Source organism: Hyperolius riggenbachi, chromosome 8, assembly GCF_040937935.1.
Source record: "Hyperolius riggenbachi isolate aHypRig1 chromosome 8, aHypRig1.pri, whole genome shotgun sequence".
NCBI classification, from domain to species: Eukaryota; Metazoa; Chordata; class Amphibia; order Anura; family Hyperoliidae; genus Hyperolius; species Hyperolius riggenbachi.
Genome location: NC_090653.1, coordinates 148,377,387 through 148,449,475, shown reverse-complemented (window position 1 = coordinate 148,449,475; position 72,089 = coordinate 148,377,387). Strand labels below are relative to the sequence as shown.

The following is a 72,089-nucleotide window of genomic DNA, read 5'->3' as shown; positions in this document are numbered from 1 at the left end:
CACAATATGCCACTAATAGGCAACCAGTGTCACCCCCACCCAGCATGCGCACACACAATATGCCACTAATAGGCAGCCTGTGTCACCCCCACCCAGCATGTGCACACACAATATGTCACTAATAGGCAACCAGTGTCACCCCCACTCAGCATGTGCACACACAACATGCCACTAATAGGCAGCCTGTGTCACCCCCACCCAGCATGGACACACAATATTCCACTAATAGGCAACCAGTGTCACCCCCACTCAGCATGCGCACACACAATATGCCACTTCTAGGCAACCTGTGTCACCCCCACCCAGCATGCGCACACACAATATGCCACTAATAGACAACCTGTGTCACCCTCACCCAGCATGCGCCCACACAATATGCCACTAATAGACAACCTGTGTCACCCTCACCCAGCATGCGCACACGTAATATGCCACTAATAGGCAACCTGTGTCACCCCATTCAGCATGCACACACACAATATGCCACTAATAGGCAACCAGTGTCACCCCACCCAGCATGCGCGGACACAATATGCCACTAATAGGCAACCTGTGTCACTCCCATCCAGCATGCGCACACACAATATGCCACTTATAGGCAACCTGTGTCAACCCCACCCAGCATGCATGGACACAATATGTCACTAATAGGCAACCAGTGTCACCCCCACCCAGAATGCGCACACACAATATGCCACTAATATGCAACCTGTGTCACAGCCACCCAGCACGCGCACACACAATATGCCACTAATATCCAGCCTGTGTCAACCCCACCCAACATGGGCACACACATTATGCCACTAATAGGCAACCTGTGTCACCCTCACTCAGCATGCGCACACTATATTCTACTAATAGGCAACCTATGTCACCCCCACTCAGCATGCGCACACACAATCGCATACACAATATGCCACTAATATGCAACCTGTGTCATAGCCACCCAGGATGCGCCCACACAATATGCTACTAATAGGCAGCCTGTGTCACCCCCACTCAGCATGCGCACACACAATATGCCACTTCTAGGCAACCTGTGTCACCCCCACCCAGCATGCGCACACACAATATGTCACTAATAGGCAACCAGTGTCACCCCCACTCAGCATGCGCCCACACAATATGCCACTAATAGGCAACCTGTGTCACCCCTACCCAGCATGCGCACTCACAATATGCCACTAATAGGCAACCAGTGTCACCCCCACCCAGCATGTGCACACACAATATGCCACTAATAGGCAACCAGTGTCACACCCACACAGCATGCGCACACACAATATGCCACTAATATGCAGCCTGTGTCACCCCCACCCAGCATGTGCACACACAATATGCCTCTAATAGGCAACCAGTGTCACACCCACCCAGCATGCGCACACACAATATGCCACTAATATGCAGCCTGTGTCACCCCCACCCAGCATGTGCACACACAATATACCACTAATAGGCAACCAGTGTCACGCGTCTATCAAAAATGGGCGTGTGGAAAAAAGGGCGCGGGGTGTAGCCGAAATTGTACGTTTGAAAGCAAAACCATATTTTCGTTTAATATGTTATAAACGATAATTTAGTGCTAAATAGGTTAAATAAACGGAAATGAAATGGCAAAATACCGTCTATAACAGTAAACGAATTCTGAAATAAAACGTCAAATAGCGTCTATAGAAAAAAAACGCTATTTACACATGTATTAAGCATAGTATTAGAATGGTAGGTTTTACAGGTATTTTACTACAATTATACCTAACTTTGGGGTCACAGATATATCTCCTTATCCCTATCCCTCTCACCTAGACCCCCTTTTGTGTAAATACACATAATTTAATAAATTGTATATATATGACATATATTGTACTATAACTATACCTAACCTTACTCTCACACAGAGCCCTCCCTGTACCTATCCCTAACCCCTAGACCCCCCTGGTGGTGCCTAAACCTAAGACTCCCCTGGTGGTGCCTAAAACTAACCACCCCCCTGGTGGTGCCTAAACCTAACCACTCCCCTGGTGGTGTATATTGCACTGTAAGTATACCTAACCCTCCCTGTACCTATCCCTAACCCCTAGACCCCCCTGTTGGTGCCTAAACCTAAGACCCCCCTGGTGGTGCCTAAACCTAAGACCCCCCTGTTGGTGCCTAAACCTAAGACCCCCCTGTTGGTGCCTAAACCTAAGACCCCCTGGTGGTGCCTAAACCTAAGACCCCCCTGGTGGTGCCTAAACCTAAGACCCCCCTGGTGGTGCCTAAACCTAAGACCCCCCTGGTGGTGTATATTGCACTGTAAGTATACCTAACCCTCCCTGTACCTATCTCTAACCCCTAGACCCCCCTGTTGGTGCCTAAACCTAAGACCCCCCTGGTGGTGCCTAAACCTAAGACCCCCCTGGTGGTGCCTAAACCTAAGACCCCCCTGTTGGTGCCTAAACCTAAGACCCCCCTGGTGGTGCCTAAACCTAAGACCCCCCTGGTGGTGCCTAAACCTAAGACCCCCCTGGTGGTGCCTAAACCTAAGACCCCCCTGTTGGTGCCTAAACCTAAGACCCCCCCTGGTGGTGCCTAAACCTAAGACCCCCCTGTTGGTGCCTAAACCTAAGACCCCCCTGGTGGTGCCTAAACCTAAGACCCCCCTGGTGGTGCCTAAACCTAAGACCCCCCTGGTGGTGCCTAAAACTAACCACCCCCCTGTTGGTGTGTATATTGCACTGTAACTATACCTAACCCTCCCTGTACCTATCCCTAACCCCTAGACCCCCTAGTAATGCCTAAACCTAACCATCCCCACTGCACAAACACGCTAAACACATATAAACAATAATATATTTAATCCTTAAAATACTTCACTCCAAATAACATGAATAAAATAATTTATATATTTGTCATGGAATAGGTAGCCTTAAAATCACGTATACATTAATAATATTAGAAGTAGAAAAAGGTATATATAATATATATATACACATACAATACAATAGATAACCTTAAAATCACTTATGCATTAGAAATCTTAAAATAACAGTAATATTTAAAGCGATATTTTAGTAACTATAATCAACGCATTATAAATGTAAAAACAAAGTTAATACCAAAAGCGATGTATTTCTAATACAATCAGGTTCAGAAACGTTATTTAAGCATTATACATATGAAAACGAAATTTAAATGCAAAAAGAAGTGTAAACGAAATTTTAGTTGTAATAGGTTTGTAAGCGTAATTTTAAAACGAAAAAACTAGTTAAAACTCATATAAGCGAAATTTACAAACGAAAAAATAAGTATAATACAAAGTCAAAACGAACTTGTAAACGATATTTGTTATAAACTTTATCCTGTAAACGGAGCCTTTTGTTAACATGATCCCTGTAAAACGCTATTTCTCGGGCGCCCTTTTTTCCTGTCGGGCGCCGAATAGCCGATATTTTGCATTGCAGTCTATGGCGGTGCCCTTTTTGTCCACTATCCCTGTGCGCCCTTTTTTGCTAGCCCGCAGTGTCACACCCACCCAGCATGCGCACTCACAATATGCCACTAATAGACAGCCTGTGTCACCCCCACCCAGCATGCGCCCACAAAATATGCCACTGATAGGCAACCTGTGTCACCCCCACCCAGCATGTGCACACAATATGCCACTAATAGGCAACCTGTATCACCCCCAACAAACATGCACACACACAATATGCCACTACTGGGCAGCCTGTGTCACCCCCACCCAGCATGCGCACACTATATTCCACTAATAGGCAACCAGTGTCACCCCCACTCAACATGCGCACACACAATATGCCACTAACAGGCAGCCAGTGTCACCCTTACCCAGCATGCGCACACAATATTCCACTAATAGGCAACCTGTGTCACCCCGAATCAGCATGTGCACACACAATATGCTACTAATAGGCAACCTGTGTCACCCCCACCCAACATGCGCCCACACAATATGCCACTAATAGGCAACCTGTGTCACCCCCACCCAGCATGCGCACACCATATGCCACTAATATGCAGCCTGTGTCAACCCCACCTAACATGCACACACAATATGCCACTAATAGGCAACCTGTGTTACTCCCATCCAGCATGCGCACACACAATATGCCACTTATAGGCAACCTGTGTCACCCCCTCCCAGCATGCGCACACACAATATGTCACTAAAAGGCAACCAGTGTCACCCCCACCCAGCATGCACACACAATATGCCACTAATAGGCAACCAGTGTCACCCCTACTCAGCATGCACACACAATATGTCACTAATAGGCATCCAGTGTCACCCCCACTCAGCATGCGCACACAATATGTCACTAATAGGCAGCCTGTGTCAACCCCACCCAACATGCGCACACACATTATGCCACTAATAGGCAACCTGTGTCACCCCCACTCAGCATGAACACACACAATCACATACACCTTACGCTACTAATAGGCAGCCTGTGTCACCCCCACCTAGCATGCGCACACTATATTCTACTAATAGGCAACCAGTGTCACCCCCACTCAGCATGAGCACACACAATCGCATACACAATATTCCACTAATAGGCAGCCTGTGTCACCCTTACCCAGCATGCGCCCACACAATATTCTACTAATAGGTAACCTGTGTCACTCCCACCCAGCATGCGCCCACACAATATGCCACTAATAGGCAACCTGTATCACCCCCAACCAACATGCACACACACAATATGCCACTAATAGACAGCCTGTGTCACCCCCACCCAGCATGCGCCCACACAATATGCCACTAATAGGCAGCCTGTGTCACCCCCACCCAGCATGCACACACACAATATGCCACTAATAGACAGTCTGTGTCACCCCCACCCAGCATGCACACACACAATATGCCACTAATAGACAGCCTGTGTCACCCCCACCCAGCATGCGCCCACACAATATGCCACTAATAGTCAGCCTGTGTCACCCCCACCCAGCATGCACTCACACAATATGCCACTAATAGGCAACCTGTGTCACGCCCACCCAGCATGTGCACACAATATGCCACTAATAGGCAACCTGTATCACCCCCAACCAACATGCACACACACAATATGCCACTAATAGACAGCCTGTGTCACCCCCACCCAGCATGCGCACACACAATATGCCACTAATAGGCAGCCTGTGTCACCCCCACCCAGCATGCGAACACAATATGCCACTAATAGGTAGCCTGTATCACCCCCACCCAGGGACGGACTGACAACTCATGGGGCCCCCGGGCAATAGGAGATTATGGGGCCCCCATACCAGTGTTTCCCACCTTTCACGTTATATTTTTACAGACTAAGATATAATCATTTATTGACAACAGTAAATATGTTATATTGTGATATTGTACACTGACAAAAACCGCCAAAAAATGGGTGTGGTCACGCAACAGAATGTGGGCGTGGTCATGGGTGGGGCAAAATATACATGACCTTAGCAGTGGTGTAAAAGGTCTGCTGGGGAAGTTTGAACTCTGCCATAGTGTTTCCCCCCCAAAATACATGTAATCTGACAGCATTTCACCAAAAATCCATGCAATTTGGCAGAGGTTCCTCCAAAATACAGATAATATGGCAGTCGTTCCCCCAAAATAGACGTTATCTGGCAGCAGCGGTTCCCCCAAATATACATAATTTGGCAGCGGATCACCAAAAATACATGTAGCAGCAGTAATTTCCCCAAAATACACAGAATCTGGAAGCAGCAGTTCCCCCATTATACACAATCTGGCAGCGGTTCCCCAAAAATACACATAATCTGGCAGCTGTTTCTCAAAATACACTTAATCTGGCAGCAGCAGTTCCCCAAAAATAGTTAATCTGGCAGCAGTTCCCCAAAAATAGGTGCCCCCAGTATAGGTAACCAGGTCAAAGGGTATCCCCAGTGGAAGTATCCAGGTCTATAGGTTTTCCCAGTGCAGGTATCCAGGTCTATAGGTGTCCCCAGTATAAGTAGCCTAATCTACAGGTGTCCCCAGAATAGATAACCAGGTCTATAGATGTCCCCATTTAAGATAGCCAGGTCTATAGATGTCCCCAGTTAAGATAGCCAGGTCTATAGCTGTCCCCAGTATAGGTAAAAAGGTCTACAGGTGTCTCCAGAATAGGTAGCCAGGCCTATAGGTGTCCCCAGTACAGATAGCCAGGTCTATAGGTGTCTCCTGTATAGATAGCCAGGTCTTTAGGTGTCCCCAGTATATGTAGCCAGGTGTATAGGTGTCCCCAGTATAGCCAGGTCTATAGGTGCCCCCAGTATATGTAGTCAGGTGAATAGGTGCCCCCAGTGGCGTAGCTAAGGAGCTGTGGGCCCCGATGCAAGTTTTACAATGGGGCCCCCCAAGCACTCTATACATAACAATTGTTACAGCGCACCAAAACCTGCTAATGGCACCTACAGTGTCACAGGTGCAAGACGGGAATGGGTAGCACTTTGTTAATGATTACCACTATTCAAAGTATCTATAGAAGTGATTATTATGAGCACAGGACCAATAGAGAGCTAATTCTGCAATTGAGGGAGGGCCCTTCGGGGCCCCTCAGGCCCAAGGGCCCCGATGCGGTCGCAACCTCTGCACCCCCTATTGCTACGCCCCTGGGTGCCCCCAGTATATGCAGTCAGATGTATAGGTCTCCCCAGTATAGCCAGGTGTATAGGTCTCCCCAGTATAGCCAGGTGTATAAGTGCCCCCAGTATATGCAGCCAGGTGTATAGGTGTCCCCAGTATAGCCAGGTTTATAGGTGCACCCAGTATATGTAGCTAGGTCTATAAGTGCCCCCAGTATATGTAGTCAGGTGTATAAGTGCCCCCAGTATATGTAGTCAGGTGTATAGGTGCCCCCAGTATATGCAGCCAGATGTATAGGTGTCCCCAGTATAGCCAGGTTTATAGGTGCCCCCAGTATATGTAGCTAGGTCTATAAGTGCCCCCAGTATATGTAGCCAGGTGTATAGGTGCCCTCAGTATATGCAGCCAGGTGTATAGGTCTCCCCAGTATAGCCAGGTCTGTAAGTGCCCCCAGTATATGTAGCTAGGTCTATAAGTGCCCCCAGTATATGTAGTCAGGTGTATAAGTGCCCCCAGTATATGCAGCCAGGTGTATAGGTCTCCCCAGTATATGCAGCCAGGCTTGTAGGTGTCTCCAGGAGGGGAGACAGCCAGTGAAGGAGGGCGATGGGCATAGCAGCGGAGAAGGGGGGAAGTTTCCCCCCCCCCCTCCTCTCACCTTGGGGCCCCCCTTCCTGGCTCTCCCCTCCGTAATCTGTAATGTGTCGGACAGCTGGAAGCGGCTGACAGCAGGCGGAGACTTACCGCTGTTCAGCCACCGGAGGCATCGCTGATCTGTGTGCAGCTAGTCTGGGCTTCTCAAGCCCAGACTAGCTGCACACAGATCAGCGATCCCTCTGGTGACTGAACAGCGTCTCCGCCCGCTGTCAGCCGCTTCCAGCTGTCCGATACATTACAGATTACGGAGGAGAGAGCCAGGAAGGGGGGCCCCAAGGTGAGAGGAGGGGGGGAAACTTCCCCCCTTCTCCGCTGCTATGCCCATCGCCCTCCTTCACTGGCTGTCTCCCCTCCTGGCTGCTCAGGGTTCTATGGCGGGTGGCGGGCCCCCCCTGACCACGGGCCCTCGGTCCGTGCCCGAGTGCCCTAATGGTCAGTCCGCCCCTGCCACTAATAGGTAGCCTGTGTCCCCCCCACCCAGCATGCGCACACACAATATGTCACTAATAGGCAACCAGTGTAACCCTCACTTTAGCATGCACACACACAATCGCATACACCATATGCCACTAATAGGCAGCCTGTGTCACCCCCACCCAGCATGCGCACACTATATTCCACTAATAGGCAACCAGTGTCACCCCCACTCAGCATGCGCCCACACAATATGCCACTAATAGGCAGCCTGTGTCACCCCCACTCAGCATGTGCACATACAATATGCTACTAATAGGCAACCTGTATCACCCCCACCCAGCATGCGCACGCACAATGTCACTAATAGGCAACCTGTGTCACAGCCACCCAGCATGCACACACAATATGCCACTAATATGCAGCCTGTGTCAACCCCACCTAACATGCGCACACAATATGCCACTTATAGGCAACCTGTGTCACCCCCATCCAGCATGCGCGGACACAATATGTCACTAATAGGCAACCAGTGTCACCCCCACTCAGCATGCGCACGCAATATGTCACTAATAGGCAACCAGTGTCACCCCCACTCAGCATGTGCACACACAATCGCATACACAATATGCCACTAATAGGCAGCCTGTGTCACCCCCACCCAGCATGCGCACACACAATATGCCACTAATATGCAACCTGTGTCAAAGCCACCCATCATGCGCACACACAATATTCCACTAATATGCAGCCTGTGTCAACCCCACCCAACATGGGCACACACATTATGCCACTAATAGGCAACCTGTGTCACCCCCACTCAGCATGCGCACACTATATTCCACTAATAGGCAACCTATGTCACCCCCACTCAGCATGCGCACACACAATCGCATACACAATATGCCACTAATATGCAACCTGTGTCACAGCCACCCAGCATGCGCCCACACAATATGCTACTAATAGGCAGCCTGTGTCACCCCCCACTCAGCATGCGCACACACAATATGCTACTAATAGGCAACCTGTGTCACCCCCACCCAGCATGCCCACACACAATATGTCACTAATAGGCAACCAGTGTCACCCCCACTCAGCATGCACCCACACAACTACTGCAGCCAATAGATCAGCAGGGCTGCCAGGCAACTAGAATTGTTTAAAAGGAAACAAATATGGCAGCCACCATATCACTCTCACCCTGGGTTCACTTTAAATTACAGTTAGCCCCACCTTCATCCGGTCATGACCCCGCCCATTTTTTCGCACGGTCGTCAGCTCCCCCGGAAATTGGTCCAACACCTGCATAGCACCCCCTAAAAAAAATTCCTGGAGCCGCCACGGGTATAGATGTCCCCAGAACAGGTAGCCAGGGGGAGAGATGTCCCCAGAACAGGTAGCCAGGGGTATATGTGCCCAGTATATGTAGGCAGGGGTACAGGGCTGGTTCTAGACTGGCACATATGAGGGGGCAGTCAAATGGGTAGGGGGCAACATGTTCAAGGAAATTTGTGGCGCGCAAAGCGCACCGCGACGACGACAGTGGGCATGGCAAGTAAATGCATATAATGAGAGACAGCGTTTCACCAGTAAATGCACATAAGAGACAGCGTTTCACCAGTAAATGCACATAAGAGACAGCCTTTCACCAGTAAATGCACGTAATGAGAGACAGCTTTTCACCAGTAAATGCACGTAATGAGAGGCAGCTTTTCACCAGTAAATGCACGTAATGAGAGACAGCTTTTCACCAGTAAATGCACATAATAAGAGACAGCTTTTCACCAGTAAATGCACATAATAAGAGACAGCTTTTCACCAGTAAATGCACATAAGAGACAGCCTTTCACCAGTAAATGCACGTAATGAGAGACAGCTTTTCACCAGTAAATGCACGTAATGAGAGACAGCTTTTCACCAGTAAATGCACGTAATGAGAGACAGCTTTTCACCAGTAAACACACATAATAAGAGACAGCTTTTCACCAGTAAATGCACATAATAAAAGGACAGTGTTTCACCAGTAAATACACATAAGAGACAGCCTTTCACCAGTAAATGCACGTAATGAGAGATAGCTTTTCCCCAGTAAGGCCCCGTTCACATTACAAACACGGACGGCCACGCATGCCAAACGCAACGCGTACGAACGCACGCCATCCGCGTTTGTATGCGTTGCGTGGCTGATCCCATCATTGAAAAGTGAATGGGACAGCTACGCGTTTTGGCAAAAAATGCGTGCAGCATGCGTTCCCGGACCACACAAGTCCGGAACGCATGCAGTGTGAACATCAGACAGTGCACTCTATGCACTGTCTGATGTTGTGTGTGTCGGCCACCTGCACGCATTTCCAAAGCGTGGCTGGAAACGCGTGCAGTGTGAACGGGGCCTAAATGCACGTAATGAGAGACAGCTTTTCACCAGTAAATGCACGTAATGAGAGACAGCTTTTCACCAGTAAATGCACATAATGAGAGACAGCTTTTCACCAGTAAATGCACATAATGAGAGACAGCTTTTCACCAGTAAATGCACGTAATAAGAGACAGCTTTTCACCAGTAAATGCACATAATAAGAGACAGCTTTTCACCAGTAAATACACACAATAAGAGACAGCATTTCACCAGTAAATGCACATAATAAGAGACAGCTTTTCACCAGTAAATGCACATAATAAGGGACAGCTTTTCACCAGTAAATGCACATAATGGCAAACAGCCAGCGTCCTCAGTATATGTAGCCAGGGATATATGTGCCCAGTATATGTAGCCAGAGGTATATGTCCCCAGTATATGTAGGCAGGGGTATATGTCCCCAGTATATGTAGCCAGGGGTATATGTGCCCAGTATATGTAGCCAGGGGTATATGTGCCCAGTATATGTAGCCAGGGGTATATGTGCCCAGTATATGTAGGCAGGGGTATATGTGCCCAGTATATGTAGGCAGGGGTATATGTGCCCAGTATATGTAGGCAGGGGTATATGTGCCCAGTATATGTAGGCAGGGGTATATGTGCCCATTATATGTAGGCAGGGGTATATGTGCCCAGTATATGTAGGCAGGGTATATGTGCCCAGTATATGTAAGCAGGGGTATATGTGCTCAGTATATGTAGGCAGGGGTATATGTGCCCAGTATATGTAGCCACAGGTATATGTCCCAGTATATGTAGTCAGGGTTATATGTGCCCAGTATATGTAACCAGAGGTATATGTGCCCAGTATATGTAGGCAGCTTATATGTGCCCAGTATATGTAGGCAGGGTATATGTGCCCAGTATATGTAGGCAGGGTATATGTCCCAGTATATGTAGTCAGGGTATATGTCCCAGTATATGTAGTCAGGGTTATATGTGCCCAGTATATGTAGCCAGAGGTATATGTGCCCAGTATATGTAGGTAGGGTATATGTCCCAGTATATGTAGTCAGGGTTATATGTGCCCAGTATATGTAGCCAGAGGTATATGTGCCCAGTATATGTAGGCAGGGTATATGTCCCAGTATATGTAGTCAGGGTTATATGTGCCCAGTATATGTAGCCAGAGGTATATGTGCCCAGTATATGTAGCCAGAGGTATATGTGCCCAGTATATGTAGCCACAGGTATATGTTCCAGTATATGTAGGCAGGGGTATAAGTGCCCAGTACATGTAGCCAGAGGTATATGTGCCCAGTATATGTAGCCAAAGGTATATGTGCCCAGTATATGTAGCCAGGGGTATATGTGCCCAGTATATGTAGCCAGAGGTATATGTGCCCAGTATATGTAGGCAGGGTATATGTGCCCAGTATATGTAGCCACAGGTATATGTCCCAGTATATTTAGGCAGGGTATATGTGCCCAGTAAATGTAGCCACAGGTATATGTCCCAGTATATGTAGCTAGAGGTATATGTGCCCACAATAGGTAGCCAGGTGACCCCCCCCCCCAGCAGGAGGACAGCAGCGTAGCGTAGTGGAGGGAGAGCTGTGGCATCAGCGGTGGAGAAGGGGGGGCAATCTCCCCCCCCCCTTCCCTCACCTTAGTGCTCTCCCTCGCTCGCTCTCCCCTCCTGAACTAAGTGATGAGTGGCTGGCAGGCGGCAGCGAGCGGAACTTACCTGCATCTCGTTGCCAGCGCGGGATGATTTGCAGCTACTCTGGTCTAGTCCAGACCAGAGCAGCAGAACTTCCGGCACTTGGAGCGAGACGGAAGGTAAGTCCCGCCCGCTGCCAAACGCCACTCAGCACTTAGTTCAGGAGGGGACAGCAAGGGAGGGAAGCCACTAAGGTGAGGGAAGGGGGGGAAGATTGCCCCCCTTCTCCACCGCTGCCCACAGCTCTTCCTCCACTGCGCTGCTGTCCTCATGCAACAGGGCGGGCGGCCGACTTGCCACCCTTACGGACGCTGCTGAATTCCTTACGGAATTCCTTCACGGTAAATTTACGAGCGGTTGGCAACACTGGATTGCAGGGCAACATGATCCTCCTGCACTGCTCTAAACAGCTGCACTTCACTTCTTGGAATGTTTTGGGGAATGCTTTCTTTCACTGTGTGACGTTTGCATTCAAAGTATACAGATGAACATATAGGTGAAATATATGTAAAGCATATGATTGCAGCATTGTGTGCAAACAAACATTTCTGCTCTCTGCTCGTCCCTCCTCCCTTCTCTGTCCACCATCTCCCCTTCTCTGTCCACCGCAGGGAAAGTCCTGTCCTGCTAGTCATTTCACCCCCGAATGCTTCCCTAGTAAAATGATCCGAGATTCGGATCAAAGATCCGGATCTTTGCAATGATCCGATTTGAATCATCCAAATCATTGAAAAGATCCGAACTTCCCATCTCTAGTCTAGAGTACTCAGGCCCGCCCCTTAGAATGTGGCTGCTCCTCCCCTCCTTAGTGCTGTCAGAATGGGCAGCTCCGCCCCCTGATCTCCAAGCAATACAGCACAAGCTGTCACCCATAGCCGGCCTTTGACCTGAGCGACTGGAGCGACCGCTCAGGGCGCCAGCTTCCAAGGGGGCGCCTATAGCTGGCTACCTATACTGAGGGAGGGAACCTACTCCTGGCTACCTATACTGAGGGCACCAACACCTGACTTCCTATACTGGAGGCACCTATGTTTGGCTACTTATATTGAGGGCACCTGCACATGAGATCCTATACTGGGGGCACCTATATCTGGCACCCTACCTATACTTACTGTAGTCTGAGGGCATTCTATTGGGGGGGGGGGGGGGGGGTCCACTGCAGCTATAACACGTGGTGCAAATTGTAAGTGCTGTGCTAGCATTCCATTGGGGGGGGGGGGACCTAACTGTCCCGCTGATTGTATTTATTAATATTCCTGAAAGGTTCTAGCCTTCATTTTTAAATGTATTCAGGATAATGCACTCTTCCCATCCATTTTGTGGTTATTATTAGTATTTTCTGTTATACATATATGATGTGTCACAGAGATCTGAGCATTTGGCGTGATGTGTCACGACTTCAAAAAAAGGTTGGGACCCCTGTCCTAGAAGGTAACTCAGGTGAAAAGGTGAATTGCATATGGGCCTGTGTGTGTGCGTGCGTGTGCACACATGAAGAGGATGAAGGGGGGGACCAAAATCAGGTTTCGCTCAGGGCGCTGTGAAACCTAAGGCCGGCCCTGCTGTCACCTTGTTAGCCACAGCTTGGCACTGAAACACTGACCTGCCCCTCAATGGGCTCTATTCTCAAAGACTTCCCGCATGCGGTAAAGTTTGCGACCAAAATACCATCAAGTTGACATTCTCAAAATGTTCTGCATGCAGAAAAAGTGCGGTAAAAGTGCGGGATTCATGCGGAAAAATTTCCGCAAAAAGTCGGTATTTTCCGCAATAAAAAAATCAATTCTCAAAAATGTTCAGGCGCATAATTTCGTCGTTATTTACCATTTTTTTTATCACCTACAAGTAGTAGGTGATATATTCCGCATCCCATTGACTTTAATGAAGTCTGAAGGCTTAAGGGCTGTGCTTGCTGGACTTTAATTTTTTTTTTTTAAACACTTTTTCATGCGTCCTTTTTACCGCATGATTCCCGCATGAATAATAGCTGTTTCCGCATCTTTTTTCCCGCATGCGGAAAACATGCGGAAAATATTAGTGAATGTTGAAAAAATGCGGGGTTTACCGCTGGCGGAAATATAGCGGTAAAATTTTGCGGAAATGTTTGCTCTTTGAGAATAGAGCCCAATATGTCACTGCTCCTCCCCTCTTCAATGCTGCTGGTGCACACAGAGAAGCATATAGTAACATGTCTGTAACATATTACCGATATTCTACTATTGACCGCTGCTCAGGGTAAAGTCCCCCTCAGGATAAAGACCCTCGCCATGTATATTTGCTACCAAAAGGAATTCCAGGCCATAAACCCATTTCTGTTATAAGAAATCGAATTCTATCGCCTCCATCGTACCTCATTGTGTAATTCCTGCTACCGGCCGCTAGGGGGAGCTCCAGGATACAACTGCTTGTTTCTTCCTGGAGCTTCTGCCAGAGAATGTCGGGGCTGAGAGCTCCTGGCTATCGGGGATGCAGAGAGAGAAGCCGCACGTCTGCCGATGCTGCCGCCGGCGCTCCGTCTGCGAAGAGAATGAGTGCCGGGTGACGTCATAGCAGCTATTGTGACGCAGGTGGGCAGCTCGCGCACCGCTGAGGATGGCACCTGCAGTGACACGTGACCTCGCCCCTCTGCTATTGCTGTGCCATGCTAGTGGATGGAAGTGACGTCATAGCAGCTATTGTGACACAGGTGGGCAGCTCCAGCACTGCTGAGAATGGCACCTGCAGTGACACGTGACCACGCCCCTCTGCTATTGCTGTGCCATGCTAGTGGATGGAGGTGACGTCATTGCAGCTATTGTGACACAGGTGGGCAGCTCCAGCACTGCTGAGGATGGCACCTGCAGTGACACGTGACCACGCCCCTCTGCTATTGCTGCACCTGCAGTGACACGTAACCACGCCCCTCTGCTATTGCTGCACCTGCAGTGACCACGCCCCTCTGCTATTGCTGTGCCATGCTAGTGGATAGAGGTGAGGCATTTTGTGCAACAGGGAAAGGTGAGGGAGCGTGTGCTGCACTGTATATACTGCTGTACATGCATCATGCAGTTATGTACTCAGTAATGTGCATATGCCTATCCATACTCAAGCTTGGTACAGACATCCAATTTTGATTGGCCAATCATTGGCCAAGTGTATTACTGTCATGTAGTATGAGAGGCTTACTTGCACAAACTGGTCTTAGTATTTAAAGTCTGTTCTCCCTCACTCTACATTGAGGTGGTACAAGTCTCTAGCAATTGGCCAATCAATGTTGGATGTGTGTGTGTGCACCCTAAGTTACTTTCCCTCTATCTGCAATGCTGTAGTGATGGGTCGTTCACGAACGAGCCGGCTCTAAGAGCCGGCTCTTTGCTGTGAACGACACGAGCCGGTTCTCAGTTTTTAAAGAGCCGATGCCTCAGCCGCCCCACACAGCTCTGATTTGCTGTGTAATAAAGGGCGCTGAGGCATGCTGGGAGATGTAGTCCTGTAGTTGCAGCTTGTAGGTGTGTATGGGGCAGAGCAGAGCAGTAGCAGGAGGGATTGGGGCAGTCAGCGAAGCAGTCTGGAGTTGTCATGGAGATGGGGGCGGGGCTTTTACTCCGATTCTGAGTGGTGTCCAGTGATATTTAATGAAGAGCCGATTGAGAGCCGTAAGAGCCGGCTCTCTAATGGGAGCCGATTCAGAAGAACCGATTCTCCGAGAAGAGCCGGAATTCCCATCACTACAATGCTGGGTTATGTGATATACACAGGGCCCGGCTGTCTAGAGTACTCTGGCCCGCCCCTTAGAATGTGGCTCCTCCTCCCCTTCTTAGTGTCAGAATGGGCAGCTCTGCCCCTTGATCTCCCAGCAATACAGCAGAAGCTGTCACCTTGTTAGCCACAGCTTGGCACTGAAACACTGGCCTGCCCCTCAATATGTCGCTGCCCCTCCCCTCCTCAATGCTGCTGGTGCACCCAGAAAAGCATATAGTAAAATATCTGTAGATTTAAGGCCTGTATACACTGAAAATTACCAAACGCAGTGTGATGCAATTTTGCTGAGGCCATCTGTTGCTGGTTTCGTGATTGTTAAATTATAAAACGCAATGAAAATCGCATGCATTGCGTTTTTTTAAGGGCAGTGCTTATAAAGCACACCGGTCACTGCGATTAAGTTTTTTTAAAAACGCATTGAACCACTGTGTACAGGTCATCACAATTTTCATAATTTTTCAAAAGGCCTTGTGATTTTAAAAACGCAGTGCAACGCATCCAGTGTGTACAGACCTTTACCGACATTCTACTATTGCAGTGTAAATGACGATAATAAAATGTCAGTAATACACACCAATATTTTATTAAAGCTAAACATAACCCTATTCTTACGCGTACATTTGAATACGGCGCTGGTAGACTTGGGCGCAGGATCCAGCTGTTAAATGGCTGGTCCTGCTTCTACACAAGTCCGGGGCGTTTTAATTACTATTCCCCCTCCAGGCCGACATGGATAGTGGGGGAATGAAATAATTCGGCTTCCAGCGATTGCTGGAGGCCGAATTATTGTGTTTTTTAAGCAACTTCGGCTCCGTCTTCTGACGGAGCCGACCTTCCTCACTGAGCGCCGCTATAGACTGATTCCCATTACAGTCTATGGCGGCGCTGGCTGCGCCCAAAGCTAGCAGCGCTGAAAAGCACTGCTCCGATTCTTACACTGAACACTCCCACTGTCAATGCCTACCCTTCACTTCCCTGTCCCACGGCTAACCTCAACCACCCACCCCACTTGGCCAGCTTTAACCACCCACATCCCTCCCCCAGCTAGGAGCGGTGTAAAAACGCCACTGGAGGTTTTGGCGCAGCTGGCACCAAATAGGAATTGCAGCTATAGCTGTGCTTAGACAGTAATTTGGTTGCCATCAAAAAGGCGCCCAAATTACTTTGAGGGACAACTGAAGTGAGAGGAATATGGAGGCTGCCATATTAAACAATACTAGTTGCCTGACAGCACTGCTGACCTATTTGGCTGCTGTAGTGTCTGAATAACACCAGAAACCAGCATGCAGCTAAACTTGTCAGATCTGACAAAATGTTAGAAACACCTGATCTGCTGCAAGCTTGTTCAGGGTCTATTGCTGAAAGTATTAGAGGCAGAGGATCAGCAGGACAGCCAGGCAACTGGAATTGTTTTTAAGGAAATAAATCTGGCATCCTCCAAATCACATCATTTGCCCTTTAAAAACAGCGTAGTTTGGCCGCCAGCAATAGCTGGCAGCTGAATTACAGCTTTGCCCATTGTCCACTGCGACCTGGAGGAAGAATAGTAAATAATGCCACCAGACCTTTTGCAGGAGCAGGGTGAGACGTTCTTCGGCTTTACCCTGCGGTCAAGTCTCCCAGTGGCTTAAAGAGACTCTGAAGCGAGAATAAATCTCGCTTCAGAGCTCATAGTTAGCAGGGGCATGCGTGCCCCTGCTAAAACGCCGCTATCGCGCGGCTAAACGGGGGTCCCTGACCCCCCGAAATCCCCTCGGTGCAGCGGGGGATCTCTTCCTGGTTGAGGCAGGACTAACCGCCGCAGCCCTGCCCCACGCGCGTCTGTCAGCGCGTATCTCCGCCTCTCCCCCGCCCCTCTCAGTCTTCCTTCACTGAGAGTGGCGGGGGAGAGGTGGCGATGCGCCGCTGATAGACGCGACTAGAGGCAGGGCTGCAGCGGTTAGCCCTGCCTCTAGGAGCAGCAACATCTACGACCAATTGGGTCGTTGATTTTGCGGGGGGGGGGGGGGGGGTTGGGGGTGAAGGGACCCCCGTTTAGCCGCGGGATAGCGGCGTTTTAGCAGGGACACACGTGCCCCTGCTAACTATGAGCTCTGAAGCGAGAATTATTCTCGCTTCAGTGTCTCTTTAAATAGGCATATCCTCAGCCAACCTTAATGGAAAACTGTAATATATAAAAAAACAAAACCGTTTTACTTACCTGGGGCTTCTACCGCCCCCCTGCAGCCTTCCTGTGCCTGCGCCATCTCTGTACGATCCTCCGATCTCTTGCTGTGGCTGTTTTGTTATTGCAAGTCCAGGGCCTCTGCGCAGCCCTGGCAGTTCACATCCTTGTTCGCGTGTCCCTCATCTGGAGCGTCCTGCGCAGGCACAGTACAAGGTTTTCTCATACTGCTCTTATGCAGGATGTTCCTGGGGACAGGGGGTTGGCTGAAGCCCCAGGTAAATGAAACTTTTTTTCTTCTTTTATTAATATTACAGGTTTCCTTTGACCTTATGCCCCTCCCCCACCAGTCACTGCAGGGCCGAGGCAGAGGTGAGAGAGAGGCTCCAGCCTCAGGGCTCAGTGTAGGAGGGGTGCACAACTCACTCACCCATCATTCCCCTACTGTGTTTGAATCAAAAAGAAATAAGAAAAGGGGATACATGGCAGTGACTGCAAGCCAGATAATGTGATTAGGGTGTTGGAGGGGTTGAGGGCCCTGGGGCACCTCTTAGTCTAATAGCAATCAGTGTGTGACAGCTGGGGTGGGAGGGACAGGGGGTGGATTTGGTGTCTCAGCCTTGGGTGCTGGAGGACCTTGTCCCGGCTCTGAGTCCCTGAAAAAATACAATTTTGGGGCGCCAACATAGGTACCTATTTAAATATCTGAACGGCAGCGCCCACATTTCCTGTTTTAGAGTCTCCCATATAGATAGCCAGAGAGCCCTGTATATGTGGCAAGAGAGGGCCCCGAATGCAGTGCACAGCGGAGGGGTGAATTAAAGAGAACCTTAACTGTATGAAAAAAAAAAAGAGTAACTTCCCTGGGGCTTCTACCAGCCCCCTGCAGCTGCCCTGTGCCTGCGCCGGGACAAACCCATCCTTTAGTCCCCCGCAGCAACTTACTTTCATTTTAATGAGTGCCTCAGTTCCGCTCGCTAGGGCCGAGGCAGAGGCGAGAGAGGCTCCAGCCTCAGGGCGCAGTGTAGGAGGAGGTGCACATCTCACTCAGCTATCATTTCCCTATTGTGTTTGAAGCATAGGAAAAAGGGGAACATAGCAGTGACTGCAAACCAGATAACTGGAGATTAAAGGGAACCAGAGAGGAAGGAAAATAAAAAAATAGGAAAAGCTTTTATACATACCTGGGGCTTCCTCCAGCCCCATAAGCCTGGATCGCTCCCACGCCGCCATCCTCCGCTTCCTCTATCGCCGGTACCGGGTCCCGTCACTTCCGGCGGACGCGACCAATTTTCCGCATCACAGGGGCTCCCTCCATATCCTTACACATGCGCCTGTTAGTATGGAGCCGCACGCGTAAGGATTCGAATGGAGCCCCTGTGATGTGGTAAATTGGCAGCGTGCTTACTTCGACTGGCCCAACTGGCCGAAACTACGGGACCCGGCACCGGCGGATAGAGGCAGCGGAGGACGGCTGCGTGGGAGCGATCCAGGCTTATGGGGCTTGAGGAAGCCCCAGGTATTTCATGAGCGTTTTAGGGAGCGATTTTCGAAAGTGTAATCAATTTGCCAGCGCTTGTGTAGCGATTAGCGTTTTAAAGAGAACCCGAGGTGGGAATTTATTATGCTAGTGGGGCACAGAGGCTGGTTGTGCACACTAACACCAGCCTCTGTTGCCCCATGGTGTGCTTCAAAGACCCCCCTGCCGCCGCTATACCCCCCGCAGTGCTGGCGACAATGTTTACCTAAGTGCTGTCTGTCAGTGCCGCTCCCCCACCTCCTCCTTATCGGCGCTACCCGCCTGTGTCCCTTCCCTCCCGCTGATTGGATTGGAGGGAAGTGACGCGGGTAGCGCCGATACGGAGGAGGCGGGGGAGCGGCTCTGACAGACAGCGCTTATATAAACATTGTGCTGGCGACATGCTGCGTGTCGCCAGCACTGCGGGGTTATAGCGGCGCGCAGGGGGGTCTTTGAGGCACACCATGGGGCAACAGAGGCTGGTGTTCGTGTGCACAACCAGCCTCTGTGCCCCACTAGCATAATAAATTCCCACCTCGGGTTCTCTTTAAAGTCTGATTGGTCCTTTCAATTATTTTTAATTTTATTACAGTGTACATTAACCTAAAACGCTAGCAAAATCGCTCCGTGCAAGTTTTGATGAGCGATTACACCAGTGATTATATACTTTACATTGAACGAAAATCATACATGATTCCAAACATTTTTTACAAATAAATAACTGCAAAGTGGGGCGTGCGTAATTATTCAGCCCCCTTTGGTCTGTGTGCAGTCAGTTGCCCATAGACATTGCCTGGTGAGTGCTAATGACTAAATAGAGTGCACCTGTGTGTAATCTAATGTCAGTACAAATATAGCTGCTCTGTGACGGCCTCAGAGGTTGTCTAAGATAATATTGGGAGCAACAACACCATGAAGTCCAAAGAGCACACAAGACAGGTCAGGGATCAAGTTATTGAGACATTTAAAGCAGGCTTAGGCTACAAAAAGATTTTCAAAGCCTTGAACATCCCACGGAGCACTGTTCAAGCGATCATTCAGAAATGGAAGGCGTATGGCACAACTGTAAACCTACAGAGACAAGGCCGTCCACCTAAACTCACAGGCCAAATAAGGAGAGCGCTGATCAGAAATGCAGTCAAGAAGCCCATGGTGACTCTGGACGAGCTGCAAAGATCAGGTGGGGGAATCTGTCCGTAGGACAACTATTAGTCGTGCACTGCACAAAGTTGGCCTTTATGGAAGAGTGGCAAGAAGAAAGCCATTGTTAACAGAAAAGCATAAGAAGTCCCGTTTGCAGTTTGCCACAAGCCATGTGGGGGGCACAGCAAACATGTGGAAGAATGTGCTCTGGTCAGATGAGACCAAAATGTAACTTTTTGGCCAAAATGCAAAACGCTATGTGTGGCGGAAAACTAACACTGCGCATCACTCTGAACACACCATCCCCACTGTCAAATGTGGTGGTGGCAGCATCATTCTTTGGGGGTGCTTCTCTTCAGCAGGGACAGGGAAGCTGGTCAGAGTTAATGGGAAGATGGATGGAGCCAAATACAGGGCAATCTTGGAAGAAAACCTCTTGGAGTCTGCAAAAGACTTGAGACTGGGGTGGAGGTTCACCTTCCAGCAGGACAACGACCCTAAACATAAAGCCAGGGCAACAATGGAATGGTTTAAAAGAAAACATATCCATGTGTTAGAATGGCCCAGTCAAAGTCCAGATCTAAATCCAATCGAGAATCTGTGGCAAGATCTGAAAACTGCTGTTCACAAACGCTGTCTGTTATGATCACTTCTGCAGCATGTACTGCTGGCTGCAGTTTTACTGAAGACAAGCAGTTTTTGATTTCTTTGCGTGCATTTGCTCGCATAGTTTTGCGTGCGCTTACACTGAGCGTTGATTCCATCTGCAGTCGCTCTGAAGTTAATGACAGATTAATATGCTTTTGTGAAAATAAACATTGTCTGTTGCAATGGAGCTGCAATCCCTTTCTTGCAGGCTGCATATCATTGTCTGCCCTTTCCTGCTGTCAGCCTGTGATTGATTATCATTCACCTGTGTGGGAATCTGCATGTCTGCTCCCATTGGATGACCTCAGTATAAAGGACTGCTTCCTGCAGTGCTCCATGGGCTATCATAGCTTCAGCCTAACCCAGCGGTGGCAAACCTATGGCACGCGCAGCCTAATCTGCTGGCACGCCACCGCTGCTTATGAACTGGCCGCAGCGCCTACTAGACGCCGCCGCGCCAGTTCATAGCCCGCAGCCCCGCAGTCTCCCGGGAGGCAGACCAAGGCTACGGCAAGATGGCTGCCGTCCCGAAGCCCTGTACTGGAGACTATTTGTGTCTCCAGTACAGGGCTTCGGCGGCAGCCATCTTCCCATAGCCCTGCACTCTGCCTGTCAGCGGCAGCGCGGGAGACTCAGCTGCAGAAGATCCGGGGAAGATGCACGCCAGAGCCCAGCCGAGAGGGAAGACTTCTGTCAGGTGAGTACATTACTTTTTTTTGCAGGTGAAATGCGGCCCACTGTGTTGTTTTCTGCTAAAATGTTTCCCACATTGTGTTTATTTACTATGAAATGCTGCCCACTGCGTATGTTTTCTGGTGAATTGTGGCCCACTGCGTATGTTTTCTGGTGAATTGTGGCCCACTGCGTATGTTTTCTGGTGAAATGTGGCCCACATTGCATGATTTTCTGCTGAAATGTTGGACACATTGCGTTTATTTTCTGGTGTCTGGGGTAACTGTTGCTGCATTTATTATTAAGGGCTCATTCACACAACAGAACGTATGCACGAATGCAATTTCATGCATGCGCTGCCAACGCACAGTGATAGCACGGAATGCACATTGTGGTGCGCTAAAGCGTGGACGTCGGCAGCTGTACCCATCGGGGAAACGTATGCGTTGTGCGTTAAAATGTTCCCAGATGCGTTACAACGTAACGCATGGGAACGCACACTTGTAGTGTGAATGGTAACATGGAAGTCTATTGACTTTCATGTTACCATATGAATCTTACATTATGTGCGTTGCGTCAAAACTGACTGCGCAGCACATAGTGTGAGTGAGCCCTTAATGGTCATAGTTGGCTATATTTGCTGCTTTGGGGTTACGGCGAGTATAAATAGCATCATACAGTTTCTGCACACCCATGATGCGAATCCTCGTTTCACCACATCATGGCGGAAACACTGCTTTCTTTTGCCTCGCTGTTACATCATTACGCTAGCTCCGCCCATACAATATCATGGCCACGCCCATATTTTGGCGCGGCGCAACACCACCACCCCCCCCCATTGGCACTCGGAGATAGATAAGTCGATGTTAGGTCGCAGTTTGGGCACTCGGCCTCTGAAAGGTTAGCCATCACTGGCCCAGCCTATCTTGCTGCTGCTTTGGCCCCAGATCGTGAGTCTAGTTCTAATGTTACTTTGCTGGTCTTGCATCATATATTGGTTCATCGCCGATATATATGCATACAAGCACGTTTGTTATTTTCCTTGTATTCGTGTTACGTTAATACATCAGTGTCGCTGATATATACGTACACGAACTAATTCAGTGGCGTAGCTAAGGGGCTGTGGGCCCCGATGCAAGTTTTATAATGGGGCCCCCTTAGCACTCTATACATAACAATTGATACGGCGCACCAAAACCTGCCAATAGCAACTACAGCATTAGAGGTGAAAGAAGTGGATGGGAAGCAGCTTGTTAATGATTACCACTATTCAAAGTATCTATAGAAGTGATTATTATGAGCACAGGACCAATAGAGAGCTAATACTGCAGTTGAGGGAGGGCCCTTCGGGGCCCCTCTGGCCCAAGGGCCCCGATGCGGCCGCTACCTCTGCAACCCCTATTGCTACGCCCCTGAACTGATTATATCCTGTGTTCAGTCAGTCAGCTTCCAGCATGTTTTGGTAGGTTGCGCGTATCGTGATCACCCATGCTTAGCTAGTCAGTCCTGTTCCTGTTGTCTTGCGTGTATTGCGCTCGCTTCTGCGTAGAAGTGGCGAATCCTTCCTAGTCCTGCTCCAGTTCTTAGTTAATGTTCCTTGCTTATGTCATATATCAGTTTATCGCCGATATATACATATGTCAGTTAGTCGTTTGTAGTTCATTGATAGCTGTAACCTTAATACGCTAGGAAATCATACCTATTGTATATTTGTGTGGATTACGTCTGCCTTCTTTGACTCTATTTCCCGACTATTCTGTCCTGTCTTTGTGAGGCACGCCACCGCTGCAATCGCGTTGGCTGCCTCATTCCAGTCTGTCTTCTTATGGATGCTTGCTGTCACTTAAGCAGTGACTAGTTTAGCAAGCGTTAATTCTGTTACCTGTCCTGATCTCCTGAGTTCTGGTTTATGCGCTCAGCGCTACCTTGCGCTGAGCCACTAAAGTGAAGGATTGTTTGTGGCTGTTCGGATCTACGCCTGCTCTGTGCGCCACATCTCCTGCTGGAGTCAGTCCTCCACTAAACTGGGGATATCCTGGTTCCTTGTGCTAGTGTGTGTACCTCCTTCACGTCAGGTTATGCATGTCGTGCTGAATGTGGAGAATATGCCACCAAGCGTAACGCTGTCCATCTAATCTGACTGAGCTGGAGCTGTTTTGCAAAGAAGAATGGGCAAGGATTTCAGTCTCTAGATGTGCAAAGCTGTTAGAGTCATACCCTAAGGCTGGTTTTACAGTGGGACGTTAAAGTCCCACGTTACAGCAGCCAGTAACGCAGCCTAACTCACAGCACTGTAAAATCAATGTGCTGTTTACAGTGCACACATTGCGTTACATAGTAACGCAGCACGTTTAAACAAAGTGCTGCATGCTGTCAGGGCGGTATCTATTAAGAGGCACTCGTGGGCACCGGCCCCTAGCGGGTCTTTGAAGGGGGCGGCGGCTACTTGACTGAACTGCGTGTTTGTTTGTTTTTTTGTTTGTTTTGTTTTGTTCCCAAGAGTGGTAGGTGGTTGGGGGGGGGGGGGGGGGGGAGGAAGGTTAGGGGTTGTTAGCGTCCCCAATCCGGCAGTGAATCTCGCTACTCTCCTCCGCTGCCTGGGAGTCACCATGGTAACTGGACGCTAGGCAGGGAAAGCTGCTTAGCGTCCTGTTGCCATGGTGACTCCCAGGCAGCGTGCAGTGAGCAGCGCGAGATTTACCGCTGGGCTGGCTAGGGGACATGGCCACAATCCTGTCTCTCCCTCCCATGCACCTAGAACTCCGCTTGCTACCCAGTGCCCAGGCTTAGCCGCATAACTGAAAAAGAGCCCGTGGCTCAAAGAGGTTTTGGCCGCCCCCCTTTTCCTCCTCCCCCTCCAGCTCCCTGATGCTGAGAGAGACGTCAGGCGTACTAACACTGACCTGACGTCTCTGCATCTTCACACACATTGTGGCACCGGCGGGAAATACAAGAGCTGGAGAGAGACAGGAGTGAATAAGCAGCCAGCCAGCCAGCCATGACAACTGAGGGAGAGCCCAGACAGCAGAGGAGCTGCAGCCCGAGTCTGCCAGTGACAGGGCTCGTTTCCACCATAGCGAATCCGCATGCGGCGCCGACATGCGGATTCGCTTGGTACATTGAAGTGGCTGGGGCTGTTTCCATATGTGCGGCGTGCGGGAGCGATTTGGCGGCGGGCCAAATCTGAACGACGGGACCCACAGAATTCGCCTGCGTCGGGAATCCATGCGAATCGCCGCTAATGTATTTAATAGGAAAAACGCATGCGTTTTTTACATGCGTTTTTACCCGCGATTCGCGTGCGATTTCGCACCTTTTTCAATGTTATTTTGCCCTGGCAGAGTCATGGTTAATTTCGCATGGCACCCTGCCATGCGAAATCGCACGCGAAATCGCGGGTAAAAACGCATGCGGAAACGCATCCGCATGCGTTTTTACAAGCGTCGGGATGCCGGCGAAATCGCGTCGCAACAGTGGAAACGGGCCCACAGTCTCCAGCCTGCCTCACAGACACCCAGAGGGACATAGCTGCCATAAGCCAGCCCAGCACAGTGCAGAGACAAAGCCTGCCAGACACATGACAGAGGGAGAGTAGGTAATGTACAATGCTCTGTCATGTTTCTCTTGCCAATACTCCTTCTCTCTTTCTTTAACACTGTGACACTTTCTGTACCTGTCTATCTGCTTACCCTATGTCTCTCTCTCTCTCTCTCTACCCACCTGAACTCTTGCACAGGACAGAAGGAAAACCGAGAGAAATGCACTAATCCCCCCTCATCTGTCATTAATCACCTGTGTAATTTGATCGCTCAGCTGTCTCAGCACAGGAATCGCGGCTGCCTCAGCAGAAAAGCTAATTTGTAAACACAGGATGTTAACCCTACGTCTGCTTCCATGAAAGCAGGAAGTAGACACACTGCAGATTTATTGCAGGATTTGTATCAGCTGTAACAAAGAAATGTTTTTCTTTAAAGATCACTATGCTGTTGTTTATCTCTTACAGCAGAGAGGAAGTTCTCAGTTCAGGTCCGCTTTAATGGCAGGTGATTTGGGGGGAGTTTTAGGCTTGGGCACGTGGATGGCTGCAGAGGATTTTCTTGTACAGTGTATAAGGCCTCTTTTGGTCAGAAAGCTGGACTCGGCACTTCCAGCTTGCTCGCACCTTTTGCCCAGGGCTTGTAGCTCCATGCATGTCATCATTGGACACATGTTGGTGTTATCCAGCAGCCCCATATTAATTCTCTCCATTAGCTGCTTCCATGCACTGGCTGGCTTGCTAGCGCTCAGCATGGGAGTTGGAAAGTCATGTTTTTCTGTTGCCAGGTAACACCACTGCCTGTCAAATGATCTTGACTGACCCAGAACAAGTATGCAGGAGAGGTCAGGCGTGCCATTGGCTGCGTGCTTGTTCCAGGCATGACTCCACTGGCTGCATGCTTGTTCCTGGTGTGACTCCACTGGCTGCATGCTTGTTCCAGGCGTGACTCCACTGGCTGCATGCGTGTTCCTGGTGTGACTCCACTGGCTGCATGCTTGTTCCTGGTGTGACTCCACTGGCTGCATGCTTGTTCCTGGTGTGACTCCGCTGGCTGCATGCTTGTTCCAGGTGTGACTCCGCTGGCTGCATTCTTGTTCCAAGCGTGACTCCGCTGGATGCATGCTTGTTCCAGGCGTGACTCCACTGGCTGCATGCTTGTTCCAGGCGTGACTCCACTGGCTGCATGCTTGTTCCAGGCGTGACTTCACTGGCTGCATGCTTGTTCCAGGCGTGACTCCACTGGCTGCATGCTTGTTCCAGGCGTGACTCCACTGGCTGCATGCTTGTTCCAGGCGTGACTCCACTGGCTGCATGCTTGTTCCAGGCGTGACTTCGCTGGCTGCATGCTTGTTCCAGGCGTGACTCCACTGGCTGCATGCTTGTTCCAGGCGTGACTCCACTGGCTGCATGCTTGTTCCAGGCGTGACTCCACTGGCTGCGTGCTTGTTCCAGGTGTGACTCCGCTGGCTGCGTGCTTGTTCCAGGTGTGACTCCGCTGACTACGTGCTTGTTCCAGGTGTGACTCCGCTGGCTGCGTGCTTGTTCCAGGTGTGACTCCGCTGGCTGCGTGCTTGTTCCAGGTGTGACTCCACTGGCTGCATGCTTGTTCCAGGTGTGACTCTGCTGACTGCATGCTTGTTCCAAGCGTGACTCCGCTGGATGCATGCTTGTTCCAGGTGTTACTCCACTGGCTGCATGCTTGTTCCAGGCGTGACTCCATTGGCTGCATGCTTGTTCCTGGTGTGACTCCACTGGCTTCATGCTTGTTCCTGGCTTTGCTCCACTGGCTTCATGCTTGTTCCAGGCGTGACTCCACTGGCTGCATGCTTGTTCCTGGTGTGACTCCACTGGCTGCATGCTTGTTCCTGGCGTTGCTCCACTAGCTGCATGCTTGTTCCAGGCATGACTCCACTGGCTGCATGCTTGTTCCCTCTGTGACTGGCTGCATGCTTGTTCCAGCTGTGACACCCCTGGCTGTGTAATTGTTCCAAGCAAACCCTTTTTTCCTAATTTACTATTCAGATGCGCTTATAAATACCTAAATACTTTTTTTGCAGGATCAAGGTTCAGACAACTGCCATAACTTTCTTAAACATTTACATTAAAGGACACCTGAGGCAAAAATAAACAAATGAAATAAGCATTTGTATCTATCCTCCTTCTCCTAAAAATGACTTTTTAAGATATTCCACAGTTTTATTTTAGGTTTAAATCTACTTTTTAAGTTTTAACTGTTTTATTGTTTTTGCTCAATGACACATTCATTGAAGTATGCCAGAGCTAAAATCTATGTACTATTGAGGCTATTTATCTCTTTCCTGCTCTCAGAAGCTATTTTCTGCAAGGAAGGTGTATTATAGTTGGAATTTCTTATCAGTGAGGGTCACACTGTAGTCACTTCCTGTCTGAGTCAGAACTGAGTCAGCCACTTACATACCTGATATTTAACTCTTTAAGGGCTGGTGCACACCAAAACCCGCTAGCAGATCCGCAAAACGCTAGCAGATTTTTAAACGCTTTTTTTTATTTTTATGAGGCGTTTTGCTAGCGTTTTGCGGATTGCTGCTGCGGTTTTCAGTATAGTAGATTTCATATATTGTTACAGTAAAGCTGTTACTGAACAGCTTCTGTAACAAAAACGCCTGCAAAACCGCTCTGAAGTGCCGTTTTTCAGAGCGGTTTGCGTTTTTCCTATACTTAACATTGAGGCAGAAACGCATCCGAAATCCAAAAAATGCCTCACCCAGGCATTTTTCGTTTCTGCAAAACGCCTGCCGCTCTGGTGTGCACCACCCCATTGAGATACATTGACCAAGCAGATCCGCAGCCGCAAGCGGATCTGAAAACGCCCAAAAAGCCGCTCGGTGTGCACCAGCCCTTAGGCAGAGAAAGAAAAAAAGGAACACAGCATAGTTATTTGTGTGCTAGGCACTGTACATACCCATGTCTATCTCATCATGTCACATGTCACCTCGGGTATCCTTTAACTTATTGCACTGTATTATGCAGTATCTGACCACACCACACTGGAATGCCATATTATCTCCGATTCTGACTCTCATATGCTCAGTTGAAGTTTCTGCACCAGATATGAGATGTTAGAAGGAATGGGGTTCTTTTCCGTTAGCCGGGCGCATCCACTAGGTGGCGATAATTACTATTCCCCCTCCAGGCCGCCATGGATAGTAGGGAAAGATATAATTCTGGTGGAGTTTCATCGCCACCTAGTGGATGCGCCTGGCTAACGGAAAAGTACAAGAAATGGCTTCCTCCAGAGGTCTTGCTTTTGGGGCAGCTCTGCCCATCCAGCCCACCCATCTGGGTCTCCATACTCCGGTGGCGGTGACGCTGGCTCGGCTCTGGGATGGTGAGCGCAGGCACACTGAGAAGAAGAAAGAGTGGTAGGGAAGGCGCGGTAACAGCGTGCATTCGCATTGCAGGCTCATGGGTTCGATGGAGGGCGGGTTTATGGTGCCAGAACATCTGTTCCTAAAGGCTCCAGTGATGTATATCCCGCCTCGGGTGAAGTCTTTTTTTTTTTCCAGCAACCTTGTACTGCTGGCAGTCTAAAAAAAAAAGTAAGGAGTCTTGCCTCTCTTAAAGTGTGTCAATTCTTTATTTTTATTTGGTAAACAAGTAATAAGGATGCTAACCAGGCAATCCAAACGTTAAAATCACTATTACTTTTCTTGTTGATAAATGATCATCCCCCAGGTTACCTGACTCTTATTTGGTACATTACCACACAAAGGAAGTTGCAGGGCATGCTGGGTTGTCCTTTTGTGCGTCAGAAACGGAAAGATCCGTTCCTGCAAAATGCATTCATAGTCTATGATATCTGCAGATCTCATACACACCTTATTTAATGGATATTCATCTGCAGATCAGATCCACCAGGATGGGTCTTCAGATCTGCAGATGATTGCCAGATCTGCAGATGATTGCCAGATCTGCAGATGATTGTCCGTTAACCAAGGATCTGCAGATCTCATAGACTATGAATGCATTTTGCAGGAACGGATCTTTTGCAGGAACAGATCTTTTGCAGATACTGATCTGTTGAATGTGTACAGCATCTTTCTGTGCAGCATCTTGCAAAGATTTGTATCTGATGGGGAGTGCAGCTCAATAGAATAGACTGTGTAGGTATGGCTCTCATACTACATGGAAGGGGGTAACATTGGTCTGTGATCTTGCCTTTTCCAAAGACTTTTATCTCAAGTGTGTATGCAGCATTAGCCTGGTACACACTTTCAATTATGATTAACCAATCACTGACCAATTTTACCAACTCCATGTAGTATGAGTGCTTATCCTACAAAGACTGTTCATAGTATTTAAAATCTGTTGGCCCTCATGCTACATAGAGGAGGTAAAATTGGCCAATAAATGACCACTCAAAATGATGAATAGATTGCGCAGGTAAGCTCTCATACTACATGGTAGTGATAAAATTGGGCAATCATAATTGGATGTGTGTACCAGTCTTTAGTGATGGGGGATAGAGATGTTTGGCGAGAGGCTCATTATTTTCATTTGCATGCCAAATTTAGGAGGTAGATGGTGTGTAGCAAAAATAAAGCATAAAGAAATTCCAGAATTGCCAGGCAACTGGTATTGTACATAAATTGTAAGTTGTAATAAATATGACAGCCTCCATATCCCACTCACTTCAAGTTCCCTTTAACTTATCAGTTACTTATGTTTTGGATTTGGGAGGAAACCAGAGTGCCCAGAGGAAACCCAGACATAGGGAGAACTTACAAACCTGCAGATAGTGCCCTAGCTGGGATTCAAACCCGGGTGATGGCAGTGGTTGTGCTGGCCACATTCATCTGCCTCTTTAGCATCAGCTGCCTCTAAGTACATGGCTGCTTCGCCTATTTGTATAACCAGCCCTGGTAGTAGATTAGTAATTGTGTGATAATCTATGGGCCCCACACCAGTAGATCTCTGTACAGTTCCTACAGTTGTTGATCTATTGACCTTGTGCAATGACAGAGATACCTGGCGGCAGGTATACCGACTCCAGGTACTCAAAATTGCTCCGACTCCTCGACTCCACAGCCCTGCCTGTCAGAGGGTCAGTCACTAAAGGTATCCATACATCTAGTGATGATGGGCAGATTCAACCAAGAGACAAATCTCTGATCGAAAATGAATAGAGAGAGATCTGTCGGCTGCCCATACACCACAGGCCAATTCATGATCGATTTCATGCTGAAATCAATCAGGAATCTGCCTTGTGGCACCACATCCAGCCGGCCTGTCGCTGTGCCCCCTAATGTCAAAGGGGCCCTTTACCTGTCCATGTCAGCCGCTGGTTCCAGGCTCTGTCCGCAGTGCGCATACACACACCCCACATGGTTTCCGGCGTACACGGGGGCATGTGTGATGTCACACGTGCCCATGTTACTCTGGAAAACCACTTGGGGCGCATGTATAGGCGGAGCCAGCGCCTGACACGGACGGATAAATTGCTCCGGGGACATTTGCAATTAGGGAGGACAGCGCCGGGGTTTCATCGCGTTCGTTGCTAGTCCCGATATCGCTTGTAGTTACCACCACCCACCTGATCGATCACAACAACTCAACATCTTGCAATGTGTCCAATCGACATGCTCGGCCTGAAATTGGTCGCACCATCTGTCAGGCATGCACGTGGCACCGATTTTCTTCCAGTTTGATCATAATTACAGAACCGGATGGTCGATCGGCCGCCAGATTAATAGATGTATGGCCAGCTTAATTTTTTTGATCCATACAATTGTTTGAAAGGAATAAGCGACAGCTGAATGGCTGAATGTGTGTGGCTGGCTATTGACGAGGATAGATATAATTCTTATCATACAGAGCCGCAGATACTCAAGTGGTCCTCTTGTTTGTATTTTCTTCCAGATGAATCGACCAATCCAGGTGAAGCCAGCAGACAGTGAGAGCCGAGGGGGTAGGTGGACTAAACTCTGCATAATCACAATACCGTTTCCTGTTTTATCTGTAATGTTATTGTTTCCAATCTTCACATGGCTCCCTACTCCAAAATGTACCTTTACGCCGGGTACACACCATGCAATTTCCCGTCAGATCAACGGGTCGAACCGATAATTCTCTACATGCCCGATCTGCCCCCGATTGATAACTTAATCCATTTTCAGATCATTACTGCACAAAATCAATCCCATTATCGATCGGGAGCAGATCGGACATGCCGAAAATTATCGGTTTCGACCCATCGATCTGACAGGAAATTGCAAGGTGTGTTCCTAGCATTAACATAAATATACATTAATCCTATTAACCTTTTAGCAGCCAATTTATTTAGCAAATTCTCCAGGCCATTTTATTTTAACACATTTTGTTTTTTCTTATTTTTTACATTTCCCTGCTTCCAATTAGTACTGCTGTAATGTGTATTTATGGCCACTTGTCCCTAGGGGGCGGTGTGAGACAGTGAAGCCTGGTGCACACCAAAACCCGCTAGCAGATCCGCAAAATGCTAGCAGATTTTGAAACGCTTTTTCTTATTTTTCTGAAGCGTTTCAGCTAGCGTTTTGCGGTTTTGTGTAGCGGTTTTGGTGTAGTAGATTTCAGATATTGTTACAGTAAAGCTGTTACTGAACAGCTTCTGTAACAAAACCGCCGGCAAAACCGCTCTGAACAGGCGTTTTTCAGAGCGGTTTGTGTTTTTCCTATACTTAACATTGAGGCAGAAACGCATCCACAATCCAAAAAATGCCTCACCCCAGGAGTATGCGTTGCTGCAAAACGCCTCCCGCTCTGGTGTGCACCAGCCCATTGAGATACATTGACCAAGCGGATCCGCAGCCGCAAGCGGCTGCAGAAACGCTGAAAAAGCCACTCGGTGTGCACCAGCCCTAACAGAGGACTTCTGCTTTCAGTTTCTATATTGTCTGCTAGCAGAGAGAGATCAAAGCATTACTAGAATTTACAGCACAACGAGTTCTGCCAACTGAGGTCAAAAGCAGTGCACTTATTGCAAACAAGATAACTCTGTTGACGCTGCTAATGGGTTAAAGGGTCACTCCGCCCAAAAGTGATATTTTATCATCAGTGGAGTTTAAAATGTGTTCTTCCCTGCTTTTTAGTGCTTTTGGTTGCTCCAGCACTGAAATCTGCTTCTATAGGGCCAAACTGGGCAGCTGCCCAGGGCCCTAATCTCCTTAGGGAACCCACAAGTCAGGAACTGTGGGGGTCACAAGTTTACTGTCAGTACAGTAGGAATATGTAAGGGCCCCCAGCTTCATTTTTACTCAGGGCCTCGTTATTATTAGAACCAGTCTTGCCCCCACCATAGTATCTTTGTTCCGTCTAGCCTGGCAGCGTTCCAGCTGGGGGAGGGGGGGGGGGGGTCCACCTTAATGGCTACAGCAAAAATGTAGAGCTGGGAACTCAAGGACACAAAGATTACCCCGTCCCTGCAAGAGACAGATGAAAGCATTGGGTGCTTTATCTCTCCAGCAACCATCAAACACTGAATGATCATTTCTGGGTGGTGTGACATCTTATATTACTCGTTACTCAATGTTCCCAATCAGTCCCCCATGTTGTGGTGTACAAGGAAGGCATTAGAGAGTGTCGGGGGGGAGGGGTGCTCTGCACAGGGATGGAGGATTAGCAATGACATATTAAAGGAAATATGGAGGCTGACATGTTTATTTCCTTTTAAACAATGCAGATTTCCTGGCTGCCCTGCTGATCCTCTGCCTCAATACTTTTAGGCCTTGTTCACATCATAAATCTCAATCGCTGACGCCAGCGTTTTGTGATTTTGTGCATAATTTTTTTTACGCCTCCCGGCGCTTACCTGTGCGTTGCGATTTTTTATAAAGAGCTTTTCTAAGCGTTTTGCAGAGCTGTTCTGTTTTTATCACTTCCTGACGTCAGTCAGGAAGTGAATTCTTTCACCCGGAAATTAATAAATACAATGGGCTTGATTCAGTAAACGGTGCTAACCTACTTAGCACTCCTAAAGACTGTAGGCGTGTTAACCAGGGTGCTAAGTAGGTTAGCACCGTTTCTATAATCAGATCGCATGCTAGGTACCGCTAAGTCCGTCGCATAGACGTGAATGGGCACTTCGCGCGCGGGTCTTTGCGCGTGATCTGAGTTTAAAATGCCCAAACTAAGTTTAGGCGTGCTAATGGCCTTTTCAGAAGCGTGCTAACAGTTAGCACTGCTTACTGAATCAAGCCCATTGTATTTATTCATGAAAGCGCTCTGGAAATCGCTATATGTGCTTTTTCACGTGCTTTGCGGCTTCCTTATACCTTCCATTGAGGCAAATCGCCCCGAAAATAGTACAGGCAGCACTTTGGTGATCGGATCAAAATCGAACCGCTCAGATGTGAACACTGTCATAGGGAATAATTGCACAAACACTTTTAGGGTGATTTTGAAATTCGCTGGCGCTTAAAAAAAAAAAAAAAAAAAAAAAAAGTGCCCTTAGTGTGAACAAGCCCTTAAGGGGGTCATTAACGATCCAATTTCTAGCGAAAATTGTTAGAACGATCAAATTTTGATTGGAAGTAAAATATCTAATACATTGTTCACTACACCATCAATGAACCAATCTTTGCTTCCTAGCTATCACAACCAACAAGAAAATCCAAATCTTGGTTCAACGAAAATCCAATCGGACGACTGTTTTTATAAATGTTCGTAAATAATTGTGCCTATTAACGGAGATTTACAACCAAGCCAATCACATCCAATCAGAATTATCTGATCGCTAGAACGATTTTTCATTAGTAATTGGAGCGGTAGTGGCCACCTTTAGCCGTAGACCCTGATCAGGCATATGCAGATCAGGTGGCTGAAGGCTTGTTTCAGGTGTGTGAATTAGGACACTACTAATAGGGATTTCTAGCCAGTGTGATGCAAATAGGGTACTTATCCGTTAGCCGGGCGCATCCAGCAGGTGGCGCTAAATACTATTCCCCCTCCAGGCCACCATGGATAGTAGGGAAAGATGTAATTCTGGTGGAGTTTTATTGCCACCTAGTGGATGCGCCCGTCTAACGGAAAAGTACCATTATTTTTTCTTTTGCTGATCATTCTGGCATTTGTCATTAGGGATGGTGAATGAGATGCAAATAATTCCAAGTTACTGCAGGATTATGTAAATATTATGTATGCAAATTTATGCAGCTTGAAAATGAACCAATAAAATCCCATCAATTTGCTGTTCGTCCATTTTAAGATGCATAAATTTGAATATATAATTTGCATAATTGAGCATCAACTTAGAACTATTTGCGGTACTTTTCCGTTAGCCGGGCGCATCCACTAGGTGGCGACAAAACTCCAACAGAATTACATCTTTCCCTACTATCCATGGCGGCCTGGAGGGGGAATAGAAATAACACCACCTAGTGGATGCGCCCGGCTAACAGAAAAGTACCAAAAAAAGATAGCAGCCGCTGTATCTTGATCAGTTAAAGAGGATCTCTAACCCAGGATTGAACTTCATTCCAATCAGTAGCTGGAGAAATATTTTTCTTTTCCCAAACGGATCATCAGGGGGTCTGTATAGCTGATATTGTGGTGAAACCCCTCCCACAGGCTCCATTTACACTTGAGCGTTTTGCTGGCGGTTTCGGCAAAAAACGCTCAAACGCTCACACTTTTGAAAGCGCTAGTGTAACAAAACCCTATGGGCCCGTTCTTACTTGGGCGATTTGCGCTAATTGCTGCAAATCGCCCAAAATCGCGAAACGCAAACGCGTAGCCTGCACCATTTTCAGACGATTTCCCGGCGATCGCGTTTCAGTGCTATAGAAGCGCTAAACGCAATCGCAAAGAAATTGCTGCACTGTCCAGTGATTTTCCGGGGAAAATCGCGGAAAAATCACTCGATTGAATGGGCCACAGTGTGATGTCTCCAATATGCTCCTGACAGTTTGCTGTTTGTGAACCTTGTTGCATTGTGGGAAATAATGGCTTTTTCAAACTGCCAAGCAAGCAAGATCTCCCTCTGTGCATAGAACTCTCAGTAACGAACATTCAGTACAGATCACCTGGCAGAACTAAAGATGTCACCACCAGTGATAAAATTACAGAATGTAAATCAGGGAGAGGAAAGATTTTACAGTGGGCAAACACTGACTAAATAATCTATAAATGAATACTGTCAAACATGCAAAATTTTACACGCCTCCTGAAGAAGCCGGTAGTAGCCGGCGAAATCGATCGGGGACGCCGTCCTCTCTTATGGCAGGGGACCCCCCTGGTGCCTGACTCCCCATGCTCCAACAGGACATCACCTCCTCTCGGACAACGCTGCTGTCACCTGCAGGAATCCTGTCCGGATGAGTAAGAGCCCACTGGGCAACTTTATGCAACCCACACGCTTTTGGCTGACACGCATTGTTATCATGCTCCATGGCTGCTGCTGCTTTGTATCCACTGGCTGTTTGATCGGTTTTCAGCTTAAATGTGCTTATCTGCTTATCTGCTAAGAACTGCCAATGCCAACATTGCCAATATCTGCCTGAGCTACTGTTGCATGCACTTTTGTTTCCACTAATGCTGCATGAATCTGGCTCTTTGTGCATATGCAACAGATATTGGATGTCAGAGATACAAGCATCAAAAAACACATACATGTCAGTATGGTTACCGTGAAGAGCTATTAAGCAACGGAGCACATGTGAATATTAATGAACTGTAAACATCTGAGGTGGTGTCTGCTAGTGTTGGGCGAACAGTGTTCGCCACTGTTCGGGTTCTGCAGAACATCACCCTGTTCGGGTGATGTTCGAGTTCGGCCGAACACCTGATGGTGTTCGGCCAAACCGTTCGGCCACATGGCCGAACTAAGAGTGCATGGCCGAACGTTCCCCGAACGTTCGGCTAGCGCTGTGATTGGCCGAACGGGTCACGTGGTTCGGGTAAATAAATACCCGAACCACGTCATATCTCCGCCATTTGTCTGTGGGTTTAGCTTTGGGCAGGCAGGGTAGTTCGCGCTCCAGCCACGCTAGCCAGGGTCCCCCCAGTCATTGTGTCGCTGCTGGGAATAGTAGTACACCGCTCGTTCAGCCACACTATATAGCATTGTGTTTACTGCCACTCTGTGTACCTCGCTCAGCCACACTATATAGCATTCTGTTTACTGCCACTCTGTGTCTGCTGGGAATAGTAGTACACCGCTCGCTCAGCCACACTATATAGCATTGTGTTTACTGCCACTCTGTGTACCTCGCTCAGCCACACTATATAGCATTGTGTTTACTGCCACTCTGTGTCTGCTGGGAATAGTAGTACACCGCTCGCTCAGCCACACTATATAGCATTCTGTTTACTGCCACTCTGTGTACCTCGCTCAGCCACACTATATAGCATTGTGTTTACTGCCACTCTGTGTCTGCTGGGAATAGTAGTACACCGCTCGCTCAGCCACACTATATACCATTCTGTTTACTGCCACTCTGTGTACCTCGCTCAGCCACACTATATAGCATTCTGTTTACTGCCACTCTGTGTCTGCTGGGAACAGTAGTACACCGCTCGCTCAGCCACACTATATAGCATTGTGTTTACTGCCACTTTGTGTCTGCTGGGAATAGTAGTACACCGCTCGCTCAGCCACACTATATAGCATTGTGTTTACTGCCACTCTGTGTACCTTGCTCAGCCACACTATATAGCATTGTGTTTACTGCCACTCTGTGTCTGCTGGGAACAGTAGTACACCGCTCGCTCAGCCACACTATATAGCATTGTGTTTACTGCCACTCTGTGTCTGCTGGGAACAGTAGTACACTGCCGCTCACTCAGTCACCCCATTACTATATAGCATTGCTGGGATCTGTAGTACTCTGCTCACCCACCCATACCATTGTACTGCCAGTCACTGTGTATATTGCTGGGATCTGTAGTACTTCACTCACCATCAACCATTATATAGCATTGCGTACTCTGCCAGTCAGTGTGTATATTGCTGGGATCAGTAATACTCCACTCAACGTCAACCACTATATGAGCTCACCATGAGTTCCTCAGAGACCTCCGCTGTGAGCAGCACTCCCAACAACAGCAACAGCCAACGCCCCACGCAAGCTATAACATCCACCCCAGCAGCCAGTGGTCAGCAGCAGCCGTCGCCGGAGGAGAACGTTGTGTCGGTCCGGCGCCAGAGCGATTATTGAGGGCTGCCATTGAGGAGATGATGGGGCCTGATGTGGAGGAGGAGGTCGGGCTCAGGCCAGCATCCCAAGTTAATGTTGAGGACGATGAGGGGTCTGTGTCTGGGGATGTTGGGGTGGCAGAGGTGGTGGGTGGGTCAGACTCAGGAGAAGAGTTGTATGATGAGGATGATGATCGGGACCATCTGTATGTGCCTCAGAGTCCGACCCCGGAAAACATGTTGTATCGTGTGTTTAGGTACTAAAATCTGCGTTCCCACTTCCCAGTACTGCCCAGGTCCACGGATCCATATAATTTTTTGGGCAGCACTATCAAACTGTGGTACTATGAGTGAGTTGCCATGGTCCTTCTGTGCTGTCACACTCACCGTCTGTCTGCAGATGGATTGTTCAACACAGCTACGCCATCTGACATGTAGTCCTTGACCATCTTCTCCAGGCGATTGGTGTTGGAGGATGTGGAACTGCCCGATTGCTGTTCTGTGGGCTGCTGCATGGGTGTCAGAAAATGTTCCCACTCCAAGGACACTGCCAATACCATTCCCTTTTGGGCACTAGCAGCAGCTTGTGTTCTTTGCTGCCCTCCTGGTCCTCCTGTGTTTGCTGAAGTCAGTCTGTCGGCGTACAACTGGCTAGAGAAGGAGGAGGATGTCAATCTGCTGGAATTGTTCCATTTTTGACCTGTCTGACACTTTCTTCAATCAGTTTTTTAACATTGTGTTTGTATAAACTGGGTATAAACCCAGTAATTGGTGTTGTCCAGAATAATGAATAATAATGAATAGTGAATAATGCGCGGGCCGCGTTCAATGCAGTCTAGCATGAATTGAGCCATGTGTGCCAGAGAATCCTGCCAGACTCCTCTGTCTTCATGTTCTTGTGAGCGTTGTGATTGTTGTGATGCACCATATTCGTCACCAGCATCACTTTCTTCCTCTTCTGCTGTCCATTCCCGCTAAATTCTGGAAGTCCAACGTGCACCGCTCTGTCCCTCGGTAGTGGGGGCATCCAATTCCTGCTCCAACTCCAGCTGTTCCTCGTCCTGTTCTTTGTCATAGCTGGGACCAGCGTTTCCTGAGGCAGGTTGCCTGATGTTGGTATCATCACGCTGATCGTTTTCATCTTCAGATTCCCCCACTTGCATCATGCCAGCGGTTTCCGTCTTCAACATTGATTTCTTCAGTAAACACAGCAGTGGTATTGTAATGCTGACTGTAGAGTTGTCACTGCTCAGTCACAAGCAACGTGGATTGCTCAAAATTTTGGAGATCCAACATGGTGGCCCAATCAGATCCACAGAAGCTTGGTAGCTAGCTGCTGGAATGCGCCTCGGCACTGCGCAAAAGCGTGCTAGCATGTGCAGCGTAGAATTCCAGCGCGTAGGGAGGGACATCACCCAGCGAGCGATGGTGCGCTAGATTGAAGCGCTCCTGCATCTCTTAGTGAGTCCTTCAGAAGCGGTACTGGACTTTAAAAAATGTTGTTTTTTTTTCCTTCAACAGAAGATCTGCCACGTTGGAGTGAGGAGGACGCCGCCGACCCCGACACCAAGCTGAACCCCGGCGAACTCCAAGCAGAGGATCTTCAGGAACCCTCAAGGCTTTGAGCAAGCTGAGGAGGATCAGCAGTCCCGACGAGACCTCTCCTCATATGTGACTGTGTGCAGTGGAGTAGAGCTCCCCAGAACAACCTCTCACTTGGCACTTTGTCACTGGTCACTTTGTCACTTGTCACTTTGTCATTTTGTCACTTTGTCAGTCATTTTGTCACTTTGTCACTGGTCACTTTGTCACTTTTCACTTTGTCACTTGGTCACTTGTAACTTGGTCACTTGTCCAGATGATCTCGGTACACCTCCTGCGATTCAAATTCCTGCACACATTGCTCTGGGATTTGGGTGTGATGAATGATGCATCTAACTGGCCACCGGAGGCAATTAAGGCCTTCAAAACATTGAAAGCAGCTTTCTGTTCCGCCCCCATTTTGCGTCATGTTGAGTTGTTGACGTCATGTTCATCCTCGGCCTCGCCTTGCATTTCAGTGCGAGGTGCATTTTCCACAGAAAAAGGTTGTGAATCCGGGCACAACATTTGTGGCTGTTGCATTGACCTTTCACAGGTAGAAGATTGTGGGGGTGGGAATAGCTCCTCCGAATAGCCCATTGTGTCCTGAAAACTACTCATTGCATTGCTTTGCGCACGCATTTTTTTGTCCTCATGCAAGGCCTGAGTTGCGCCTGAAAGCGTGGCCTTCTCCTCCTGCACCTCCTCCTGTTCCATCACGTCTGCTGCTGCTGGGTTAGCGTTGCCGCCCGGTCCCTGTTTATTGAACCTCTTATCTTTATTACATTTATGACTGCATGGCGGTACAAAGCATGCTATCCGCACGCGTCTTGTCCTCCTGCAAGGCCTGAGATGTTGTGTCTCAAAGCGTGGCCTTCTCCTCCTGCGCCTCCTCCTGTTCCATCACGTGTGCTGCTGCTGCTGCTGGGTTAGCGTTGCCGGTCCCTGTTTATGGAACCTCTCATCTTTATTACATTTATGACTGCATGGCGGTAAAAAGCATGCTATCCGCACGCTTCTTGTCCTCATGCAAGGCCTGGGTTGTTGTGTCTCAAAAAGCGTGGCCTTCTCCTCCTGCGCCTCCTCCTCCTGTTCCATCACGTGTGCTGCTGCTGGTGCTGGGTTAGCGTTACCGGTCCCTTTTCCTGGAACCTCTTCTCTGTATTACATTTATGACTGCATGGCGACAAAAAGCATGTTACCTGTGCAAAGAAACATGACATTTTCCACATTTAAAAGACAGTTTTTCCTTTGAAACTTTACAATCAATTTTCTCAAAAACTATAAGCTCTTTTTCAAATATTTTTTTTTTCCTCTTGTACCCACTCCCAAGGTGCACATACCCTGCAAATTTGGGGTATGTAGCATGTAAGGAAGCTTTACAAAGCACGAAAGTTCGGGTCCCCATTGACTTCCATTATGTTCGGAGTTCGGCGCGAACACCTGAACATCACGGCGATGTTCGGCGAACGTTCGCGAACCCAAACATCTAGGAGTTCGCCCAACACTAGTGTCTGCATGGTTTGCTGAGAGTTGAGGATACCTGCTTTTCCTTGCTTTGGCCTCTCTCCATATTGGAACATCTACAATGAACCCTGGCTATAGTCATGTGGCTAGATTGGACTCTTTTGTCTTTTGATTTTTTCTTTTGATTTTGAAGCTGCGCAGCTTTTATTCATTATCTACGTGCACTGAGTCCACCGGTTGGATCCTCTCTAAATTAGAGGGCCCTAGGTAGAGCGGGTTTTGGGGTGTGGGTTTGTTGGGGATATGGGGTTTCCGCTGCCATATATGGTTTTATGCTAATTTTGTATATTGTCTTTTGCAAGTGAAGAATAAAGTTTTGTATTTTTTCAGATAAAATATATATATATATATATATATATATATATATATATATATATATTGTATTCAATCGGGCCATACCCCTTCCACATAATATCTCACAAGGTTTGTTTCTAATTTGCAAAATTTTATTGATTGTTATTTTCACTACAGTTCATAAGGAGAAGGGCAACATAAGATCTCTGGCCTAGATGGGCATAAAGTATAATTGTGGTCCTAAATGTTTCTCCAAGCATCTGCCCTTTCAGAGGTCTGAAATCAGTACAGTAGTTCAATGTGGATACGCTTTCCATTCTGCGTTCTTTGCCTTGTCCCCCCCCCCCACCACCCATTACACAGTAACCCCCTCACCCTTCCCCAGCTGTACAGTAACCTCCTTTCTCCATCATCTAGAAGACCGCAAGCTTTTTGTCAGGATGCTGGGCAAGCAGCAGACTGATGAAGACGTGCGCAGGATGTTTGAGCCTTTTGGGAATATTGACGAGTGTACGGTTCTGCGGGGGCCTGATGGGACCAGCAAAGGTAGATCTAAGCCTGAGACTGGTTATCCTCTCACTGCTTCCGTGGCTGTAGATTGAATTTAGACAGCGACTTCATAGATAGAAAGGATCGGATGTATTCTGGTGACTCACCTACCACTGCTACCCTGCAAAGAGGGCACTATTCACACCTTAAAGATTTGTAGACTGCATAACACGGCCCCACAGCCCTGCCCTCCACCATACAGACACGCCCACAGCCCTGCCCTTCATCACACACACACACACGGCCCTGCCTCTCCACCACACATGCCCACAGCCCTGCTCCCCCATTACACACACCCACAGCCCTGCTCCCCCACCACACACCCATGGCCCTGCCCCCACCACACACGTCCACGGCCCTGCTCCCCCACCACACACACATGCCCATGGCCCTGCCCCCTACCACACACATGCCCATGGCCCTGCCCCCCACCACACACACGCCCACGGCCCTGCTCCCCTATTACACACACCCACGGCCCTGCCCCCCACCACACGTCCACGGCCCTGCTCCCCCACCACACACACATGTCCATGGCCCCTACCCTCCCACCACACACATGCCCACGGCCCTGCTCCCCCACCACACACATGCCCATGGCCCCTATCCCCCCACTACACACACGCCCATGGCCCCTTCCCCCACCACACACATGCACGCACACGGCCCTGCTCCCCACCACACACACGCCCATGGCCCTGCTCCCCCACCACACACGGCCCTCCCTACCACCACACATGCCCACGGCCCCTGCCCCCCCACCGCACATGGCCCTGCCACCCCACACACACACACATCCACGGCCCTCCTGACCACCACACACGCCAATGGCCCTGCCAACCCACCACACACACACACATCCACGGCCCTGCCCCCCCCCTTCCCACACACACACACGGCCACGGCCTTGCCCTCCCACCACACAAACACATTCACGGCGCAGCCCCCCACCACACACACGCGCACACCCCAGCCCCCCACCACACACACGCCCATGGTCCTGCACCCCCACCACGCCAATGACCCTGCACCCCCCACCACACACAGGCCCACGGCTCTGCTCTCCCCACCACCAGGGATTGCAGATTGTATTGAATCAAGTGTCTAATCTACCTAAAACCTCAAGTAGTGTTTGCCTACACTAGCAGTCACTTAGCTATGAGTTTTGAGTGGAGTAGTGATGTAATCATGTAGACCCTAACTCCTGCCCCACATCTTTCCCAGCCCCTAGTTGGCCTATCATAGTAATCCTAGGTGATGCAGTGCAGCCATTTTGTGCCAGTATTGTGATGACTGTGTTGTGATGCAGTGGCGCCCCTGTGTCGTGTAGTAATGTGGTGTCTCCCGCGCTTAGGTTGTGCATTTATGAAGTTTCAGACACATTCGGAGGCGCAAGCGGCCATCAACGCACTTCCGGTAAGACCAGATGCAACTTCGCTATCCCTCGGCATTGTGGGAGTCCTGTGTGTCTTGCGTGGTGACAGCTATGCTCTTTCAGCAGCATTATCCTCCTACAGGACAGTCATGTGACTGGACAGCACCAGTCCCATGGTTCCAGTAATATGGGATTATAGGAAAGAGTCCAGAGGTGGCAGCACTACTGGTTCAGCAGCTTTATCCAGAGTCAAACAAAAATGCCTCTGGAAATTTTGTGTGCACCAGACGCTGGTGATCAGGGAGTAATTTTGGTACCGGCAATACACAGCTCCCAAATTACGATAAAAACAATAGCAATAGCTGGCAGCCAAATTACGTTTTACCCCACAGTCCATGGAGGCCTGGAGGGGGAATAGTGGAGGGTGAATAGTAATTACAAGAACAAGGGGGTTGATTCACTAAACCGTGCTAACTCACAGCATGGCCGCACTAGCGTTTTGCGCACGCAATTGCGAATTTTTCCGTGCAAAAATACACGTTACCGCACGAAAATTTGTGATTGTGCACAAAAACGTTACGCACGTTATAACGCACACAAAACGCTGGCACGGCCGTGCTATGAGTTAGCATGGTTTAGTAAATCAACCCCAAGGTGAGCAGTCTTTCATACGACTAGTGCACTGAAATAGGTGTAGGCCCCGGCATGCTGAACAAGGTCACTACCTATCTGTGACCATCTAAATGTACTAGATGAACAGTGACTGTGAAACACTCAAAAGACACTACATGTTTCACCCTTCAAAGGGGGTTTTGTCAGGAGAGGAGTAAAAGTGAAGACGTGGAAGATAGTGCAAAATGCTCGAGATGCTAAAGTACAGAGTGCTAAATCACTATTGTGCCAAGCAAACGAACGTGGATCGTAGTAATATACAGAGAACATCATAGCGCTACTCACATCTGCCTGCCGGACTCCAAATAACTTCTCCCTCCAAGTTGCTATTACTCGGAGGGGGAATAGTATTTAACTTCATCCAGTATTTTAGCGGCAGCAGGGTAAGCCATCATTAAGCTTACCTTCCTTCGCCCAACAGACTGAGCGCCAGGATAATATGTACTGGGCACCTAGATAGTGCCTGAATCAGCTCACTGTTTGCTGCATCACAGGTAGACAGCCTTCAATATCCATTATTAATGGTTACTTTCATCCCATTGCTGCTTACAGGTTTAGAATAACGGGCAAAGTCTAAATCATTTCTGTATGACATTTATACATAGACCCCCTGCACAGTAATGTCCTGCTGAATTGAAATTTGTACAGTGTGTGGAGTGGATTGTGGAAGTAGTACTGTGCATTGTGTAGACTGTGGAAGTGGTAACATGTACTGTCTCTAATGGAAGCTGTAATGTGAAATTGTAAGGTGCATTGCTTATCATGGAAGTAGTACTGTGCATTGTGTAGACTGTGGAATGGTAATGTGCATTGCAGAATATGGAAGTAGTACTGTGCATTGTGTAGATAGTGGAAGTGATAACATGTGCTGTACTGTGGAATGACCATGTGCATTGTAGAATATGGAAGTAGTACTGTGCATTGTGTAGATAGTGGAAGTGATAACGTGCTGTACTGTGAAATGGTCATGTGCATTGTAGAATATGGAAGTAGTACTGTGCATTGTGTAGACTGTGGAATGCTAATGTGCATTGTGCAATATGGAAATGATACTGTGCATTGTGTAGACTGCGGAATGGTAATGTGCATTGTAAAATATGGAAGTGGTGCTGTGCATTATGTAGACTGTGGAAGTGGTAACATGTGCTGTACTGTGGAATGGTAATGTGCATTGTAGAATGTGGAAGTGGTACTGTGCACTGTGTGGGGTGTGGAAGTGGTAACATGTGCTGTACTGTGGAATGGTAATGTGCATTGTAGAATGTGGAAGTGGTAATGTGCACTGTGTGGGGTGTGGAAGTGGTAACATGTGCTGTACTGTGGAATGGTAATGTGCATTGTAGAATGTGGAAGTGGTACTGTGCACTGTGTGGGGTGTGGAAGTGGTAACATGTGCTGTACTGTGGAATGGTAATGTGCATTGTAGAATGTGGAAGTGGTACTGTGCACTGTGTGGGGTGTGGAAGTGGTAACGTGCTGTACTGTGGAATGGTAATGTGCATTGTAGAATGTGGAAGTGGTACTGTGCACTGTGTGGGGTGTGGAAGTGGTAACATGTGCTGTACTGTGGAATGGTAATGTGCATTGTAGAATGTGGAAGTGGTAATGTGCACTGTGTGGGGTGTGGAAGTGGTAACGTGCTGTACTGTGGAATGGTAATGTGCATTGTAGAAGGTGGAAGTAGTACTGTGCACTGTGTGGGGTGTGAAAGTGGGAATGACATTATGCCGAATTGTCCCATTCATGTAACGCTTTTTGTCTGCAGGGCGCCTCCTCCAGTCTGATGGTAAAATTTGCAGACACGGAGAAGGAGCGGGGACTGCGCCGGATGCAGCAAGTTGCCAATCAGCTCGGAATGTTCAGTCCCATCGCCCTCCAGTTTGGAGCGTACAGCGCGTACACACAGGCAGTAAGTGATCAGGTGAATTCAATGCGCTCCTTCTATACAATTACCTATGTTCCACTGTGACTGCATGACATCACCGATTAGCTGTGACATCATTATCATCACCATGGTTACTAGGACTTTGCATGATTCTGTTATTCCACAATTAGGTTGAGAACATCTTTGTGTTCTTTCTCTCACCGTCCCCCGTCCCCCCCCCCCCCCCCCCCCCCCGACGATGGGAATCCCTCCCTGACCTCACAAAAAGCAATGACATTTCCAGCCTTTCACTGTCTCTTAGTAGCAATAATTATGGGTCATATTAAACAGAAGAAACTCATCTGGTGTCGCTTTTTTTAAATGATGTTATTGATTTTACAATTACTGCCTCGTGGGATAAATCATCCCACATCTTCACCCCTCGTACCATAAAACACAACAGTTCTTGGGAAGAACCCATCCTTATTCCAAAACTCAAAGCGGACCTGAACTCAGAACTTCCTCTCTGCTGTAAAAGATACACAACAGCATAATAACCTTTACAGAAGAAACATTTCTTTGTTACAGGTGATACAAATCCTGCAATAAATCTAGAGTGTGTCTACTTCCTGCTTTCATAGAAGCAGATGAAGGGTTAACATCCTGTGTTTACAAATTGGCTGCTTTGCCGTGGCAGAGGAGTTCCTTGAGCTGACACAGCTGAGGTATCAAATTACAGTCACCGATGAGGGGGGAGTTAGACAGGCTAAACTCTCTAATTACATACAGGTTATTTTGTCCTGTGCATGAGTTCAGGTCCTTTTTGACCACATGGACTATAAAGAACTCTTTCCTAGTTTCATATACTGGGACTCAGTCACCTTCCAAATGAAAAAAAAAAACACATAAAAAAATATGGCAAGTTAAAGGTGAGGGATACTCGCAACAAAGATAGATGCCAATTCAAGTTATAGGCAACAGGGCACCGAGACGGTGAGTTGGGTGCACAAATGTGTCAGATACTTGCCTGTCGGCTTTTAGTAGAAGAAGATAGTCTATACTGAGTGTGACTAGGTGATCATCTATTAGTCGCCGATCGTCTAGTATTGCATCTAATCGTTACAGTTACAGTTAGGCTATGGTTTTCACTAGCTGATCGGTGATTAGTAGCCAGTCGTCTATACGTAAGTCGCAGAATAGTCTAGGCCAGTGATAGGCAAACTTGGCTCTCCAGCTGTTGAGGAACTACAAGTCCCACAATGCATTTCAGGAGTCTGAGAGCCACAGTCATGATTCATTAAGGCAAATGCATTATGGGACTTGTAGTTCCTTAACAGCTGGAGAGCCAAGTTTATGTATCACTGGTGTAGGCGATCATTTGTTAGTAGCAGGTTATCAAGTATTGCGTCTAAGAGTTGGGCTATGGTTTTCACTAGCTAGTAGTTCCAAATACTGATCAGCTATTAGTAGCCGATCGCCTATTACTTGGTTGAGAGATGCAGTTGTATGGGTGCTAAGAGGTTAGTGTTAGGCATTAAGAGGTGATTTTAGTGTCATGCGTTAGGAGCAGGGTTAGGGGGAGAATAGGGTGCCAGGTAAGTCTGTAGCAAAACAATGGTAATGTTATATTATATTTTCACTATTGGCACCACCCGGCACCCCAACTTACCAGGCTGCACTGCAATACATACTCAACTCCAAAACCCAGGTTGCCAGACCACAACCATAGTGGTTGAGTGGTTGTATAGAGCATGTGTGGGAAAACTCGGGCCAAACCAGGTTTTTTCTCTGCCTGAAAAAGTTAAATATCAGGTATGTAAGTGGCAGATCTTCTTCAAATGTGGTTGCTACTCCCAAAAACAAGATTATAATGATACAAATGTAAATAAACAGACCTCCCAAAAGAGATCAGAGAGATCTAGGAGCTGCCAATGGTGGAAAAAAAACAAACAAAAACAGTTTAAAAATGATAGGTAAGTACAGTATTGGCTGCCAAAAGGGATGGTCATTGACATGAGAATAATTCTGAGTTCATGCAGGATTATGCTAATTTTACATCTTGAAAATGGACCAATCGAATTTCACCAAGGTGGAGTTTTGATTGGTCCATTTTAAAGCTGCATACATTTGCATACAAAATGTGCACAATCCTGCATCAACTCATCGGCCATGCCTAGTTGCCAGTAAAACAGTTTATTTCCCACTTACAAAGGTAAGTAGATAATGCCAACAAGACCGTTGAAAAGAGCATTCAGAGCCTTTGCCCTATTTTGCAACTTAACCATTTTTGCAATAAAGAATTTTACCATATTGTTGGTAAAAAGGACATCCCTCTGTATGCATCTTATGTACCGTTGTCATTTGTACAATACGTGAAATTAAAAAATAATTTGCTAAATATTTAGTAACTCGCTCTCATGGTGTTAGACTTGTCTACCATTCCACATCTGTATTGTCACCCTTACCTGTCACGTTCTTCTTGTCTAATACCGGTTTCTGTTTTTGCGTCCCCCACAGCTTATGCAGCAGCAGGCCACCCTGGTGGCCGCGCACAGTGCTTACCTCAACCCTATGGCCACCATGGCAGCTGTCCAGATGCAGCAAATGGCGACAATCAACCCCAACGGGATCATAGCCACCCCAATCACACCAATTACCCCAATCACATCCTCTTCAGGTGAGAACAAGGCTCGGTGCCGGGATGACACTAAAGAAATCTGGGAGTCCGAATCATGGTGGGATACTGATTAAAACAAGAAAGGAAAACTGAGAACTTCACTATTATGGATAGGGGGTTCTCTTTAAGGGCAGATGGAGAAAAAAAAATTAAGACCGTTTTTTTCTCTTGCAAAAAAGGTTTTATTAATTTCCAAAAACAACACTAAGCATCAATGTTTAAAGGATACCCGAGGTGACATGTGACATGATGAGATAGACATGTGTATGTACAGTGCCTAGCACACAAATAGCTATGCTGTGTTCCTTTTCTTTTTTCTCTGCCTGAAAAAGTTAAATATCAGGTATGTAAGTGGCTGACTCAGTCCTGACAATGTAACCCTCACTGATAAAGGGGCCCATACACCTAACGATTTTCCCGCCGAAATACGGCCGTTTCGATCACAGTGATCGAAACGGCCGTGAAATCACCGCGCACACCGCTGACGTTCTGTCCGAAATCCATTGTTACCGTCGATCCATCCGTGCGGAAGATTTTTCGCGGGTCGGGAGTGCGTCGATCGCGGCGTTCGAATGCCCGATGACTGACTCAATACAGCAGAGATACATTACCTGCTCCGCCGGCGCGAGTCACCGCTGTCACCTCCCGGCTGGCATCTTCTCTCATCACGGCATCAGTGTATAACTTCCTATGTCACTGCAGTGACAGCGGAAGTACAAATAGAGGGCGCTCTATTTGAACTTCCGCTGTCACTGGAGTGACAGAAAGTTATACGCGGATGCCAATGGGAGAAGATGCCAGCCGGGAGCCGATGCGAAGAAGATGCCAGGACCAGGCGGAGAAGAAGACAGCGGTGGACCGGGGGACTCGCGCCGGAACAGGTAATGTATGAGGGGGGGGGGGGGGGTGGAGAGCGGCAGCAGCGGCAGCTCCACAGATTATGACCGGGTTTCAGGCTGAAATCGATTCACAATCTGTTTGCAGTAAGGTGGCCATATGATCCCTCTCTGATCAGATTCGATCAGAGAGAGGGATCTATCTTTTGGTCGAATCTGATGGCAAATCGACCAGTGTATGGCCACCTTAATAAATTCCAACTATAAAACACTTTCCTAGCAAACAATGGCTTCTGAGAGCAGGAAAGGGATAAAAAGGGTCAATGGTTCATAGATTTTAGCTCTGGCATACTTCAATGAATGTGTCATTGAGCAAAAACAATAAAACAGTTAAAACTTAAAAAGTAGATTTAAACATAAAATAAAACTGTGGAATATCTTAAAAAGTCATTTTTAGGAGAAGGGAGATAGATACAATTGTTTATTTCATTGGTTTATTTTCACTTTGGGTGTCCTTTAAATCACAAAATATGTCCAACTTGTAAAGTCGTACGACCCATAAGGTCCCGACTCTCTGTATAACAGCAATAACCCCCCCTTCCCCCACAGTAGTCCATCTTCTCCCTCTTCCCTTAATCCATGGAGCTTCCCCATCTTCCTCCTTGTTTACTCTCTTATCCTATTTTACTTCTCCTAAGCTCGCTGTCCTCCACCCATTTATAAGACCTAATTCAAGATGACCTTCAGTTGTTCTGCGGCATACCAGGTTGTAGATTTGAAGGGGGACATGAAGCGCTGTAGATCCAATGTTGGAATCTCCTTCACTAGGAAAGGTTTCAATGTTTTAAGTGTTTCAGTTCTTCTTTCAGATCCCAAATTGAAGGTGAGGTTTCCTGTATCATAGACCGTTTTACATAAAACCGCGATTGGCTATTTCTTAATTTTTTTGAAAATGATTTTGTAAAAAACCTCTTGAAATAAGTGCAAAATATGTAAGCTGTGAATCATAAAAGGGTTATTTTGCATACTTGGAAGCACTCTGTGTGTGCGCAGGGTTTGTGTAGCTTACTCTGCTGGCAGTCAAAGGCAAAGGCTGAATGAACCGAGGACAGAGTCTTATAAACCTTGGGCTGTTCCATGGAACTTGCAACCTATATGCTTGAGGTTCATCTCTGGATCCCAGAAACACTCAAATCAGAGGTTTCTAGGACTAGAGTCATCCAAAAAAGTTGAGAGGTCCGAGAGGTTTGGTGATACCATGTAGAAAGTACTTGGGAGTTGCAGGCCATTACATTTTATGTCACGATAATCAGGAAAGTAATCTTGTCTTTCTTGAGTGTAAAGGCTCGTACACACATGCAAATTTTCTAACTTTTCTGCTCAACTATCGTCCAAATGTTTCTGTTGGATGATAGCTTGGGCATGTGTACACATGGCAAACGACTAGACGAGCCACTGATAAGAGGCGGTTTGCCCAATCCAACTGGCGGATCAACTGACCAACTATCATGCAGGTTTGCCACGTGTGTACAAGTTGTTTGAATGACGCTGTTTTTTGAATGCGGATATGGTGTGCACTCGCAGTTTTTAAATGAGTTGGTTGTTAAGTTGGTCAGCATGTGTATATGTAATGGTCGTGCAAACAAGTTGGTGGAGCATTAAGTTGCATGTGTGTATGTACCTTAAAGTGAACCAGAGACAAAGCACCCTCATGTATTTTACCATATATATTAGTGGGGAAATTAGAGAAAACACCTACCTGCTCTCTATTTTACCCTTCACTGCTCAGCCTGCTTGTTGTCAGCCCCGATAAAATCCCTGACTGAGCATTCCTGGCTTTGCTCAGGAATCATTATAGCTGAGTCTGTCTTCTCTGATGTCTTTTCAAGCCCAAGCCTGCCCCATTCTGGCTCTGCTATAATGGCTCAGCTATAATGATTCCTGAGCAAAGCCAGACTGAATGCTCAGTCAGGGATTTTATCAGGGTTGATAACAAGCAGGCTGAGCAGTGAAGAATGAAACAGAGAGCAGTGTAGGTTTTTTTTCTAATGCTCCCACTGATATATATGGTAAAATACATGAGTGTGCTTCGTCTCTGGTTCACTTTAAGACCCACTACATTTTAGGCTACTGACATACCATTGTCCACATCTCTGTTTTGCAGGTACCAGTACTCCCCCCACTCTAGCTGCCACACCAGTATCAGCCATCCCTGCCACACTGGGAGTTAACGGCTACAGTGCAGTGCCCACACAGAGCAGCGTGCAGCCAAGCTCGGAGGCCATCTACATCAACGGCCTTCACCCGTATCCAGGTAATACTGGTATGTATGTTAAATTCCATATTGGTCAAAATATCTGCTGTGCCATAATGAACATTCTTCACTGAAGGTTTTTCTTTTCTCCTCCCCCAAGCCCAGAGTCCGGTCACCCAGCTGGATCCTTTGCAGCAAGCTTATGCGGGCATGCAGCACTACACAGGTAACTTGGGTGGCAGGCAAGTTGTGGTACTACAGCTAAATGTTAAAGTGAACTGAGCAGCAGTTAACATTGAGGCTCATTGATAAAAAAAAATCCATTCAACAGCTTCTTTTTACATTTAAATGTTTGTTAGAGACTTTTATTGCTTTACTTCCATGTCCGCGAAAAGAAGATGCAGATTTGCTGAAATTAGCAGTAGCAGTGAGCAAAACAAATTCTTTCATCTGCGGGGTGGAGTGAGGCTAGGACACTGTACTTCAAACAGTTTAGAGAAGTCACACTTGATTACATTCACACTTTCCCCTGGATTAATAAGGACAGGGGACAGGAGGGGGAAGAGGGTGGAATGGCAGCTCCTACAGCTATTAGAAAGCAGGACAAAGTGCAGAAAAAAAGGCTGCTTCTATCTTTTTAACAAAAAATTGATGGGGAATTGGCCAGGAACAATAGTAACAAACTGGCCATTGTTAATGCTTCTGATTCTTTGCCCTAAGCCTAGATCCTGGTGATTAAGCTCACAGAGATGGTATACCATTGTAGGGAGTGCTGAATCCTTTGTTTTTCTTATACATGTACTTGGTTTACAGCTGCCTACCCTGCTGCTTATGGCCTGGTGAGCCCAGCATTTATGCAGCCTCCGCCATTATTACCCCAGCAGCCCCCGCAATAACCGCAACAGAGGGAGAGTGAGTATTCCATCTTGCAATGGTCTCCAAAAAGACTAAAGCATGACTGCCCTCAATATCTAATGTCTAATTGCCCATTTCTGCTGTAGGCCCAGAAGGCTGCAACATCTTTATCTACCACCTGCCCCAGGAATTCACCGACTCGGAGATCCTACAGATGTTTCTCCCATTCGGCAATGTCATCTCTGCCAAAGTGTTTGTAGACAGAGCCACCAATCAGAGCAAGTGCTTCGGTAAGGGGACTCCAGCCTGGTCTTGGTCAACATGGCACAATGGTTGGCTAATGTATGAGAAACATATTTCCACTTCAGATGAGACTCTCCTCTTTACATTGTTTTGTTATCTCACAATCGTTCCACAGGCTTTGTAAGTTTTGACAATCCCGGCAGTGCCCAAGCTGCCATTCAGGCCATGAACGGTTTCCAGATTGGCATGAAGAGACTGAAAGTACAACTAAAGAGACCAAAAGATGCCAACCGGCCATACTAAGGAGTTCAGGTGGGTACGAAAGGAAGACAGCCAACCTAGGCCATTACTTGGGACCCACACCCTTAACCGTACGTAGGTTGGGTTCAGAAAAAGACTCCCATTAATGTGTGACTCTTTCAAACCTTCTGAAAACAAATTCGACTTGGGCAATAATATCTTGACAAGGACGAATTGGAAGAAATGGGAATTCTAACGTAACTTCAGGCCTTCCATGCAACCTTACCATAATGTTACCACTACCATGATTGGTGAAAATCACATGGTAAAGGTTCCAGATAGAGATACTAGGCGCGGTATGATGAATGTGGTTCTTGTGCCCCCCTCTGTTTCCTTTTTCGTGTTCAGAGCAGTTTCTTTGTCTATTCATGGGTGTTTATTCTCCATTCATTATTGTTATTTATTGCTGTTTACAGTTGTTTGATGGTTCCATGTGGGTCCCACACAGAGGAGAATCTCATTTCAGGTGACCTTAGTGGCTTTTAGAACTTCTCAGTATATGTATTTTACCTGATTGAGTTGTACAACCCTACAAATGCCTTCTATTGTTTAGAAACCTTCCTAACATCCCACTAAATAGTCTAGACATTATATATCTAGTAGCATACCCAGAGACTGTGCCTCAGAATCTTAATGTGACCTTGCAATGACATGAAGGCACTTCTTAGATCTTTGAACTGTACACTTAGAGGATATCTGCCTACAGAATGTGTCCTAGTGTTGTTGGTAGTGAAAACAATGATTCCAGAACACAACTTAGTGAGGAAACTGGAGGTTGTGATCTCCAAACGTGACATAGGAAATCACTAGATTTTGTGAACTAGTGATGTCATGCGGACTAGAAAATGTGATCCTGTAATGCCAGTGGAGGCTGAATTATGGGATCTAGTGATAACGCTAGAGGCTTGTGATGCCAACATTATAAGACCTAGTGAAGTCATCTAAGGATGTTCCCAGCCCATTATCCTGAAATATGGGCCATCAACAGCCCCTGTGATCTCAGAATGTTTTATTTCACCCATTCAGGTTCCGTCGTTTTCACTTGAGAAATGTTCACCTCCCATTCATTAGCCTATAACTTTATCACTACTTATCACAATGAACTGATCTATACCTTGTTTTTTCCGCCACCAATTAGGCTTTCTTTGGGGGGTACATTTTGCTAAGAGCCACTTTACTGTAAATGCATTTTAACAGGAAGAATAAGAAAAAAACGGAAAAAATCATTATTTCTCAGTTTTCAGCCATTATAGTTTTCAAATAATACATGCCTCCATAATTAAAACTCATGTTTTGTATTTGCCCATATGTCCCGGTTATTACACCGTTAAAATTATGTCCCTATCACAATGTATGGCGACAATATTTTATTTGGAAATAAAGGTGCATTTTTTCCGTTTTGCATCCATCACTATTAACAAGTTTAAAATAAAAAAATATAGAAATATTTCATCTTTACATTGATATTTAAAAAAATTTAGACCCTTAGGTAAATATTTACATGTTTTTTTTATTTTTTTATTGTAATGTTTTGTTTTTTTATATTAAACATTTTATTTGGGTATTTTTGGGAGGGTGGGATGTAAAGTATAGTTTTATAATGTAATTGTGTGTTATGTTTAACTTTTTTTTAATTTTAGTTGTAGTTTTACTTTTTGGCCACAAGATGGCGGCCATGAGTTTGTTTACATGACGTCACTTTAAGCGTAACTCACGCTTAGAGTGACTCATCGGGAAGGGAACGGCCAGAAAAGGCGCAGCTTCCGAGAGAAGCTGTCGCATTTTCAGCGGACGAGAGGAATCAGTGATCGGGCACCATAGCCCGATACATTGATTCCTTGGCTACCGAATCTGCGGCCGGGAGTGCGCGTGCACGCGCGCGATCGGCCGCGGGAGTGCGCGGTAGCGCGCATGGTTCCTGGACGTAGTTTCTACGTCCAGGAACCAAAATAGGTTAAGGATCTCCCCAACCTCTGAGATCCCAGAACATTTAATTTATGGATGTCATTAGCCTTTGGGATCGAAGAACATGTGATTTAGGGATGTCACCTTTAGAACCTTGAGTGGTGTCTTCAGTCACCCTGATCCTCGGACATGGGATTTAGATAGGTCACTAGCAAAGGGGAACATGATTTTGGGATGACCTAGGGATGCAATTAACCTCCTTAAATCTGGAAAGTGTATACATACCAAAGATGTCACCAGCCCCTCTGATCCTGAACATGTTATCTACTGATGTAACAAGGCCCTGTGGTCCTAGAGAGGTCACAAACCCTGATGATCCCATAATGTGTTCTGGTGATGTTACTAGCCTCCTAGATCCTTGAATATGTGAACTAGAAATAGTATCATTCTATTTGATCCCTGAACATAAACTTTAATCAGGTGATGTCACCAGCCCATGTAGCCCTGGAACATGTGACCTAGCACCTGAAATCCGGAACATGTGATATCACAAGCCCAATGATCCTAAACGTCTTATCTAGGAATGTAAGTGGAACATATGGTCTGGCAATATTACTTTTTGTTCCCAGAGCATGTGATTTAAAAATCTAGCTAAGCCAATAATCAGAACCGTCAACATTTAATTGGGAAATAAAAGGATTTAATTGGAGCTCCAGATTATGCTGACCCCGAAACATCGAACAATTTCTTGGGTCGCAATCATTTTTCTTTTCTACCCTAGTATTGGTAGTATATTTCTAGCAGACCATCATACAAAACTAAGGTAACGGAAATCCTGTGCTATAACACTATATAAACACCACCTTAATAGATATACATTTTAAACCACATACAATTCCATAATTGAGGAAAACTAAAGGTTCATTTATGTTCTTTGCTGAGAATTTCTAACTATTCGGGTTTTTTTAAACTAGGAAATAAAGTAGGAGCCTACCTGCATAAAAAGGGAAGGAAGGGAATTAAACAAACATTAACCAAAACAAAACAGCTTTTCTTTTTCTGCCGCTTCAAACCCGCCCACCTCGTGCCAGGGTCCAATCAAATCATGAGATGACTTTGTCGCTTTGACGTATACCTAGCATCCATTGGCTGTCCTGGGACTCGTAGCACCACCCCTTGTAAGTTGCATCCACTGGAATGACCGTGTTGTATTTGAGATTCCTCCCTAACTACCTCACCCTCCTACCTACTCTTCCTCCTTCTAGTCCCGCCCCTGAGGAGCAACTCCAAGGGAGGTTTCGGTGGTGTTCAGGATGCATGGAGTGCTGTGAAATGTTGAAGTTTATGTGCCGTGCTATACTGACTGGTTTACTAGACTGTACAGGGCATCATGAAATCCAGCAGGTGCCATCCTTTTAAAAAGTGCATCCTTAAGATATTTGCAAGTCTCTAAAGCTACAAAATGAAAGTACATTTACCATTACAACTGAATTATAAGTAATAAATCATTGGCTAAATTAATTTAAATTTTACTAGATAAACCCTCTATTTGACCTCGCTTGAAAGAGTGAAGAGGTCCCTAAACCCTCACATGGGTAGATTAGGCAGCCATGCCTTTTGGTAGCTGGTAAAAACAACACTGAGTATTCTTTTGGTGCCCACCAATTATACAATCTCAATACTCAATGTACAATCTTACCACATCTATGTAATATAGGGAGTGCAGTGATTGGCCCCAATGACGGAGCCTCAGTCCTGCCCTAACGACCATCGCCTCCAATTAAGAATGGAGCAGTGAGTGGAGTGATTGGCAGTTTAGGGCAGCACCCTCCGCCCAATTTGTAAATTGTTGCAGCTACTTCCTTAGATTGGAGCAGTGTGGCTGCAATGTGAATATATACACAAGACACTGACATGGGGGACAGAGAAGACAGGGACAGCGGAGGGGGGGACAGAGGGCACTGGAGGACACAGGGGGACAGAGGACACAAGAAACACATACTTGTCGTGGGTCCAAATATGTTTTATTTGGACTTTAAGATGCACTGACTTTTCTCCCCAGTTTTGGGGGAGAAAAAGTGTGTCTTATAGTCCAAAAAATACAGTATCCATTCAAAGTATGTTCACACAGTTTACCCTTCACCTACATAAACTTGGTAAAATTGTACAATCAAGATTGTATCGTTGATAGGCACCTTTTGGTGCTAAATCACCAGTATGTAAGGTGTAAGAACAGATTTAAAAGCCACTGTAAGGATTTGCTTGCCAGGCCTCCTGTTACTGGTGAGACAGCTAAGAATGAGGAGTGGTTTAATCTAGAGAGGGATAGTTCGTAATATGAAGTAGATCCTCTGATCTTTACCCACTCTAAGAATTATAAACAAGTCTGACTGGGAGGTCCAGTTTTTGTCTAGTGAGTGATTTAGCCTGCGTCATTCTTCGGATGCATTTTATAAATTGGAGGCCCCTACTTTTGGCAAATAATGAAAGAAACGTCACATGTATTAATCTGTCTACTGACCTCCCCCTCCCCCGGTCATCTGTACATGTATGTGGCACCCCCTCTATGGACTCTCACTGTGCTGATTGATGCATTGGCAATGCTAGCTGTGGACTGTGCTCCTTATCTCATGCTTCCAGCTGTTCCCCCAAACTCTTTATTGTGTTTTTTGTCTGTCTTTTCTCACCCTCGCAGTAGGGGGCGATAACCTTTTGTAGGACTGTGTTGCTTTTTGCATGTGTCTCTTTCATGTCTTCTAATGTTCTGTAATCTACTTCCCTCTGCAGAGTGTTTCATTTTTTTACAAAGCCTGACTGCACCCAAAACTATACACGGAAAATTCTGAAAGTAATCATGTTGATTATTGTATATCTTTAACATTTTGCAAAATAGTACTTCCTGCAGCTGTGCAGCTATCTTATCTACACAGGCTTAGAACTCTATACTCCTATTACCAGAGTGTAGGGCTTAAAGCAGCAGGGATAGCCATACTCTCATGAAAAAAAAACACCCTATATGTAGATAAATTCTTGTTCTACTTACATAACATTTGTATTGTACTGTCCACATTTTAATTTCAGTTAATTTTATACAGTAAATAAAGAAAAACTGTTTCAGGCATTTTCCATCTTTACTGCCACTGACTGAAGCCAATCCTAATGCCATTTCCTCCCTTACACTTTTTTTTCCTAGAAACTGCACTGTCATATCTAGCTTGTTTTGTAAACACACATGAGCACTGCATAGATTGTATTTCAGCAGCTTCGCCCTTCTCAGCCTTGTGTCACACTGAACTGTCCTCAGCCAATCAGCGAGGAGCAGGAATGTGGGAGGGGAGATAAAAAGCTGCTTTCTCCTCTGCAATGTACCAAATAGAGCCAGGCTGACTGAGATATGATTTATTACATCAGAAACATTTATGAGTATATTGGAATGCTTTCAATGCAGGGCCAGGTTGTAGACTGCATAATTAACACAGAGCAGTGGCTAAATGGAATTTGATTTTATGGCTGACAATCCTGCTTTAAATTGGTCACGCCTACTTTTGTGAACTATGAAGTCCTGCCTCTTCATGTAGACACATAGGTCCTAAAGCATTAAACTTTACAGTGCAACCTCCTTCATCTCAATGATGATTTTTTTGGCTTTAGATTACCTCCCCATTACATGTAATATAAAAAAAAAAAAAAAAAAAAAAAAATTTTGAACCAAGATCTTATTATGCACATAAATTACAACAGTATTATTATTTATCTATAAAGCGCCAACTTATTGTGCAGCGCTGCACAATAGAAAAATAGGGAGACAGGCAACAACAACAATATCATGCAATGGAGTTGAAGTCTTAGAGATCACATAGTTCAAGTCCAAGTCAGTCTGCAGAAAGGGTACCTGATGAAGCGGGTGCATGATCAAGTTGGGGGCAGGACGTTCCAGGAGGCTTACAATCTAAAGAGAAGGGGGTAGAGGCACACTAGGTTCAGGTTGCATGATAGATGTTCAGCAGTACTAGTTATGGCATTGATGCATGGGGGTAGGTAATCTTGAAACGGTGCGTTTTAAGGGCTTAGGGCGAGCCTGATAGTTGGTGGAAAGGAGTTCTATAGAGTGGTGGCAACTGGCAACCCTTGAAAAGTCTTGCATGGAAGTGGAAGATGCATGGGGCATACAGGCGAAGGTCATTGGAGGATCAGAGGAGGGGACTGCATATAAATTAGAAGACAATATTGAATATGGGCCCCACCCTTCTGTATGATTCATGCCACCACAGTGGGAGCTACTGCTTATAGTACACAAATATCCAGCAGAGTAACAGAAAAATCATGCAGCTCTACACTGTAAAGTCTAAGACCTGTAATATAAATTTAAAGTGAGGCCAAACACCTCTACTCATACGTTGGCTAACGGACTCCGAATTTTAGGCCCTTAGGAAGAAGATCACACGGACACCAGCTACATGTTTGCAAACCAGATCTTCTTCCTTTAATAATGAAAGACTTCAAGTTTTTATAGCATTATAGTCACATAAAGCATTATGTCATTAAGTTAATAATTACAATATGGCGTGATTGGTTCCTATTTCTGACTTTCATACCTGTCAGCTAATAATTTTGCTAAACACTGCAGAAACATACATATCTATCTGACATGTCCTAAGTCCTTTATTATCTGGTTTCAGTCAGCTAATCTGTTATGATAGAGGGAGAAAATTAAACTTTGAAATCATTAGACCCCCTTATCTAGTTTCTATTGCTCTGAGCTGCTGCTAGAGAGAAACAGATTTCTGTCTATTTTCCTATTATAACAGAAACTTAAGAGAACCTGTCTCGTTATACAAGGAGGATTCTACAGTTAGGTATATCTATATTAATGTAAACCTCACATTTCCCCCCTTTTGGCCATATGATGGCCACATAAATTAATAAATCAATTATAACAACAATTAACAAACAAGAATTTTACAGAAGTAATTCAAAGCTTTCTAACATAAACTTCTGACTACACTACAGCTAAACGCGGTCACCACACGTTAAGCGCAACAGTGACAAGCGCGTTCAAGGCACGGTCACCGCACGTTAAGCGCAACAGTGACCAGCGTACCAACCCTGATAGCCAATTGGCCTTCAGGCACAGGATCTAATAGTTAGACCGACGATGTCGCGCAATTTTCATACTCCTGGGTAGATATTTCATCATAGGAGCTTCTTCGTTGAACTAAGTAGATGTGAGCTTCAGATGTGCGAGTGCACCTGCTAATGAAACACATAATGAATCTATAGCAAAGGTAAAACATCAGAACTGTGAGCAGGAACATCACCAGATAGGCAACTATTTGTTTAAAGAACCCTCCAATTGAACCAAATAAATTCCCTATATTTGTACCTTTAAAAGGATTCCATCCCTCATTGCCTATTTCCCTAGCGGTGTTTTGCAACTCTTTTACTTTTTGTAAGTGGTTGAGGACTGTCGTCACTGTCGTCAATCCACGTACAGCAATCATCCTGGACCACCATACACATCCCCCCCTGGGCCGCTAATATGTATATAATCTAAGTCCAATTTTTCTTGTAGTGCCAACTTGCGTACTTAGGCTATTTCAACTGTGTTAGCAGTGACCGCTGCAATGGTCTCATTAAACATATTGTCAATTAGTCCAGAATAGTTATTTAATCTTATCATCATTTGCATCCCCCAACCTGTCCATGTAGGGAAAAAGGCCCATGCATAATCATTGGCGGTAAACAGACTCCTTTTATATAGATTGTGATGGGGCAACAAATATTTCTTTGCAGTTATAGCTTTTTCTTCCACAACAGCTACTCCTGGAGCTAAGGTGGCTACAGTACATTGACCATAGCTTCCTCTTGGCAGCCAGGCATAAGCCCAGCGTCCACAAACAAAGTAATAGGGTGGTTGCAATGAGATTATACCTCGTGAAAACATCTCTTTTGATACATTAACATGTGCTCCTGCACCTCTCATAGCAAGTTCTATTCCTAATAAGTTTGCACACTCTGGGATCCGGATAGCATCTAGATGAGTAAAATTACATAAAGTTTTATTAATACCTTGATCTGAGGGAAAATTCATATAACCAGTGTTACCCCCTAGGAGCATAAGTAAGGCTATTCCTAAGGGAAGGGAGGGGGTGAGGATGTGAGGATCTGCTGCCCGGCTTCCTGGTTGTGACACATTTCCTTTTCCGCCCTCCGTGTATCGCTCTAGCGTTGCTGGCGTCTCTGAAGGGATGGGCGCTGTCTGATGCTGTCTGATGCCTGCCAATGCGTGTTATGCGCATGTTATGCTGTCCGCTGGCGCCCGATGCCTGCCGGCTGATGTCCGCCTGATGTCCACCTGATGCCCGCCTGCTGAGCCTGCTCGCGGAGTGGATGTTCAATTGGGAGAAAACTTCACTTGGTGCCGCTGATCTCCCGCTTGTCTCCCGCTTATCTCCTGCCTGTCTCCGCCAGCATGCCGCTCTGCTATTTTCGCCTGTCTCTGCCTGTCTCAACCTGATCTTTTGTGTCGCTGTGTCACCTGCTGTGTCTCCATTCTCTTTGCCTTTTGCCTTTTGCCTTGCCCTCATTGCCTTCACCTATAGTGCCTCCAGTGTCTCCAGTGTCTTCGTCTCTGCCATCTGCTATCGTCTCTGCCATCTGCCATCGTCTTTGCCGGCTGTACGACGGCTGTCATCGACTGTGGGTCGCCGGCTCTCGGTCTCCCGATCTTTGGTGACCTTTGGTGATCTCTGGCTGGCAGCTATCAGTTATCAACCATATTAGCCACATCATATCACATCTTATCCACTATTCGCCGCATCATATTTCATCGCTGTTTTTTTTTCGCTCCTGGACGGAACTTCCTCTGCTCCTTCTGCTTGGCAGTGGGTCTCCTAACGTCGCCTGCACATCCCAGAGGCTACTGGACTGGTATCGTATTGAGGGGGGTTACGAGGGGGAAGACGTGGATGTTACATTGCTATATTGATGCTACATGATATATACTGATGCTGCTATACAGTGTTGTACAGTGCTATACAATGCTATATAACAGTGATGCTATCCAATTGATTGCTGCTGTGTAATCGAGATTTAAATTGATGTAGCCGTTGTACCTTGCTGCTGTCTTGCTATTGGTTGGGGTGTCCTGGTAGTTGAAGAACCAACAAAGAGCTAATCAGGGGAGCTAGGTATAATCCTCTCGTTGGAACTGTCTGTGGGCTGTCTAATGGTTGGGTAGGACTGTAAGATTAAATTCCAGCTATGGCTACAGGTACAAGGAAAAATAAGGGAAGCCAACCCGAAAAGGGCTTACACAACTTTGGCTTTGGTGCAGGGGGAATGGGTAATGGGGAAGACCCCTCAAGTAAACCAGAAACCCCGAATAGGAAAACTGAAGGCATGTTCTCACCCCAAGGGTCAGTAACACCACAGGATATTAATAAACACATCAAAAAAATTTCAGAATTTTGCGAGGTGGTTCAAAAATCAGTCAAAGAAAATCAAGGGCGGGGAGAAAAAAACACTAAGGAAATCCAACAAGTGAACTCAAAAGAAGTACAACATATAACACCACAACCAACCGAAAACGGTGCTAGCCAGATAGCAGGTGAAAATAGCTGTCAAAAAGGCCATATGCCGGATATAAATATAAGGGAGTTAATGGAAGAATTTTCAACAAAGATAAAGGTGACTATGGTTGAGACAGTGCAATCCACAATTAAAGAAGCCGTGAGTAGTGAATTTAAAGTCATTAAGGAGGAGCTACATCAGCTCATGGATAGAATGGACAGGCTGGAGAGAAATCTGGAGGACATGGTTAAAAGCACTAGCAAACAATCGAATGAATTAGTAACACAAAAAAAAATTCTAAAAGAAATTACGTTAAAAATAGATGATCTTGAAAACCGGAGCCGTAGAAATAATATTAAAATTAGAGGCTTTCCTTCAAATATACCGGCTAAAGAACTACCCTCACTAGCACAAGAACTTTTCAGAGATCTCTTGAATAAAGATGTCGAAAATAAAATCGTGATTGACAGGATTCACAGGATCGGCAGAGAAAGATCACAAAAAAAGGGGAAAAGTACAGATATCCTATGTAGGATTCATTTCTTCCATGAAAAGGAAGAAATACTAAATAAGGCCCGCCCATTGAGCAACTTGGATTTCAAGGGATGGAAAATTGAGCTTTTCCCTGACCTTTCAAAACGAACTATTGATCGTAGAAGACAATTGAAACCGTTACTGGAGGCAATTAAAAAAAAGGAGGGGCAATATAGTTGGGGATACCCCTTCTCTATGAGAGCAACAGTAGATGGGAATACATATAATTTGACAGATGGAGAACCTCTAATAAATATCCAAAAGGCATTAAAGCTACCTACAATACATATCCCGGGTTGGGAAGACACTTAGGCATAATACATATCTTGGGGATAGGGAAAGGACTAATGGGGGGGTGGTGGGAGTAAGTGTCATACTAGGCAGCAGGGGCTCTATTCCTGTTACCACTCTTTTGTTTGACAGGTTTAGAAAAGTCCGACACAAGAAATCAACAGGGTTGATTGAGAGGACTAGATCAAAAAATGATTGTTGGTCGACTGTGCAAGATGTATGTTTTAAGGATGACTGGAGCATGTATGTGGCAGGATGGTTGTACATTTTATGCCCTGGAGCCCCTCCCCCAGCCTGCATCTCTTCTTACTCACCATTTTGCATTTCCCTCCTCCAGCCGAGGTTTATTGCTTTTAAAAATAAATAAAGATGTGTGAATTAAAAATTCTTTCTATGAATGTAAGAGGAGCCAACTCAGGCTGCAAAAGAGGAAGGATTATTGATGTATTGTTAAAGAATAAAATTGATATTGCATTTATACAGGAGACGCATTTTCAGTTAGGGAAGGCCCCAATAATCTTTGATAAAAGATATAGGGAATGGATTAATAATCCTAACCACCTCAAAAAAACCTGTGGTGTAGCAATTATTATAAAAACAGGTCTTGATTTTTCTGTTGATAAAATATACAAGGACAATGATGCCAGGGAACTTATTGTATTGGGGAAGGTAAAGGGGAATCCTGTAACACTGGCTAATATATATGCACCAAATAGAGGCCAAGCGGCTGCTGTAATTAATTTTATTAATAAAGTAAAAAATAAAGCAAAAGGGACTATAATTTTGGGGGGTGATTTTAATTTACCGTTAAACCCTGAACAAGATACTTCAAAGGGTAGATCATATTTGTCCAAAAATGAAATAGATGAAGTTCAAAAAACTATTAATGATAATAACATGGTTGACATTTGGAGGATTAAAAATCTTAACGAAAGAGATTACACTTATTTTTCGCATGTTCATCAAAACTACTCAAGAATTGATTATTTTTTAGTCCAGCAGGATACTATATTGTCAGTGACAGACATAAAAATAGGACAAATTACGTTTTCGGACCACGCACCGATGATAGTAACTATATTAGTAGGAAAAAAACCTATTGTAAGTAAACAATGGAGATTAGATGTCTCCCTGTTAGACAGCACAGATCATATGCAACAGGTTGGAAACGCTATTAAAGACTTTATAGAGTTGAATGAAAAATCTGTCTCCTCGTATGGTATCCTGTGGGACACTCTAAAATGCGTTATTAGAGGAACCTTGATTAGTATTAAAAGTAAAATGAACAAAGAAAAAAATAACAAGATTAATAATCTATTAACATTGCTTCAACAAGCAGAATGTGAACATAAAAAATGTGCAACTATTAAAACTTTATCAATAGTGACTGAACTTAGAACAGAACTTAATGGCCTTTTGGATAGTAAATGTTCACTAGAACACAAAAAACTAAAGAAGCAATATATGTTGGGGAAAAATAAATCGGGGAAAGTCTTGGCAGACCTCCTGAAAGATAAAGGGAAATCTAGTTTTATTCATCACGTAATTGATAAAAAAGGCACAATATTACATGACACTAAACAGATTTCAAGAGAATTTTTTAAGTTCTATAACGAACTATATAATATGGATGAATCAGATTTGTTAAACCCCAAAGATTTTTTGGACAAAATAAAACTCCCAAAGATAAGCTTGAAAGATAAAATAGAACTGGAATCCCCGATCTCCCTGGCCGAATTCTGCAGGACTGTAAGGGAACTGCCCAAAAAAAAATGTCCAGGCCCTGACGGATTTAATGCCGAGTTTTATCAATCATTTACGGATATTTTAGCACCGCTATTTTGTAAACTTGTGAATAATAACGAAAACTGTACAGTTTTTTCCAATGAATCAAACCGAGCAACTATTACGCTGATTCCGAAAGGGGATAAACAGAACCCAAGCTGTGCGCAATTTAGGCCAATTTCTCTCATAAATTGTGATGTAAAAATCTACGCTAAAATATTATCAAATAGATTAAATAAAATAATTGGTAATCTCCTGGGGAATCAACAATCAGGTTTTATTAAAAACAAACAAACCAAGGACAATATATATACCGCAATTAATTTGATTCAAAAATGTAGAGTAAGAAGGGAAGGGGCAGTGGTGATCGCAGTTGATGCCGAAAAGGCATTCGATCGCATCTCAAGAGGTTTTGTCTTTGCAGTCCTGGAGGAATTCGGACTGGGACCAATATTTATTGGGAACATAAGGAAGCTGTATAGTAACCAAAGTGCAGGTGTTAAGGTAAATAATCAGACCAGTGACACATTTTCTATCTCCAATGGGGTTAGACAGGGATGTCCCCTGTCCCCCACACTATTTAATCTTGGCATTGAAACAATTATCCAAACCATTCAACAAGATAATGAAATTAGAGGCATAAAAACGAAACAAGGCGAAATGAAGATATTGGCTTATGCCGATGATCTACTTCTGACCTTGACGGATCCACTCAGCTCGACTATAAAATGTCGAGATAAGTTTAATCTTTTTGCAAAATACTCAAACTTTAAATTGAATAAAGAGAAAACTGAAATATTAAATATAGGTTGCTCTAGGAAACTCATAGTAGAGATAAAACAAACTAGTGAATTTAGATGTAATAATTGCTCGATTAAATATTTAGGCATTAATCTTACCAGTAACCCGGATTTACTTTTTAAGAGTAATTTTTCAAAAATAATGGACGAAAGTAAAAAAAAATTGAGATCCTGGGACCGCCCATGTTTCAATGTAATTGGTAGGATCGGCATCATTAAAATGCTGATCCTCCCCAAACTTATTTTTTTGTTGCAGAGTTTACCGATAGCCATCCCTACTGCATGGTTCCAGAACTGGCACAAGATATTCCAGAATTTTATTTGGAGCAATACTAAGCGTAGAATAAACTACAAATTGACCATGAAGAGAAAATATCAGGGCGGACTGGCTGCTCCAAATTTATATAATTACTATAAAAGCGTACACCTGACAAGAATCCTAGAATGGAAAATAGAGATTACCTCCGATACAAATAATAGGATTTGGCCACGGCTGGAGGAGGAGGAATCTGACTTGGATCTTGTATTTACCTGGATTCCTAAAAACATTAAAAAGGTATATAACTTATCGTCCCATCCACTGATTAAACCAACTCTAAAGTCATTGCTCTGGATAATTAAAAAATGGCAGGAGAATACGGGGTTATCTCCCCTGACAACCTTGCGAGATAATCCAGACTTTCCCCCAGGTCTTGACCCAGCCTGGTTTGGCAAACATAATATAAGTCGGGAAACACGCTTTATTGATATTAGGGGTAGCCGTGTTCTGGGAATTAAATCGATTTTTGAAGATAATAATGAGATCAGTTTATGGGGCTCTGCTCAGATTCACAGTTTTACTCGAAAATGGATTTCACTGTGTGCCCAAAGGGTGGAACTTAATAATTTTGAAAAACATTTTTATCTGGGGAAAAAAATGAATAAATCAATCTCTAGTCTATATTCAGATATCTGTGCTGCGGATCATGGCCAGGATCTCCCGGCGTATTGTAAGAAATGGGAAAGAGAGCTGGGGTTTAGTCTGGAAGGGTCTTGGCCACAAATATGGGCAAATAATTTTAAAATTCAAGATCCAAGGCTACAATTGATACAATTTAAAACAATTGGTAGATGGTATATCACACCACTCCGTATTAGCAAATTTGCAAGACGCAGGGTGTTGTGCTGGAGATGTGGACAGGGGGATGGAGATACCCTACACATGTGGTGGGGGTGCCCGATAGTCAAAAAATTCTGGGATGATATTTGCCTTCTGGCTGAGAGATTACTAAAAGAAAAATTTGAGCTTACACTAGAAGAAGCAATCTTTAGTTACATAGACACAAAAAAGAAAAGAAAAAAAGAAAGTCCCGGATGCCTATTGATCAAAGAATATGGCACAATAGTGGCCAAAAGCATTATTGTTAATAACTGGAAAAATTCGACCATTTTGGATATAAGGGAATGGTTTGTTGGGATGGATGAATTGTGTAAGAATGTGGGGCTGGGACACGCAGGCAATCTTGAAGAAGTGTGGAGAAGCCTCACAACTAACCTTAGTTAGATTACTTGAAGGAGAGTGATGGGGGAGAGGAGAGGGGCATGTGTAAGAGGGTGTGGTTGTATGTGTGTAGGATGTGTCTTTGAGAAAGATAGTTAAAATATCAGGCTCAGCAGCAGTCGTTTATTGGTGAGGTAGGGTGTGAAAAGAAAGACCTACGAGGCTTGTATATAGCTACTACCAAACTATGATGATCACACAATTCAGTTTAGGGGCATGGCAAGAAAGGAATGTTGCCAATGCCACATATAACTGATTACTCATGAATTTGGGTCTGTGTGCTGAGTTTGAAAAGAAAAAAAAAAAAAAAAAAAAAAAAAAAGTAAGGCTATTCCTAGGGACCATGCATCAGTACCTATATCATTTATGCTTACATTTTTCCAGAGCATAGTAAAGTTATATGTGGCGTTATTGCAATATGATTTGGGCAGTCTACCTAGGGATACTAGAGGTGTCTCAGGGATTCTTTCTATATCCATACATACTGTGGGCTTTGAATTAGGCATTGGTTTTAACACAGGGGTTCTCCAGACAGCTCTGGCTCTATCTGCAGTATGGTTTTGTCCTAAAATGTCCTCTTTACTTAATGCTTCATTTGTTATGGGGATGGCTATTAGTGGCAACCCCTTTGAATCCTTTGGCCTCATACCACATACCCAACATTTTGTTTTATTCTCAGCTAATGCCACTCTCCTTTGCAGCATCATATACAGGTTTGGTTCTTCCCAGAACAAGTCTTGAACCTGAAATACATTGAAAAAATACACAAATAACACAATGTGTAAGCCTATCAGTTTAACCATTGTTGTCTTTGGTCACTTTCTTACAATGACTGACGTGAGTCCAGTTAATGAATTCCTCAAGTTTTACTGAAGTAGCTGTCACAAGGAGAAATAATTTTTATGAGTCTCAGCTAAATGGTTCTGTATGGTAATGACATATTCTGCTAGTTTTGAATGAAATTATTGGATTTGCTGAGGCAAATTTATTGTGTTCTAGGTACCTGTCAAACAAGATTTCATATGGACTTAACCTAAGTCTGTGTTTCATTGGGGTAGTTCTTACGCTATACAGGACGATAGGTAAACATTCTGTCCACAGCTTACCTGTATCTTCACACATTTTCCTTCCCTTGTTTTAATTGCACCATTTAGTCTTTCTGCTTTCCCACTACTATTGTGAATGATAATGAGTATAGAACGCCTGTGTGATACCCATAGCCTGCATTATTTCCTGTACCACCTGTCCTGTGAAATGAGAACCTTGTTCACTGACAATTACCTCCGGCAGTGAATATCTGCATATTACCTCTGTTAGGGCTTTGTTTTTGCTTTTTTATGTTTTAGCATTTGCTTTGATTACTGGCCAACACTCAGGCCACTCCTGAAAAGACATCAACACAAAGCAGGGCAAACTCATACCCTCCCACATTTGGTAGCTATATGAGGTCAATTTGTAACTTTTGCAACAGGTACTCTGGCCTAGGCATATGCCTTTGCCTTACCTTCACTACTTGTCCAATATTATGTCGCATGCAGATCTCACAATTTGCTGTGACTCAGGCAGCAACGGAGCTGAACCCAGGTGCTATCCAGTATTTACCTACCAGAGCAACCATATTATTCTTACCCATGTGAGTTGGACCATGTGTTAGAGCAGCCATCATTGGGTATAGAGATCTAGGAAGACAGAACAAAGATCCTGCCCTCCACACTCCATCTTCTTCTTGCTGTGCCCCCTTACTACTCCATGCAGCTTTGTGACTGGTAGCTTCTTGTCTTTGTAGAGTTTTCAGCATCTCCACATCCACTGGTACAGGTGGAATCTCTGAGATATTGAACAGTGCAACTTCCGACAGGGGGGTGAGAGCTGCGGCTTTGGCAGCGGCGTCTGCTCTTCGATTACCTTTAGCTTCCTTTGACTGCTCTTTTGTGTGTGCTTATACTTTTAATATAGCTACCCTGGATGGTAACTGGAGAGCCTCAAACAAGTTACTTACTAGATCAGCATTTTTAATTGGTTTACCTGCAGCCGTCATAAAGTTCCGGGACCTCCAAATCGGACCGTAGTCGTGTGATATGGAAACTCCATACCTGCTATCTGTAAAGACATTGGCAGTCTTACCTGTGGCCAGAGTACAGGCTTCAATGAGAGCATAAAGCTCAGCTTTTTTGGGCTGATTTATTTGGAGGTAAAGATTTCTGTACCACTGTTTCCTCCAGTGTTACAACAGCATAACCAGTGTGTGGCTTACCATCCTCAGTGTAGTACCTAGAACCATCAACAAAGAATTCAAAATCTGGATTTTGCAAAAGTGTATCTTGGACATTAGAGGTTTGGATAGTTTCCATGTCCATTAACTCCAGACAATCATGTTCCTCTATCAGTTCAGTTTCCTCATTTGGTAAGAGTGTAGCTGGATTTAGGGTGTTACATCTTTTTAATTTTAGGTTTTCTGGTGTGAGCAATACAACCTCATATTTTGTTAACCTTGCCATTGACAAATGCTTAGTCTGTACCCTGTTTAGGATTTCAAGTACACTGTGGGGTGTTAACAGATTAAGAGTATGTCCTAGCACCAAGTCAGCCGAGTTAGTAAGCATGAGGGCACAAGCTGCTACACTCCTGACACATCCAGGGGACCCCTGAATCACTGGATCAAGTTTGGCTGAAAAATAGGCCACAGGCCTCTGCTTGGAGATATGCATTTGAGTGAGTACTCCTGTTGCATGTCCTTTGCTCTCATGGCAGAAAAGGAAAAATTCTTTCTTGTAGTCAGGCAGCCCCAACACTGGTGCTGTGACTATGGCTTGTTTTAAGGCCTCAAAAGATGCTTTGCCTGGTTCAGTGATTACAAATGGTTCCCTGGAGACACTCTCATACAAAGGTGTCATCAGCTGGGATGCATTGGGAATCCAATCCCTGCAGTAACTTACTAAACCCAGAAATGTCCTTAACTTCCTGACAGATGTTGGCATTGGGTAATTTTTTAACATTGGATACCGTCCTGTCTGCTGTTAGACGGTTTGCTCCTTGTGGAATGCAGTGACTAAGAAATGTTACACATGGCAGACAGTATTGAAACCTTGTTAACTTTTTTTTTTTTTGCTAGAGAGAACATAGCAAACTGAAATGTAAATGTAATACCACTTCTGATGTGCAGGTGATGCTTTAACACTTGTATTTATGTATATTCACCAACAATCCTCTATGCTGCTTAGTCACTGTACTATATTCCTCTATTTGTCTCTTCCTTTAAATGCTTATTGCTTCAACAAATATACCGTATTTTTCGGACCATAAGACGCACCGGACTATAAGACGCACCTAGTTTTTGAGGAGGAAAATTAAGAAAAAAAAATTCTGAGCCAAATAGTGTCCTAAAATATATCATATTCCATCAGGTGCTCTCATATTCCATCAGGTGCTCTCATATCCTATCAGGTGCTCTCATATCCCCCATATTCCATCAGATGGTATCATAGCCCATATATTCCATCAGGTGCCCTCGTATACCCCCATATTCCATCAGGTGCTCTCATATACCCCCATATTCCATCAGGTGCTCTCATATCCCCCCATATACCATCAGGTGCTCTCATATCCCATCAGGTGGTCTCATAGCCCCCATATTCCATCAGGAGGTCTCATGTCCCCCCATATTCCATCAGGTGGTCTCATATCCTACCATATTTTATCAGGTGGTCTCATAACCCCCATAGTCTATCCAGTGGTCTCATATCCCCCCCAATATTCCATCAATTGCTCTCAAACCCCCTGAATGTCATCTAGTACCCTCATTAACCTCCCACCTCCCCCACACCTTTACGGTAATTACAATAAGGAAATCAGTACGGTAAGCACTCAGCCTGTAATTTGAGCTACTGAAGGGGAAGAAGCAACCTATTTTCTGCATGTTTTATTAACTTTATACATATGAAGGGCAGTGTCCCAAAGACAATGCCCATAAATCATGCAGAGACTCAACTATCCAGCATATCAATGAGACCACACATACTGTCACACAGTCCAGCTTCTTTCCCAAGGCTAAAAGCTGTCAGCAAAGTTCGGTGTTACCAGTAGGAGTCTCTGCATGATTTATGGGTCTGCATCTAGCACTTACAGTAATTTTGCTAACAGCTTTTAGCCTTGAGAGAGAAGCTGGAATGGTTACACTGCGTTTAAGCACAAGCTGTAGCTGAATATCATAAAGCCTCTGCATGAGTTATAGGCCAATATACTGTATGATGGCCATGTGTAAAATGCAAACTACAATATTCTACAATTTGTTTTTAGCAGCATTACTGTACCTCTACAATAAGCTTCTGCTGCCTGTCACAAACAGTGGCACTGGGTGACATAGGGGTGGGCGGTGTTCTGCCCATCCATCAATCAGGGCATCGAGCGGTGGGCGGAGATCACCAGCGATCATCAATGAAAAAAAGACGTCCAGCAGTGGGCGGAGTGGTGAGAGGAGGGAACAGCCATTAAGCAGGACATCCCGGGAATCCAGCGGTGGGCGGAGTGGCGAGAGGAGGGAACAGCCATAAAGCAGGATATCCCGGGAATCCAGCGGTGGGCGGAGTGGCGAGAGGAGGGAACAGCCACGAAGCAGGACATCCCGGGAATCCAGCGGTGGGCGGAGTTTCAGCGCGGGAATCTAGCGCGGGCATGGAGGAAAACCACGTGGCTGGGATCGTTGGCGGCGGAAAGAGGATTGGTCGTCTGAGTGGCTGCGGAGGAAAGTTTGATGGCAAGAAGGGAGGATGATTGGCGACGTTGTGGGGAAGCGGAGATTCGCCGCATCAGTACTAGTTTCGTCCTGTGTGCACGGTATGGGCAAGGAGGCATGGCTGCAGCGGGGGTCACTTGCGGCGGCGTGGAATGGATCAGACATGATTGGCCGCATAAGAGCCCTGTTGTGCACACCGGGGAGGCATGGCTGCAGCGGGGAACCCAAAGGAGGCTGATCTCAGCAAAATGAAGAGCTTAATGGCCGCATCACAGCCGGGCTGGATTGTAATGTATTGCGCAGCGGGCAGATGGCTGCAGAAGGGGCAGGATTGGTGACAGAAGGAAACCAGGGGTGATTACCATGGAGCAGGGACACTGGGCATGGAGCCAGCAGAATATGAGACCGCACAGCTACGCACAGTAAGGAAAGTTTTTTATCTGCACATGTAAAATTTGCTACATTCGGACTATAAGACGCAGGGACTTTTTCTCCTCACTTTTGGAGGAGAAAAAGTGCGTCTTATAGTCCGAAAAATACGGTACTTGCTTCCGTATTGCCTCTCCATAGACAGTCTTTGCTCCTTTTCAAACCTTCCCT

The 72,089-nt window shown here is 46.0% G+C and overlaps 1 protein-coding gene across 1 annotated transcript; it reads left to right on the top strand.

The window, feature by feature from the left end:
* The first annotated feature begins 14,368 nt into the window (after nt 1-14,368).
* CELF3 (CUGBP Elav-like family member 3) lies at nt 14,369-51,828 on the top strand. The gene is made up of 9 exons (XM_068247920.1): nt 14,369-14,416; nt 31,054-31,102; nt 41,123-41,251; nt 42,609-42,670; nt 45,067-45,222; nt 47,683-47,842; nt 50,843-50,992; nt 51,093-51,158; nt 51,746-51,828. The coding sequence occupies exons 1-9, from the start codon at nt 14,372-14,374 to the stop codon at nt 51,826-51,828; spliced, it is 900 nt and encodes a 299-aa protein (XP_068104021.1). The 5' UTR covers nt 14,369-14,371.
* Nucleotides 51,829-72,089: the final 20,261 nt, after the last annotated feature.

Coding starts and splice junctions, on each gene's coding strand:
- CELF3 (XM_068247920.1), top strand. CDS start 14,372: ATGCTAGTGGATGGAAGTGACGTCATAGCAGCTATTGTGACACAG. Junction 41,252..42,608: donor GCCTGATGGGACCAGCAAAG/GTAGATCTAAGC, acceptor TCCCGCGCTTAG/GTTGTGCATTTATGAAGTTT. Junction 47,843..50,842: donor CCCAATCACATCCTCTTCAG/GTGAGAACAAGG, acceptor TCTGTTTTGCAG/GTACCAGTACTCCCCCCACT.